The sequence below is a fragment of the Punica granatum genome, chromosome 5 (assembly GCF_007655135.1).
Source record: "Punica granatum isolate Tunisia-2019 chromosome 5, ASM765513v2, whole genome shotgun sequence".
In the NCBI taxonomy this organism is placed as follows: Eukaryota; Viridiplantae; Streptophyta; class Magnoliopsida; order Myrtales; family Lythraceae; genus Punica; species Punica granatum.
The window spans coordinates 16718089-16790177 of record NC_045131.1 but is presented as its reverse complement, the minus strand read 5'-3'; the positions used below and the strand labels follow the sequence as shown (position 1 = coordinate 16790177).

The 72089-nt window shown below is 40.2% G+C and overlaps 2 protein-coding genes and 2 long non-coding RNA genes across 5 annotated transcripts; 2 read left to right on the top strand and 2 right to left on the bottom strand.

Moving 5' to 3' along the window:
- Positions 1-37747: 37747 nt before the first annotated feature.
- LOC116208768 (UDP-glycosyltransferase 73C5-like) lies at positions 37748-39411 on the top strand. Its single transcript, XM_031542323.1, has one exon. The coding sequence runs from the start codon at positions 37777-37779 to the stop codon at positions 39256-39258; it is 1482 nt and encodes a 493-aa protein (XP_031398183.1). The 5' UTR covers positions 37748-37776; the 3' UTR covers positions 39259-39411.
- Positions 39412-43131: 3720 nt separating this feature from the next.
- Positions 43132-44712, top strand: LOC116207482 (putative uncharacterized protein DDB_G0290521). Its single transcript, XM_031540442.1, has one exon. The coding sequence runs from the start codon at positions 43183-43185 to the stop codon at positions 44554-44556; it is 1374 nt and encodes a 457-aa protein (XP_031396302.1). The 5' UTR covers positions 43132-43182; the 3' UTR covers positions 44557-44712.
- Positions 44713-44955: 243 nt separating this feature from the next.
- Positions 44956-55638, bottom strand: LOC116207483. Of its 2 annotated transcripts, none has more exons than XR_004156936.1 (5): positions 53623-55638; positions 49363-50667; positions 46970-47029; positions 46331-46393; positions 44956-46019 (listed from the first exon to the last, which is right to left on the bottom strand). It is a non-coding gene; the product is annotated as an uncharacterized LOC116207483 (long non-coding RNA). The 2 variants fall into 2 exon arrangements; XR_004156935.1 differs by having other exon boundaries at positions 44956-45186.
- An 11253-nt stretch (positions 55639-66891) lies between these two features.
- On the bottom strand, positions 66892-71566 carry LOC116207467. The gene is made up of 2 exons (XR_004156933.1): positions 69640-71566; positions 66892-67610 (listed from the first exon to the last, which is right to left on the bottom strand). It is a non-coding gene; the product is annotated as an uncharacterized LOC116207467 (long non-coding RNA).
- Positions 71567-72089: the final 523 nt, after the last annotated feature.

Here is a 72089-nt window from a genome sequence, read left to right as displayed (position 1 = left end):
TAACCCTGAACGATCCAGGGAATTGGTCGACACCGGCTACAGGTCGAGGTGGCCCGCACTGTGATGTTTTCTCTTTTCTGTAATAAATTTCACATAAAGGGCAAAATCGTCTTTTCACAATTCAGCGACACCCCTAGGTTTAGTTTGACAGAAACACTACGGTGTCAGGATAAGAATAGGCTACCTTTTCTAGCGCAGGTTCATCCGCAAAACCTTTTCTTATCCACTGATGAGTTTTTGTCATCCTAGCGTATACTATGGTAACTAAAACGGTTATCTCTGTCGCCAAACATGCAAAACACTGATTAACCTTTCACTCGATCTAACCAAACACTAGATAATGGTTAGGTGGAACTCTAGGTTCCAAATCTAGAGTCAAAACACGAGTTTGGCTAATTCAGTGAAAATTCAGTGTCACAATACATAACAAATCTAAAAGCAATCGATACACACGAGAATTGACTCTATTTGTCAAGTTCTTAAAGCAAAGCCGAATGCAAAATGTTTTGCACGATTGTTCACTTAGCATATAGCATTTGCTTGCAAAAATACCCTGGGTTAATAATCTATTAATACACGTACACTTGGCAATAACAAACACATTATCTGCAATCTACATGTTTGTTATTTTTCTGCTCTTGTTTGTCCATGCGAGTCGAGCGCGACCCATAGGACGCATTGCACTTAGGGTTCAACGCCCTAATCATCAGTCACGGGGTCCAATGCCCTATTCACTGAGAGCTCATTTGAATTTCAATTTTCGATTTTTCCCTGAACTCACGGCAAGCCGAAGCGGGATAATAATCGAACGCGAACTAACTGGGATTCAATTATTTGCTATTTGTAATTTATTGTATTTTGAGAGCATTGTAAGTATTTTATTTTGTACATTTATTTCTGTAAGAATCTCGGTCGGTGAGCGAACGATCCGAGAGTCAAATCAATCGAATCGGTCCGATGCTTGCCTAGACAAGAGTAATCCCAAGATTTCGTGGTTCCGATTCACTCAGGAATTCAAACATCATAGTTTGATGAACTGTAACGCAAAATTGTGAACCGATTCCCCGACACATGGGTCTACTTCTCTCTCGGCTTCTCAACCGACAGGATATAGACCCGCACGTAACGTGATATAGACCCGCACGTAACGTGAACCCCCTATCTCAGACTTTCCGGTTCCGCACAGACCAATGCCTTAACATAACTAAGTGTTACATAAGTGGCGACTCCTTCTCATCCATGTCCGTCACGCATCCCTAGAAAGGTGGACACCCCCAAGCCGCGCGATTCGGTCGCGCGCATGCAGGCTCTGATGAGAGTCCACATTCGGGTCCGTACAGCTTGAGGACTCCACTGGTGACACTTAGAGGGTTCAAGCTTGATCCCGTTTGTTTGCTTGCATGTTCATTTATCGCATTCCGCAATTTCCCGCTTATCTACTTTATGCACTTTTATTTGCAGCACTTGCATTGCATATCACGCTAGCACTAGGTACCTATGGGTCGCATCCCACTATCGGTTTTTTTCAACCTAGGTTAAACAGGGGTTCGAAGTAGGGGTACGACACACAGTTCGACTATCGCTTAGGCCTTGAAAAAAATCCCACCCGATTTTAAGGAATTGACACCCTTGAGTCGGGGGCCTCCATCCTTAGGTAGCACGGTCCCTGTAGCACCGAGCCATGCATCTTGCTAAGCTTCCATGCAAGCCTTCCACCTGACTACAACAATAGTCCATCGAGTAGGCCTGCGAGCCACTTGATTCTTTTCCATTTCAAGAGCGGTGTACATATACCTTGTAATTTCTATTAAGCTGTGGCATTTACTTTTTTCGCACACATGCATCATGCAATTTTCAAAAACTAGGATGTCATTCACTTTGACAAGTCCTAAACGGATCTTCCTGTTGTCTTGGTAAGGGGCGCCATGCTCGGCCTCCTATTCGTGCCTCGACAGTGTTCGTCAGCTCACGAGGACCTCACCGACCTGCCACAGAATGAGGAAATCGTCGGCCAACCACAACCCCAGAGGGAGCTCACTTAGACCCGCGCCGAACTACAAAGACGTGATCAGGAGCTCGCTTGAGCGAACGCCACCCGGGAGAGATCTAGGAAGAGGGCTCGCAGAGGCCTACACATGCACTCTAGGATAGATGTCTCTGCAAGGCCCTCGCCTAGAATCGGTGCTTTTCGAGGCTATGCTTGCTCAAACTCCGAGTGTGGTGGAAGAACCGCTTTGGGCTTTATTTTACAAAATTTACATTGTACTTTGAACTTTTCAAGTCAATGTAAATGATAACATTATCTTTTGAAAACACATGCATCCTATTCATTTATTGTTTTCCATAACAGCTAACACTTTCGCACGATAGGCGAGTCGTGCCCACCTTTGCGGGTAGACCACCCGCGGTCTTCACCTTTCTATGGTGAGACATGTTGGGACCAGAGGCCGTTCATCTCGGCCACCCATCCGTCACTACAACCAAGCATGTCACCACGTGACTGAGCACGCACGTCCACCAACTCAACTGAGCGCATCCTTCTACATCGTGCGAGCACATCTCCACTTCGCCTATGCACATGCACTCGACGCACCCTGTGCATGTCTCTTGGCGTGCTCGTACGACGCCTACCAGGCCAGTTCGCTTCCCTACACTCTTGCATTGAAATCCTGAATAGTTCATGCTCCTTCATTGTTTCCTTTTCCCATTGCAGGAAATCCACAACAAGAAGGCAGCCTGAATACTGAACGACCACAATTTAGATAACAAACGTCTCTCATGTAACTCTTTGGGATTTCAACACTGAGTTTCCACCCTCCCTCCACAAAGATCGCAAGCAAATCAAAGTCACCGCTTTGCAGCGCCCTACGCTGTTCTTCAACATTGACCTTTACTTTTGCATTTCTTGCACTTTCCTATTGGGCCTGCATTTACTGCTTTTGGGCTTTGGCCCCGCATCGGGCTTCGGTTCCGCATTCACTGCATTGGGCTTCAGCCTCGCATCAGGCTTTGGCCCTGCATTTACTGCTTTCGGGCTTTGGCCCTGCATCGGGTTTCAACCCCGCATTTACTACTTTCAAGCTCATCTTAATTCCGAAATGGATTTGGATTCAAATCCGTCCGAACGATACTCCGAGGAGCGAATCTAATCCTTCTACTACAAAGGCCGAAAGCGATAGCTCCACAAACAGATCATGACCCAACTCTCGATCGTAGGAAATACCAGCACGATCATGCCTCTGACCAAAGAGTGGATCTCATCCACCTCCGCTATGGTCACCGACTAAACACTGGGGCAACACACGCACTCTTCCTTAAAATTGTTGTTGCTTTCATTTAAATGCATTCTCAAATAAGCTCCTGGCATCAACAAACCCTTTAAGGGGCATTAGGACAGTCCTAGTGACGCCCTATTAGTTCTGTCGGACTTGTTCGATTCGCCTGTCCTCATGGGATCCGGCTCCTCTAGCCTTCCCTAGGACTGTTGCGGATGCCTACTCGCAACAAGGGAAAACATGTTTATGTGGCCCCTAGCCACGGTCTAACCACTCCAGAGTAGTAATGACCAGATTCCCGGAAACAAATGTCATCCGCACGCAACACCCCATGAGTCGTGCGCTGGACAAAAAAGAATTTTCCTATAGGTCCCCATATTTCTTACCACATATTTCCCCGCATAATCGCCTAATGCATTATCTCTTTGTCATTCTTCACATGGGCACATTGGCCACAGTCGAAGAGCGATGCGCGAGTTCACACTTTTTCGAGAACTTGTCTCGGACCATTTCGTTATACTTCGACGAGGGAGGTGAGGTACCCCTAATGAAGCTGAAGACGCAGACAATCGAGCGAATCACCCAATATCGACGCAACTGTCTTCCTCGAACATTCAGGGACTTCGGCAAAGCACACCTCTCCAAAAGGTACTCGCCAGGGGAATCACAAGACTCGATCGGGGACAACAATTGCACAAAGCACCTGCTACGCCCACTTCAACAAATGAAGATCGGGTAACCTCATCCAACAATCACACCGAGGCAATCTTTTGTTTTCTTTCTAGACAACATGAGAAATTCAAATGTAAAGCTTGCAAGGACAAATGACACGAAGTTCGACTTCTGAGTGCATAAGAGTCAAACTTTCAAGAAAGTCGATCCTCACAAAATAGGACTAGTAGCACACAACAAATCTCCACGAGGCGAAACACATAAAAGCAGCATCGGCGATGCAAAGTCGAGGAGTTTCCAACAAATACTCATGGCACAAAAAAACCCCAGCTACAAGAAAAAAATAGAGCTAAAAGAACCGGGAAAAACCCGCCAACAAGCGAAGCAAGGCAATGCCGATGTTCACCTAAAGCACCGGTGTGGCCAATCCAAAGAAATCAACAAACCCTGACAAAAAGGGGAGCAGCAGACATAAGTCCTCGATAGAGACAGAGCACAACGCACTCGGAGATCGAACCCTTCGCCCTTGTAAATTCGAGAGATAAAAGAATTGAGCTTGCTAGGTTGAAAACCCCTTTTTAGGGGCAGCCTAGGCAAAAGTTAGGACAAAAGAGAGGCACGACCGGAAACCCTTTGGGGAAGTTATGGCAAAAGGAGAGCTCATCCCCTTTAGGTTGAGAGGTGCGGCCCCGAGGTGGGTGATCGTAGCAAAAGGAGAGCAAAAGGAGAGATAGATAAAATTGACACTCTAGTCTCTCACACATCGTGCGGACAAGGGATCCCTAGGGGAAGTGGTCAGGTTATCTATTTCAACACGATTCCCGATCGGTTCTCCTACATACCTCAATCGTCAAGCGCTAATTCTTCTTCAGACACAGTAGGAAACTGGGCATGCCGTCCAAGTAGTTCAGTACAGATCACACCACAGCAAGACAAAAAAAGAGGGGTATATCTCGTTGCAGGCGTGAACTCGTGTATCCTTTCAGTCTGGGGCAATGTGCTTCCCAAGCTTTCTCTTTTTTCTTTATCTTTGTATAACTCCAAATGGGTCACAACCACCGTTCAATAGGTTACCACAAAGTCGAAATACCAAACATTTCTTTCCGGGGTCTGGTCATAGCAATTTGGAAATGATCAAACCAAGGTCCGACCAATTCTTGACAGGAATCCCCCAGCGGGTTATAAATGCAGCTGCCCTATGGTACTCTATTGAGAAGGGTTCAAAGCCGACAGGCGTGTCGAACAAACAATACAGCTGCTAGGGCATCATCGAGGAAGTCTTGATATGCCCATGCATGTCTAACGGGACCCCTTAGAGGCCTCATATCTAGGCCTCCGAAAACGGGACCCACTTGCAATGTCGCAGCAAAATTCTTCACGAGTCGTTCAGGCGACCCGAAATTGAAGACCTGCGAGTCGCAATGATGCTCTTTTTGGTGCTCATTTGTGCCTATCTCTTGTTAGTATTTCTCACATGATTTACTAGTAATGTCAGGATCATAGGTACCGCAAATAGCAAGAACTACGGCGAATTTTCATTCCCGACCATTCGGGATACGTAGGCGCTCCACCCCAGAACTTGAATCCCTCATCGTACAGCATCTCGCAAAGCAAAATCCCTCATCGCATGATCGAGGCATCCCCAACCAATGAGCAGCCGCCCCAGCAGCAAGACCAGCCTCTGTCAAATCAATGCCCTTACGGCTGCACACTGAATGCCATCATCTAACAAATTCTCAATCGTGGGACAAATGGCGAGAGGGCGCCTACCACCGCGTCCCTGCGGCATAATACTTGCAACATTTACTGTTTTTCGGACTTCGGGTACACATTTACTGCTTTTAGATTTCGGGACCACATTTACTGCATTCCGGACTTCGGGTCCACCTTTACTGCCTTTCGAACTTCAAGTCCATAGTTACTGCTTTTCGGATTTCGGGTCCACTTTTATTGCTTTTCGAACTTCGGGTCCTCACTTACTACTTTTCGGACTTCGGGTCCACCTTTACTGCATTCCAGACTCCGAGTCCACATTTACTGCTTTCCGGATTTCGGGTCCACATTTACTGCATTCCGGACTTCGAGTCCACATTTATTGCATTCCGGACTTCGGATCCACCTTTACTGCTTTCTAGACTTCGAGTCCATATTTACTGTATTCTGGACTTTGGATCCACCATTACTGCTTTTCAGATTTTGGGTCCACATTTACTGATTTCTGGACTTTGGGTCCACCTTTACTATTTTTCGGATTTCAGGTAAACATTTATTGCTTTCCAAACTTCGGGTCCACATTTACTGCTTTTTGGACTTTGAGTCCACATTTACACCCTTCTGGACTTCGAGTCCACATTTACTGCTTTTCGGACTTCGGGTCCACCTTTACTACTTTTCGGACTTCGCGTCCGCCTGCTTTTCGAGTTTCGAGCCCCGCACTTACTGCTTTCCAGGCTTCGAGCCCACCTCTACCGCTTTCTAGGCTTCTAGCCCACGTTCACTGCTTTCACGGGCTTTGGCCCTGCATTTACTGTTACTAGGCTTTGTCCATACATTTGTGGCTTTAATTTCGAGTCTCCACTCAATGTACTTTCACATTTCCATGCCATAGTACCTTTATTTTGCATGACAGGTTTATACACTTGCACAGCTTTCTCCCGCACATCCAAAACGAGAGAACAAACGACCATGGGGGAGATGCCGGCGCGATCACCAGGACCAAACAGGGTGCTTCTCATAGTTTTGGCTGCATCCTCTATTCGAGCATGCAACCAAAGAGGGGCAAGCTGTCCGCACCACATTTCGGTCCACTAGTTCAAGCAATGTGCGTTAGCAGCAATTCATGCTATGACATGGGTAAACAATAAAAGAACTTCATTGGTCATCAAAAGGCAACAGAGTGACTAGAAAGCTCAACATCATCCAAAGCTGGCATTTTCAGAATACATTGCAGATAATCCTATTTTCCGATAGTTCGCTCATTCATCGGAAGATAGCCAATATTGGACTTCAAAAATCCACATCAGGGCCAAACAAATGAAAAGTGTCTTTAAACGCATTTTGCAGATCATCTGTTCTATATAGAACAACTTTCTGTATAAAAAAAACTTTTCATTGAAGTCCAAAAATGACGGTTTCTCAGAGAAAAGTTAGTGCCCAATGTCAGATGCAGTCACATCCAACAATTATACAGAGCATGTGCATTGCTTGAGATTGCTTCTCGGAAGTCACACAGACTCGAATGATTCCTGAGCGACATAATAAGCATACCTTTCAATGGAAAACCATATCCGGAGATTTGTCTGACAGAACATTGGCAAACAAAATTAGCCATGCATTGCCCAGAAAACTACAGCGGACATACACAATTGGGCAAATCAGACTGCAACATCCCTTTTAGTTTCCCGAATGAACTCCGAAGAGCAGAAAAGACCTTTTTAACGGAAATTAATAACTGGAGGTCCTTTTTACGGAAACTTGACACCAGATGATTAGCCTACCCAGTGCTACTTATCCCAAGGCTCGATGTGAAATCCTCAGACGGAATCCCACAATCCATCTAGACCCTCAGAACATTGCTTTTAGAGTTTCAGATGTAGTTTTTCAATCCTTCGAAGTCCGTTCTCAACAAAGAGAGATCACAGCGATCTCCGGATCATTCAAGCAACTCAGAAAGCATTCTGAGAAATCCGACTTCGGACTTCTAGGATGTCTCCGGCTTCACATTTGCAATACCGGCTTAATGATCAATTACTTAGTCTCATTGACAATACACGTCAAAATGACCCATTCAAAATGCAGATACGAGATACGCATTCAGAAATGACTAACTTTACTCTGATCGCCTGAAACGAGCAAAACCGGCTTTCGAGCTCGAAAACTACACAAACATTTTTTTTGGGCAAAACGGATGATTTTGGGCTCATTTGAACTGTTTTCGACAATTCGACGTTCATTTGAGCCACGAACCTCGAACACGCGATCAATCGAGGCACGCACTTTGTCTGAACTTCCCTCATGACTCGTGGGGCCCATAGTTTTCTCTAGGGTAGCTGTAAATTGACATTGTTGCTCCTCCTTTGTCATCTTCTTCATCAAATCAAGAAGCCAACTTGCATTATTCTTCTCCAAAATATCAAGCCCACAATCCCATTCTACACTCCACCTTCATCAATGCATTTGGATCTTTTTCATTAATGCATTTGAAGAAGTTTTCATCCCCATCCCCATTAAAAAATCGGATCCCCCCTAATCAAGGGCTTAATTGCACTTTGTTTCGCTTAATTACACTTAATCTTTGCCTATATATTGTCAAAATGTCACACAACTCATCACAAACCATCTCTCTAGCATTTCTCACTCTTCAAGAAGCTCTCAACTCCCCTTTAGCTCCAGCAAAAATCACAGCAAGCAAGGGCAAGCAAAAACCAAGCAAAACACCAAAGACTTAAGTCAGAATCATGGTATTTACCATCCCGGCTTAGATCCAAACTTTACAAAAATTTATATCCCACATGTTTTCAACCCTTTCTATCCAATTAAGAGCTTAGATTTTAAGTTTGAAGCCTTCAACCCATCTGCGCAACCACCACATACCCGAATCCAGAAAACTGTCTTTTCGGATAAAAAATGGCAACCCAGGTTTCAAGCATTTTCGAACCTGTTTGAGCTGCCAAAATCCATCAAACACCTCCCCACACAACCTTAGGGTGTCAAGGAGTTGAGAAATCCAAGAAAAATCCGTCAGTTTTAACCCACCACGAAGAAACAGCCCGACTGCCCGATCGGGTCGAATTTTCTGACTGTTCTTGCGATTTTCTTACAGATCGGGTCGATCCGAGACTCTTTTCGCAAAACGACCACAACAGTCACCTTCAGAGGTCAGTTAGGAGTTGGGAGCTGTTGACCTTGCCTCAAAATTTCATCAGAAGACTCCGTGGTGACGTCCGACCCGAAAATGGTCAAGTCGGGTCTGTTTCCTGGACGTGCTCTATTTTTCGTGATTTTTACAGGTCCGTACGGGTCAACCCAATAACTCTGGAACCAAACGACCACCACAACCACCTCCGGGGTTCTCTTAGAAGTCGGGACTCACTGACCTTGCATCAAAACTCCATCAAGAGACTCCGTGGCGACGTCCGACCCAAAAACTGCCCAGTCGGGTCTATTTCCTAGATGTTCTTTGTTTTCCGTGATCTTTGTAGGGCTGTATGGATCAACCCAATAACTCTGGAACCAAACGACCACCATAGCTACCTCCAGGGTTCTCTTAGGAGTCGAGAGCAACCGAACTTGCATCAAAACTTCATCAAGAACCACCGTGGCAACGTTTGACCTGAAAACTGCTAGTCGGGTATGTTTCTGCCCAGTATGGTCTGTTTCTGTTTTGCTAACCCAACTTTGCTCATGATTTCCAAAAAATCTACAAGTGCTCTCCTCCCGAAACCACCGCAGGGACGTTAAGCATCCTCTTGGCTTTCCGGAACAATTGAGAACTCTCCGAGAAACCTCTCGAGCTATTCGGACCAACCCGTTTTCTCCCAGGTGTCCAGTCGGGTCGAAACAGGTTCTGTCGGGTCAGAGAGCCTATTTCGGGTTTGTTCAAGCCAAAATACCCCGAAACCCAATCCAGCAGTGGTCCAACCCGACTTTTACAGTCCCATCCCGTATCCCGGGACTAGGTATAACCATTCCTAACTCAGAGGTGCTAGGACTTTTACATTTTTCGTTACATTTACAGAGTTATGAGGCGTCTCAAGCATGTTTTATCTTCAAGGTAATTTCTTTTATGCATTTCCATATTATATCATGCATGATCATCGTCGTTTGACGTGCTAGCATGTCGAGAAATATTTAAATCGAAGTCGAGTAAACCGATTTAAACCCGAACGACAAAAGAAACTCACGGGTTTCCTTTGAGGAAAGGTAACCGTGGCCTTTTGTTGGTTTTTCGGGTTATAATCGGTTTCCTTGCCCCGATTTAAGTTGTTTCCCAAATTTTATGCTTTTACCACATCCACGAAGCCAGTATCATTTTATTGAATCCATAAATAACATGTTTGTGCATGTTTGTATATTTAAATGCATTTTCTAAATCATGGCGATACCGGCTTTTGTTAAATACGTGTTATTTATTGTGTTTAACATTTGAGCATGCGAGAAATAGTCGAAATTGGGTTGAAGAGAACGCTTGAAACCCGAAATGGGTCAAGAAAACCCACGGCTATTCCCAAGAGGAAAGAGCCGAAGGTTCCTCGACCTTATTCGGGTCAAGAACGGTCTCTTTACCTCGATGAAATCCATTTCTCGAATTTTGTGCAAATTGCAAAATTTCAACATTATCGCAAATCCTGCATGCTAACAACTTTAAAACATTTTTTTTAAGTAAAAATGCATGAATTCATGTATCGGTGACTCTTTCGGGGCCATTTGGGTTCCGAGGGTATGTTGGTCATTTTGACCAATTATCCTCGACCTTCCTCGATTCGTCTTAGTCGCCCTGTCATGAATTTTTTTCATTAAATTTAGCTTTTCGGCTACTCAGACTTCATTCAGTGGATGAATCCATGATTTATTTGATTGTTTGTAACTCGCACATTTATTGCATTCGACATTTAATTTTAAGCTGTAAATTCACCAACGAGTTAATCGGGACATTCACACGATTAAATCCACTTGCCACTGATAAGTTTGCATGAAATTGGTAATTAATGGATGACTCGCGTCGATGAGTTGTCAAATGATGTTCATGCCCTTTTCAAAACTCATCTATTTCAAAACCCGAAATGCTCAGTCTGATGTAGCATAGATGTTTAGAAAGGACTTCTGTGTCTCAACTTGAGTTTTTACCTGATTTCAGGTAACTCAAGTCAGGATACAGAAGATCTTTTTAGATCACTTCCGGTTAGATCGACCGGTTCTTTGGCTTTTTCAGGGTTCTTGCATAACCCTGGACGATCTAAGGAATTGGTCGACACAGTCTACAGGCCGAGGTGGCCCGCACTGCGATGTTTTCCCTTTTCTGAAACAATTTTCAAATAAAGGGCAAAATCGTCTTTTCACAATTCAGCGACACCCCTAGGGTTAGCTTGACAGAAACACTACGGTGTCAGGATAAGAATAGGCTACCTGTTCAGGTGCAGGTTCATTTGCAAAGCCTTTTCTTATTCACTGATGAGTTTCTGTCATCCTAGCGTAGACTCGGGTAACTAAAACGGTTATCTCTATCACAAAACATGCAAAACTCTGATTAACCTTTCGCTCGACCTAACCAAACACTAGATAATGGTTAGGCGGAACCCTAGGTTCCAAATCTAGAGTCAAAATACGAGTTTTGCTAATTCAGTGGAAATTTAGTGTCACAATACAGAACAAATCTAAAAGAATTCACACACACGAGATTTGGCTCTATTTGTCAAGTTCTCAAAGCAAAGCCGAATGCAAAATGTTTTGCTCGATTGTTTGCTTAGTATATGACATTTGCTTGCAAAAATACCACTGAGTTAATAATCTGTTAATTTACGTAGACTTGGTAATAACAAATACATTGTCTGCAATCTGCATGCTGTTTGTTATCTTTCTGCTCTTCTTTGTCCATGCAGGTCGAGCTCGACCCATAGGACGTATTGCACTTAGGGTTCAATGCCTTAACCATCAGTCACGGGGTCCAATGCCATATTCACTGAGAGCTCATTTGAATTTCAGTTTTCGATTTTTTCCTGAACTCACGGTGAGTCGGAGCGGAATAATAACTGAACGCAAACTGACTGGGATTCAATTATTTGCTATTTGTAATTTTTTATATTTTGAGAGCATTATAAGGATTTTATTTTGTACATTTATTTCTATTAGAATTCCAGTCGGTGAGCGAACAGTCGAGAGTCGAATAAATCGAATCGGTCCAATGCTTGCCCAAACAAGAGTAATCCCAAGATTTTGCGGTTTCGATTCATGCAGGAATTCAAATATCATAGTTTGATGAACTGTAACGTAAGATTGTGAACCGATTCCCCGACACATGGGTCTACTTCTCTCTCGGCTTCTCAACCGACATTTATTTAGTTCACCAAATTTCCGGTGTCAAAATGTGTACGCCGAGCGTAGCCTAATTCACGCGGTAAATAAAAACAGCAAGCCTAGCAAACCAGAGTACTGAAAGGGCGTGCAGGATATAGGTCCGCACATAACGTGAACCCCCGAACTCGGACTTTCAGGTTCCGCACATACCAATGCCTTTGCATAACTAGGTGTTTCATACCCCTAGACCCGGGTAACTTATCGGCCTTCGATCTTCAAGTTGTAAAATGATAAGTGGCGACTCCTTCTCACGCGTGTCCGTCATGCATCCCCGAAAGGTGGACACCCCCAAGCCGCGCGATTCGGTCGTGCGCATGCGGGCCCCGACAAGAGTCCACATTCGGGTCCGTACAATGCCGAATAAAATACCACGTAATCCCGTCGACATGTTACGCCAAATAATTCGATCATAAACTGTATTTTTTATTTTTTTTATAATTTTCATTTTCTAAAATTTTTCCTTTTGTTAGCGTATTTAGATCCGATCCGAGTAAGTACCATGTAATCCGATCACGCGTTATACTAAAAGATCCTATCTCAAGGTCAACAAGTTAAGCCTTTTTAGCATTTTCGAATCCGACCCCAATAAGGTTTCGCGTAATTCGGTGGACGCATTATCCCAAATGATATGATCATCATGTTGAAAACTTACGGGTTTTTAGTGTTTTCAAATCTAACAAGAGTAAGGTAAGACATAATCCGGTCGGTGCGTTATATCAAATGATTTGATTGTTATAGTCGGACTATTTCCAAAAAATACTTTTACCGAAACTTTTATTTAGAAAAATTAGAAAAAATTCCGTACTAGAGGTACTGGATATACAAATTACGATATATGTAATATTCTTTTTAAAATTTTAGTTTGTGAGTGCGAAATCTTTTCCCTCTTCTTTTTTTCCTTCTTTTGCCCAATATTTTTATTCTTGACCCGACAAGGTAGTAATGTAATCTACTTGATCCACCAGTTCAAATGACCAATCACTATGGCTGACAAATTATTCCTTAAAAATATAATGTCATATTTTATGCCCATATAGTGTACAAATTTTTCTCTTTTTTTTCTCGATCACTATAAGATTTGACACAATGGATTTTACTCTATTCTCTCTATATCCATTTTACCTTTCAATGAAAAGTTATGCATGTATCATACTGATAAGGGCTAGAAATGCCATATATTTATTATCTCAACTTATTTAATTGTGTTTATGATGTGTTTTAGGTTAGTTGGTATAGGTTTTGTTTTTAATTCTTGTTCATTTGCATTTTAGTGGGACTTAGTAGGTTTTAGGAGTTTTTGATTCATTATGATTAATTGGAGATTCTCGATCAATGTTTTGCAGCCTCTAAATTCTTATTTTCAATGTTTTGTTTTTAATTTCATATGGTTAGAAAGCTTGTTGAGTTAGGAGTGCAGCAGTTCAAGCGGTTAGTCGATTAGAGCTCGGATGAGGAAGATGCGACAAGTTGAAATTCAGTGCGTGCAGAATTTTTCCGATCCGCGAATTTGGAGTATTGGCCCCCCATATCAGCCCCTTTAACCATTGTTTGGATTCTTCCAATAGGTTATATGGGTCCCCACTATTCGTAGATAAGTAAATCTTGAAGACATCTTTTGACTTTCTAGATATAAATTTATGAATTTTAATTACGAAACAGTATCTCTTTAATTTGGGGAGATTTTGGGGATTCTTGCGCTAGTATATATATAGGACTATAGGGGATGATCTGAGAGAGACACTAGAGAGAGCTGAAAGTGAAGGAGAGAGAGAGGAAAAGAAGTGTCTTGCAGTGTTCTAAGGTTTTCTAGAGAGAATTTGAAGTTGAAGAAGATGAAGACTCGAGCTCAAGTCTTTCATCATCAACAAGATCAAGCATGGATATTTATTTTTCTTTCTTTTCTTTGTGTTTTCATTATAGAGTCATAAGTTTGTAATTCGTATATTCGGTAAAGATTGGATTGAAGCCATAAAATTATAATCATAAGACTTTATTTTGGCTGAATAAATTTCATATTTGCCATGTTTGATTATTCATGATTCATCTATTCTTAAAGTTTATGATTGAAGGCTTTGTTGTGTAGATGACCAACTATTTAGCTTAGTTCGATATCTAATGCTAGTTACTCATTGTATGTCTGTAATTGCTTGGTTGAATTAACACGAGTAGTGAATAATAGAAATATGGATGGTCAGGTTAGTGTCTTTTATTATGGTGATTCATGATTTAGGTTTAATGAACTACACTTAGTAAGTTTGTTGCTTAGGGTTGATGATGTCTTTTTAATTCATAGTGCTGCCACTACTAAGTCGAAATTTGTGAGTGTCCGGGAGTTGCTTTATTTGTTAGGGTTTGATAGGGAATTGGCCTCTTGGGTGAATTCTACAATCAACCTCTGCTTACCCCATCTACTGTTTAGTTAGGTTTAATTTGGAGTTTAAATCAATTTGTTGCATTCGACATGCATCACACATACTTTTTTTTTCATATAAATATTCATTTATAGGCATAGATTTTCTTTGTATATGTTGCATCTTTCTTAAGAATTATAGTTATTGAAAACACATGTTTTGAATTACAGGTAATAATTTTTCTCTCTTTATCCATATGAAAAGAGTCAACAGTGAAAATTAATTTTATTGTTAATTTATTTTCATAAATTTACAAAATTTAAATATTTTCATTTTCTTAAAGTCCATTATATCTTCCTTTACTTAATATTATTTTCAAATTCTACTTGTACCTCTCTTTTTATGAGCAAAACTATAAGCTTTACATTCAAGAATTAACACATTCAAAATACACTCCGTGAAATAAAAAGAAAAATGATATCATATATGATAACATGATACTATCTTTGAAGAATAATGATATCACATATGATAACATGATACCATCTTTAAAAATGATATCATAAATAGTTTTATTATTAGTTTCAGTTATACACTATATTAATTATTACACAAACCATTATGATGAATCAAAATTCTAAAAAATAAAAAATTCAACTCGTAGCAACGCTCGGGGTCTCCCCTAGAATCTTTAATAAAACTAAAACTGTTGTTTTAGTAGTGTTTACCTAGACGAGGACACGTGTCCCATATTTTTCTTACTTTTTCATTCTAACATTTTCTTGTCTTCTTTTTTAAATTTGGCCAGAAATTTTGATTGTTTCTCATTTGTATCCCTTCTTTTGATTTTTCTTACATCCTCCAAAAAAATTCACATGTCTTAACTATCTATATATTAATGGCAAATTCTATAATGGAACGCCAAATTATGTTTCATGGTGGAACGTTAGTTTTTTTTCTAGACCTTTTAATATTAAAAACAACATTTTGGCCCATATATCTTTCAATGACGTTATAAATTTATCGGACCACATGTAAAGTACAATAAAATTGGAAGGTCGCTTACGTGTATATAAATTAAAACCCGCTTATATGTTGATGACGAGTTGCTAACGTGTCTAGCTTATGTTAGACAGGTTTTCTTTAAAAATAGATTTTTATGGTCCGGTTTGGTGACGTGGCGATGATTGGTGATGTTAAAAATGTGACTGGTACATGTTGCTGGAAGATTCAAGAACAGTGGTATAATATTGTAGGCGAAAATTGTGAAATGAAAAATATAAAGAAGTAGAAATACTAGGGTAAAATATGTAAATAATTGATGGATGAGATCAAAAGTTGATAGGATCTAATAGCTGAAATTAATATTCTATCATGGAACGCAAGTTGGGATTCCATTGTAGAATCTACTATATATTAATTAACCAGAACATGTCAAATCCTACAAAAGTGTATTATTTTGATACTCATACATATTTTTTCTCAAAATGACACTACACGGAACTTTTATCTGTATAAAATTTTGACGAAATAACGATGAAGTAAGTACTATTAGAGTGTTAGAATATTTTTTTCATTATGATGTCTCTAGTTCTAACGGATTCCTCAGTTCTTTTGTCTATCTTTTTTCTAAGCAAAAAATATTATTATTAAATCATTATGTCTCTATACATATATATTTTTTAAAATAACGTCATAACTCATGGCTAATAAGTTTATAATATCTCAACTAATTAATCTTAAGAAATTAATATATATGATATAGTAAAATGAGTTAATTCCTCTTTTAATAAGTACAAAATGTCTTAATTTCATTAAATTTATTTATAAACTCAAGTGTCCATATATATTTCTACTAGTAGTGCAAAAAAAAAATTGTTCATAAATTATGTTTCGTACTCTATATGACAATATAGGTGTTAGCAAGAACCTTATCGTATAGCATTGTAATTTAAGAAGAAACAACATAAATATATTTGTGACTATAAGAATTGTAAGATTGTAAATAGCACTACTATTTAATAGGGTGAAAAGAAATAAGTTACATAATATTTTTATACGCTTATTTCCCCTTTTTTTTAGCTTGATTTCTTTATTTTAATTCTTCCAACTCTCTATTTTACCCTTTTGAACATGCTATATGATATATAGCATAAATAATGAATAAAAACAATTCCCATAGATTTTTAACCACATAATACTTGAAATATATACTTAATTTTGTTTAACTATACATCAATATCGACCCATCCTAACCTCTGGGAGCCAGTGACTTAGTGGACTTTCCCTTCAAATGACTGCTTTTTTACAATTTTTTTAGTTTCTATAACTTACTACAATCTTTAATTTGCTGCATTTTTCTTCTAATCTCGCACTTTTAATTCAAATACATTCCTCATTTTTTTACACCCTTTCATGTAAAACTATTTTAATCATTATTTCTAAAATTTCATATAAATTTTTGTGTTGTCATGCTTATCTTATAATATCATTTAATTAACGTTTTCATTTATTTTTCCTCCATGTTCATGTATAATCACAAAATTGAAACAATTCTGAAATTATAGTGTCGAATTAGTTTTAAAATGAGTGACGCTATATTAATTACTAATATTTGTTCTCTAACTTCGATCGCATGAAAATATTAATTGTTGGCAAAAAGAGTTCTTGAAGACCCGTGGCATAGCGCGGACTACTTCCTAGTTTAATATAATACTCTAGTTTTGGAATTGTAATCTAACTATTCACCAAATGAGCTTACCTAGTTCAAAAGCTCTACAAGATATCCATTGAAATTCTGCTAGTAACATCAATTTTCTAAACAAAAATGAATTTAAATAATTGTTTCAAATATTTAATTAATATCAATATTGATATAGTAATGTTCGAAAATACATCAATATCTTAATTTTAATTATATTTAATAATATATATATATATATATCCTAAACGCTTGATTGCGCTACGTGCGAATTTTGTGAAACAATTTCTTCGTTTCTTTTTCATCTTATGCGATGAATTGTAATTCTCTTTCATCAATTTGATATAAATTTATGTTTTAATCTGAACTAATTAATATCGCGGTTCGTGGAAATTTAGAAACTATAATATTAAATTAAAACTAAAACGTAAAATCAAAATAAAAGGAGAGAGGGATGTGGAGTAGCCTTATCTTAAAAGGATAGAAATAGGTTCCACAAAAAAAAAAAGGATAGAAATAGGAGAAGATTGAGAATGAGAACAGTGAGTCAGAATGTTCAAGAAGAATGGTGGAATTGAGACATAATTTTATATAATCATTCTAAAATTCAATGGTTATTATTTTTCCGTAATTAGAAGGAAGGGAAATTTTGCAAATCGTATGTTAACCAAAATCTAGTGGTTAATTGTGGGGATTTTTAGTTTTTAGATTTTAATTTTTTTTTTCGGCGAAAATGAGCACTTTTGGATTTGAGAATCAGTGGGAAGGGTGCTATCATTCTTGATGTTTAGAGTTGTTGATATTTGTGGAAAAATGGCTGGAGATTTTTTCAAAATGGTCAGATCTATAGGGATAGAAATATTTAATTTGTTTACAATATGCTTAAACTCAGAGAAATTATTTGATACTTGTAGAATCAAACTCTCCTTTTTTGGGTCGAAAAAATAGTTGAAGACATTGCTCACCCAATTCCGAGAGATAAAGTGTTAAATATATTCTTCCTCCTAACTAATCGCTTCCAAAAGCTCGAATTCGTATTTCCCTTCTGGCGGGGATTGAAATTTCTTACCACTTAACAAACACTTTTACTGAATTTAGCTCTCAATGAAAGCAGCAACTGATGAGTGCAAAACAGAGGTGTAGCAGTGGTTTCCGGTGACAAATCTGACGGGGCAACCCTGATGAGCAGCAGAGAGGATATCGAGAGAGAGAGAGAGATAGGAGGAGTGAGATTGCTCGCAATGGAAAAATGGTAGTTGGTCTCTTCCACTAATAGAAGGCTTCCTTTTATAGTCAGTCCGCTCGGGCTTTGTCCTCATTCAGTGCTTTTAATCGAGTGGGGCCGGGCTTCGACCCCATACTCTGTTCAGTTCAGGCCCAATTCATGGCCCTCTCCTTTTAATCATAGTATTATATATATATATATATATATATATATATATTACAATGTGTAATTAACCAAATTTAAGGAAGTCTACATTGTTTTTTAATATCTAATCAGGTCGAGCAATAAACAAAACTGATAAATGATTCACTAATACACCACTAGAGAATGTCGATGATCATACACCTGAAAGCCGGAAATTACATAAACAATAAAACCGTAAATTGAAACAGGAAATATCACTCCGTACTATGACAGTCGTCGCCCTCTGTGATGTAGCCACGGTAGCACTAGTTACCCACATCCACATCGTCGCCGCCCTGATGGTCGTTGTTGCCCTGTTGATGATTGCTGGCATCAGTACTTGGTATATTAGGGACGTCATCATTGCCGTCGATTGCTGCAAATGGTAATGGAGGCCGACCCTGAGCAAGGCCTTGAAGTTGCACCATGTCCTTCACAAGCGCATGTAACATATCACCTCGTTTTAATAACGCTGCTTTCAACTTGACTACGGACTTCTCCAGTTGCTTTCACTGCTCCTCCCTAATGCACGATGATGAAGGCCGATCATTTGCCCCCCATTCAGGATATAATGGTTGCTTGTATTTACTCATCTGAAGATCACAAGACTTTCGAGCTTCTGCATTTGGCAACGTCTCATCACTAAACATATGATCGGATGCACTATCCTGACTTTCTATATGTGCATTAACATGTTCTTGCCCATCAGCATCATTGATGACCTTATCACTGTACCTCTGCAACGGATTCTCAATACATCGGCACTTGCGCCACCATACTCAAAAACCTTCCGAGGCTCTTCAACCGGTCGATCTTCCCCATGCTCTATCCAGGACCAACAATCCGGTCTGAATCCCCATTGAAGCAAATGGAGTTGAACAACACCGCGCATTAGGACGGCACCTGAATATAGACATTTTGTGCATGGACATCGAAACTTTCCCCTCCCAAACTTTGTCGACCCACAAGCATAATCTAAGAATGTCTTCACTCCAGCAACAAGTTTTGGTCTGATACCCCTAGTCCTACCGTCAGGATAAGTCCTCTTATACATCCACGACATACCTTTAGGATCATCTATCTGTTTTTCAACATCATTAACAACATAAAAAATTAATAAAGAATTTACATTTCGTAGATATCGAAATTTGACTTGCAAAATCTATAAAACGTTATCCGTTCATGTTATGAATAAAAAAATTCGGCTGAGTCTCCTCAAGAAATGGGAGATTCTACCAACATTAATTCAGCAGTTATTGATATCTTCTGAGTGCCATATAATCACATCAGTTACTTTACCATACAATATATCAATTTCCTAATTTCTCCACAACACACAACCAAACATAGCAAGGTCATATAAAGGGAAGGTCCATCCTCTTCCTTTCCTCCAGAAATCGAACATGACGATTGTCTAGGGTCATATATTAAAATTGCTATCTAACAGTTCCTAATTTATAATAGCATAAAAAATGCTATTCATTCTCTAGTACGACTTACTTAGATATGTTTAAAAATTTTCAAATGAACAATGCGTCAACCAAGATGTCATCCGACTACCTATGTATGATGATGGACCAATCTATCTATTGACCAGTTAAATTAGTTGAGTTAAAGCTCCATGTAACCTATGACAGAGACACAATACGAATACATTATAGGTCCTTCGTAATTTATTAATTAAAAATCAAATAGAAATACCAAAAAAAAAAGAAGACCGATTTGAAAAGTAATTTCCATTTAAATACTCATTATGCATGATTTTTGTTGATTTAAATTAATTTATTTATAATTACTTTAAATGTTTTACTTTCCTGTAATGTGGGAAAATATTTATTCTTTATACATATCCAAAATAAAAATTCCAATGTGAAAACTATATCTTCAGTATAACCCTTATATTTTAATTAAAAAAATATTTTAATTTCACAAAATACTAAACATAAAAAAGGAAAATAAAGGACAAAACTGATAATTTGGCCCCTCAAAGATACCTGGCTACACAAATTAGTCCTTGAATGATTTATGTTAGACAAATTAGTCTCACCGTCTGAAACGTTTGGATAAATTAGTCCTTCTGTTAAAGTTTTCATCTAGTCTCTGATGGAAAATGCTAAGGTGTCCCGTTATCTGTTGATTTGACACGTGAAGTCCCATGCTGACATAAAAAATCCAAAAAGACGTCATTTTGTCCTTAATTTCTTTGAATTTTTTTTTAAAAAAATGCTGGTGCTCATCTTCTCGAGGGGCATATCTGCCCCAGCTGATAAAGAGAAGAAAGGGGATCGGAGCACTATTTCCGACAACCTCCCCTAGGGCGAGGTCGCCGAAAGTTTCAGGGGCCTCCGGCGACCTTGTGCAGGGAAGGAGGTCGCTAGAAAGGGGGGTTGGGATCCGGCATTGCTCCCCCTTTCTATCTCTACTAGTTGCTGGAAACGGGGGCTTCGATCCCCCCAGCTCCCCCTCTCTTTCTCTATTGATTCTTCCAATTCCAGTCTTGGACTTTCTTCTCGCCTTTGATTCTGCATTTGAAGCATAGTGTTCCGCCGATTTTTACTCGAATTGATTCTTTGGACTTCGAATTGGATTGAATTATCAGATGGCATTCCCTAGCATTTTTTTAAAAAAATTTCCTAGAAATTGTTGTTCTTGATTACTGATTAATGATCCTATCGACTTTACTCAGTGCTTGAGGGGTTTATGAATTTGTAAGGGTTTTGAGTTATTTGTTGAGAATAAATCGAAAGAGCTTTCCCTGATCCTTCTATGTTTTGTTAAAGTAGGAGAAATCAATGATTTATGGATCCATGGGGTTGAATGTCTATTGTGTTCTTTGTTGCTTTGGCTACATGGGCTCTTGTGATGTGCACGAGCCAGGAGTGCGGGAACTCGAATTGTAGGGGCCTTAAGAACACAAAGGAGTTCGATATCCAGTTCGAGATTAGGATTGCGTGAAGAATCTTTGCCCCTAGACGAGTCCAAGAGGTGCCTATTTGAACTTCCTATTAATCACCATCGAGAAATTGATGCAGAACTGAAAATGGCAGTGGCACCACCTAACGGGAGAGTTGTTCTTGTCTTCCGAGTGAGGTAAGGCTCTATTAATTGTGAGCTTGACTGAATTTATGGCGTAGCGATAGGATTTTTGGGGAAGATCACCGAAGCCTTCGTTAGAGACACCAGAAGCCTCCGATAACCTCCCCCATGGCGGAGTTGGTTGGCCGAGGGGAGCCATTGTGTCCCCTTTACCCTTTTTTTCTAGTGCATTTGCTAATAGAAATTGTTTTTTTTTAAGAAAAAGAGCCAAAACGACGTACTTTTAGGTCCAATGTGGGACTTAATGTGCCGAATTAGCATATAACAGGCCAAATCAGCATTTTTCGTCAGGGACTAGATGAAAACTTGGACGGAAGGGCTAACTTGTCCAAACTTTTCAAACAGCATGACTAATTTGTATAACCAAAATCTTTTAGGGATGTCTTTTCAAATTTCGTATATTTGAGGGATCAAATTATGTGTTTTGTCGAAAATAAAGCATATAGAAAAACATATTTTTTACCACATTAAAGGAAAATTTAAAAATTTTAAATCAATTATAAATTAATTTATTTAATTCACGAAGATCACCAAAAATAAGTATTTTATGTTATTAACTGAAATTAACCCTTAGAAAATAAAAATGTGATGGTGTGTTTGGTTTTAGAGTTAAGTTGAGTTGAGTTTTGATTTTAATTGGGTTGTAATGATTGTGTTGTTGAATTATGAGGAAAAAAATGAATAGTTGAGAGAGTAATGATTGTGTTATTGAATTGTAAAAAAAATAATGGATAGTTGAGACAACATAGTATTAAAAATTGAATTGAATGGTTAAAAAATTGAATAAAAATGGAAAAGTAACAATTGCGTTATTGATTTTTGTTGTATAATGAGTAGAATTAAAGTTAAGGTTAAAATTTTAAAAACTTGATTGCAAAACCAAACGGACCGTAAGAAACTATGGGACAGGGTCTGGTGCTGGGCCCAAGCAGCCGGGGATCATGCAATGTAGGTGGCCGCCGGCTTTAATGGCCGGCAGCGACCTCCCCGTGCTGGGGACTGGCTTGTGGCAAAGGCCCCTGGACAACCGACACTCATAAGGCACGCGGAGTTATTGCTCATACCTTTACGCTCACCGGGTCGGGAGGAGAGAGAGATGGAGGAGCAGGAGGACTTGGGAGGGGAGATCGTCGAGCGAGGAAGAACGCGGTCGAGGATTGATCGATCGGGGATCTGATGTGGAGTGGAGGAAAGAGAAGAAGGGGCAGCGGCGGCAGAGGAGGAAGAATAAGTGAAGAAAGGAAGGAGATTAGGGCTCCTTCACTCCTCGGAAGTCGGAGCCTTTATGTTTCGCGCTATTTCCGACGGAACTCCGAGGAAGACAATCCCTCGGTGACTTTTATCATCATCATCATCATCATCATCATCATCATCATCATCATCATTATTTTATTTTATTTGCAGGAATATGAATATCTGTTGGAAATCTCCTCAATAAGCTATTTGATTTTTTTTTTGGGGGATAAATTCTAATGAGTTTTTGATAGACTTTCATCGTAGAGTCCACCGAAGATGTTTCCGAGAATCGTCTCATAGAAAATCCGTCGAACATTTCTGATGGGCACCTTATGGAATTTTGCCTAATTCTTGTTCTGCTCTTTCCGCGCATATAGTGCATGAATATTGTAATGGAGCAGAACAACGGGGTTTCTTTTAAGAACGGGAGAGGATGATATTGCATAATAATAACGGCAATAATACTTACGATGTATAGAGCCATTAAAATGGCAGCAATAATACTTACGATATAGAGAGCCATTAATGTTAATGTTATAATAAAATTCAAAATCTGTTTGTTGTGTAACGAAATAACAAATTCAAAAAAAATTTAATCAATGTTTGAAATTAGAATTCAAAATTTGTTTGTTGTCTACCGAAAAAATTCTATTGTTGGTTTTGAATTTCAAGCCCACGGTAAAGGACAAGAAGGCTATTTAATGGGCTTCTTGACAATCCACAATTTGAGCCTACCAAATAAAAAATCTCGTATTTCGTGGATAAGTCCGCTTGGTTTCCGGAGGGGCGTGAGGGTCCAACCCTTATGACCGGCCTTTCTATCGAATTTGTATGATTTCGGTTAATAATGGGTTTCACTGTTTGAATCCCATGGGCCCAAGGTTCGGATCGAGCGCGGTTATTTACCATATCATTTTCCATCCCATCTTTCCCATGGCTTTTTACTGTTTAACTAATTTTCTAACCGAATTTTAACCACTAAAGTAGGAGAAAATTTTCTACCTCGTAATGATATATGGAGGAAGAACCAATATGATTACTTCAATTAAAAAAATACATCACAATTAATCGAGTAATTAACACTTACTATTTAATTTATTACAATTTAATTGGTATTTGTTCATGATACGGGATGATATATGATCATCGATAATCTCTCATAATGTTGTGCTTTCTGAAAATTCATAGAATAGGAACTTAAAGATCCCTCTCTTCCCTCCTCTCCTTTTTCTGAACCCTTTTTTCATATTTGGCAATTTTGTTACCAAGCTAATCCTGTTCCTTTTTTCTTTTAACTTATATCAATTAATAACTAGCATGACTGTCACATGGCTTCACATCATTCTATAAAAGAAGTCTGAATAGAACTAAACAACCAAAATTATAGAATTTAGTATAACCATATACGTTATTTAATAATATATAGATAGATAAGTACTGTGAAGATTAAGTATACAAAATAATAAATAAAAGTAACATAGAATAAAGAAACTGATATATAATTTGACAATCTAAATAGAATCTTCCACTATTTAGATGTATAGTATATTGCTATGCATGACAATTTTTATATAAGATGTTATATTATTATTATAATATAAAACATTGTATTATTATATAAAGCAATTATATTACTATTTATGTATACTTTATTTATATTTATATTATATTTATTTATTTATATTTTTATATTAATTTAGCTATCTATTTATTTCATATAATATATAATAATATAATATAAAAACATAAAATATAATATATAATGATATGATGTAAAACAATTAAAATTGGTCCATATGATGGATGGGGAGAAGGAGAGTTTTCATACTCTCATCGTTTTTCTTTTTCTTTTTTTCTTGGCAAATTATATTATATAAAAAAATTACAATTGGCCATAAGATGGATAGGGAGAAGAAGGAGAGTTTTCATTACTGGACGATGCTGTCAAATATTATATCCATGCCATATCCGATTAACAGAGATATAGGTAAATGCCTTATTACGATCGACGCAATCAAACTAATTCATTTAGAACTAAAATTCAAATTTTATTACACTTATAGTATTTCAACTATTATCCCTTCTTAAAATATTATCATTCATTGACAGTAATTTAGATACCATCTTATAAGTTATGTATTATCACGATTTTATTAAGCACAGTAGTTCAGTTTTCTAAATTATGTATAACTCCAGTCTCTCTCTCTCTATCTATATATATATATATATATATATTATTGGTTAAAGTCGTGATATATACCGTTCGGATGTATAAATATAAGCTATTCTATATATTGATGAAAAAGCATAGCGAAATTTCTTGGAGGGAGATTATATAACGTATGATATTGACATGGATTAATATTTAAGCTGTTCCATTATTGATTTGATCATGTCCATTTCAAATTTGGGAAGTACTCTGTTCGTCCGACGGTCTTTTAATTTGAGTTTCCATCTTGTTGTGTGGCTGCTACCTGGCATAATACTGATTGATTAGGATTGCAGTCCTTGAATTCAACCTCGGCTTATAAAACCAAAATTAATCTAACCAGTCATTAACATCTGGTTGGAGTATATATATATATCTCCTTTGGAGATCTCTAAGTTTTAATTTGTCTGTAATAAAACCTATTCATCAACCCAAATCGGAACGAATAACTCAGTAATAGTAATTACTTTAATTCTGCATATATCCAATGTCACACATTGAAAATAGACAAATCTTGCGTGGCACCGTGATTCGATCAAATAAGCTTTTATGCCCACTGACTTTTTTTGAGAATTCGTTATCCCACGTCGGAGAATTGATAAAAAATTTACGAGTTTATCAAAAGTTAAATAACACAACCTACTAGCTCGATTTGATAGGTTGTGGTACCAATTCGCTTTATAAACGTGTGATTCTCTAATCAAATCTCCGATGTGGAATAACAAACTCTCAATAACTTTATATATCATGCACACCATTAATGTGATTCGGTACTAACAAGTACATTTCTGCTCAAGTTAACACTTGTGATCAGATTTCCTGGGTTAAAAGTTGAACTGTGAGACTCTTGTATTGGTCAGGGGATACATGATTTATTTTTGTAGAAATGATTGTGGGTCTCACGGTCGTAATTTCCATTGTAATCTATAATTCCACATGTTTTGAATGTAAATATTTACCGATCACGGCTGTAAAGTTCTTGTTAGCACCTCGTTTTTGTCCACGGGCACTCGAGGACCATTAAGGAAGACCCGACCGCATTTTTCATTTATCGACACTCGTTACTTTTGAAATCAGGGCATTTTCTTAATTTAACTCTAATTTCATATTTTCAGAAAAAAAACTCTATGGGACCTTTTCGGGTTCGATTTTCAAATTCAAAATAATATTCGGGGCCATAAAATATTTCTCTGCATAATATTGATCCTGAATTTTTCAGAATGTAATGGTGATCCCGGATCATTTTTTGGGTATCCGATTGAAAAGACAAGAATTGCAGGCCTCACGTACATTAATTTTGATTTCTTTCAAAATTTGGGACAATACTCGAGATTGAAAAATATTTTTTTGCATAATATCGATTCCCTATTTTTTTAAACATAATGATGGTCTCGGATTATTTTTCGGATATCCATTTGAAAAGACAAGAAATTTGAAAATAATCAAGCGATTATAACCGATATGTGTCGAAGGTTCAATATCGATTTTTATGAAGATTCGATATTCGCGGATACAAATATGGCAGGAGGGTCGGCCACAGTTGTCCTAAGTGGCCTACCCCCCATGCTCTCTCTTTGACCATACATTCTTCCTGTTCCTCTTCTTCTGCTTCGCTTTTCTTTCCTTTTCATTTTTTACTTGATCTTCAGGTCAGACAAGTTGCCTGCCTGCCCACAACAAATCTCGGCCCTTCTCCTGCAACTGACCAGCTTCTCTGCAACTTCCCATTCCGGCCTACTCCTAGCTCGGCACCTCTCCATCAACATCACCATCAATCCATCGATCACCTCCATCAGCCTGTTGGCTCCGTTTCTCCTTCTCCTTGCAGCTACAAAGCTGCTGGGCCGATGCTCTCGGCTACTCCATCTCCGTCACGTCCTCTCTCGACTTTCCCTTTCGGCAGCTGAGGATGATCAGGAGGATGGTTCTTGACCATCCCCAGCTCTCCTTCTCAAGAAAAAACGGACCAGCACCACGTCCCTTTCCTCTCGGTTCCCACTCCTTCCTCAGCTCGGACTGTCCCATAACCATCTTCATTCTCGTTCCACTTCTTGATCATTAGTTGCCCACTTTCATCTCAATCCTGACCTGCAACCTGCATCACCATTCCTTGATCATCATCATCGTTTTCACGCCCCCTTTTGCTCCAGGCCAACCTCCACAAGCTCGACACACCATACCAGCCATCATCATTCTCTGCTTTCTCTCTCTCTCTCTCTCTGTCATAATACAGCGGCTTCTTGATCCTCCCTGCCGGTCCCCCTTCGAGCTTGGGTTCTCTCTCGAGCTCTGGCTCTCTTTCTCTCGGTAAGCAGATTGACCATAGAGCAACCTTGCTTCCGCTGCCTTCCCGAGTACGAATTTGAATATTAAGAGGGTAGGATTTAAAACCAAATGTTTGAAATGGAAATCAACCAACATGAATTCGAATTTTATGTTTATTTTGGCTCTAAGGATTAAAATCAACTAAATACATTAAATCGATTTAATTGGTTACGCGGACTCAAAATCAGCAATTTAAATATCAATTTGATTTCATATGCCCCGTGTTCATGTGCTTTGGGATGTTGAATGCATTTTCAATTAAAACATCACATGAACCGAATTAATCATGTAAAGTCGGTTAAAAATTGGATTTAATTCCTGGATGGTCAGAAATTAGCAGTGTTATCAGAACCGGACCGGATGATGAACCGGAAAGGGTATGGGTTCATGGGTTTATGGGTCCAATCGGAGGATCGATGGGTCGGACCGCACATTTAATTAAAATAAAATAAATATTCATATTATTAAAAAATTATAATAATTAAGATAGAAGTATGATGATTTCAAAGATATATGAGAATAGTGTAAGAAAATATAAATATATTTAATATTTCTTACTTCAAAATAAATATTGAATTTTAATAAGTACTTAAAAGTAGAGTTAAAAGAACAAAAAAGTAGTGGTTGTTTGGTTGGTGGTATACTAGTATAAAAAGTAAGAGGTCATGAGTTTAAATCCTTACACAACCAAACAATTTTTATAATAAATAATAAACCCATAAAACCCATAGAACCGACCGGTTCAATGGAATTTTGCTCAAAACCGGCCGGTTCTATGAGTCCGGCGATTCAAATGTGCATTTTGAGTTTTCAGGCGAACCGGACTGGACATGGTGCCGGTTCCCGGTCCGACCGATCGAGTCGGCCGGTCCGGTCCGGTTCTGATAACAATGGAAATTAGAGCTCTTATCGAAATGTCCATCAATGGCAGCTCAACTGCTTGAAACCCGCAAACAAATGCATTTTGTAAATCCCTTAATTAATCCTTCTCACACACATATTGATCGGGACGATCTACTTGACAAATTAATTCACTCTGCATTTTAATAAATTGCAGGAATCGGTCAATAACCTATAATCGAGTCGATAAATCGTGAACTAATAACCGTGCCCTTTTCAAACCAATAATCTTTACAAGTACCAAGATGCATGGTCCGTGTAGTATGGATGTCTAAGAAGGACTTGCATGTCCTAACTCGAGTCCAAGCCCGATTTGAGGCGGCTCAAGTCGGAATATGGGAGTTCTTCTTAGACTACTTTCGGGTAGACCAACTGGTCTTCCGGCTCCCTCAGGGTTTACCCATGACCTTGGTGGATCTAGGAGATCGATCGACACTAACGACTGGCCGAGGTGGAGTGCATAACACAGTCTCATTTTTGAAAAATAATATTTCCGTCTCAAGGGTAAGACTGTTAGTTTACGATTTATTGACAACCCCTAGGATTAGAGTGATCGAAACACTTCGAGTCACGGTAAAATACGGGTAGCTTGTGCAGGTGCATGTCTCATATGCAAAGCCCTCTTTACCCGACCAAAATGTTTCCGTCATTCTGACGTAAATTCGGGCGCTTAGGAATGTGGAACAGAGGCGCTGGTGGGGACGGCCAGTGAAAGGTTGTCTGGCCTTTCATAGGGCATGAACAAAGACTTTGGCACCCCTGTGATGTTTCGCTTTTCTATATTCCTAAGTTTGTGCTTAGATCGGGTTTATCTGTCATAACACACAAAATTAGACTAATATACACTTAAAACAATAAACACAGGGAAATAGGTAGGACAAAACCCTTGGTTTCAAGTTTTAGGCAAAGCACGCTTCTGTCATAATCTGTTAAGCCTTTAGCGTTACAAAACTGAACAATATAAAATCAACACACACATTCGAGGCTTGACTACAGACGTCTATCAAGTACCTTTCTTAAGCAAAGCCGAATACCACATGCCCTTTTAGGGCAATCTATGGCTGATTATCGCCACACATACTTGCTATACTTTTATCTATTTAGGGTAGAAATGTGATTGTTGAGCGATCTCCGTTCATAATTTGATATCCATGGCTGATTATCACCACACATACTTGCTCTGCTTTTCTTTGTTTAGGGTAGAAACGTGATTGTTGAGCGATCTCGGTTCATAATTTGATAATCACGTAAACACGGTAATTAACACACAACTTCTCTGTTTTTGTTTGTTTTTATCCATTTTCATCAGTTTTTATCCGTTTTTATCCGTTTTGTGAAGGTTTAAATGGGATCTGATACCCCAATTATCGATCACGGGGTCCAATGCCCCCATACACACTGAGTGCGTGTGACCTGAGCATGACATGGGGTTTAACCTCGAGTCACCGTTTCAACCCTAGTAGTATTCAATCGAAGGTTGACTTGGGTTGGGATGCGTGAAATGAGGTTAGACAATTACTCGGGAGCTTGATCGGTCACACAGCTATCTCGAGGTCAATTTGTTCTTCTTGGGATTCGCAAGTTTGCTCGGACCCGACCTCCTGCTATCAGGACCCTGCTTCGCCTTAATTTCTATTTCAGTATTTTCAAACTCACGGCGAGCATGAGTGGAATATTGACTAAATGCCAAACGATCGAGATCTTGTTATTGTAATTTGCATTTATTATTTGAGAATACATTGTGAGGTATTTATTTGTACATTTATTCTTGTAATGATCCTGGTCGGCAAGCTCAAGGTTCAAGAGTCAGAACCAGTCGAGACGGTTTACGGGTCCATGAGACGAGCAGAAACTCACAGGTTACGAGCACGTTTGACATAGCGAACCGGCCATCACAGTTCGATTAGTCGAGACTCGAGGACAGTGGACCGATGTCTTGACCCGAGGATCCGCTCCTCTTTCGGTCTCTTAAACCGAATAAATCATTTCCATGAATTTACGGTTTCAAAATGAGCAAGACGAGCGAAACCTAATCATGTGGTAAATAAATTAAAAATAGCAAACCTTAGACAAACAAAGTATCGAAGAGGCACACGGGATATGAGCTCGTACGTCAGATCATATGTCTTAGCAAACTAGGTGTATCTATTACTCCTAGACCTGGACAACTCACCGGCCCTTGACCTCCGGGTCGTAAACAGCTAGCGGCGACTCCTTCTCATGCACTATCACACGTCCCCTTGGAAGGTGAACACTTCCAAGCCGTGCGATTTGCGCACATGCATGCAGATCCCGACGAGACGAAATTCGGATCCGCACAGTTCTAACTTGAGCAAATGAATATAATGATTAAATTTTACAAACTCTACAAATAAAACTGTAAAATACTCTGCAAATTTCAAACTTTACATAGAAACAAATACCCCTCGAAAGTAATAAAGGTGGGAATCAACTTTTTCCATCCCCTCGGTGATAATGTATATCACTTGAGTGCGAATATGAGGGTGAAAATGTAGATTATCACGACCCAACTAAACATGTCAATCTTGTGGGCCCTGGGAATTTAAACTAACATTCTTAGGACTGTAGATAAACTCACACATACCAAATGCCCTCTAAATTATGTTTTATTTTCGGATAAATATCATAAAAATCACAAATTTTACAAGTTTTTATACTTTGTCACAAACTACTTTTTCTCCCCTTTTGCAAATAATTACACTAGTTATTGATTTGATATCAGTTTTAACACATCGTTAGATTCCCCATCAATTTTAACTGGACGAGCTGACTTGATACATGATGGTGCCACGTGGTGCATAAAGATTGGATGTGAGGGCTCCAAAATTTTTTTTTATTAAAAATAATTCTAGAAATAAATGAAAAAGATATGGTGGAAGAAGAGGGGGAAGGGGGCTGGCGGTGGTGCCTTGCCAATGGTCACAACCGACCGGTTGGGGTCGCCGATCATCACAGTGGTGTACAGCGAACCCGATTGGGAGGGTGATGGCCGGCTGGCCCCTGGTGAGGCTCCACAAATGGGAATTGACAGAACCTCGTAATTTAAGGGTTTTTTCACTTCTAATCGAAAGGGCCATGTTGGCAGTCACCACACTTAATTGGGGGTTCTCTCAATTCCAATCAGTAGGATCATGTTGGAGGCTACTACTCCCCTGATCAAGTCACTGATCACCACCGTGCTGGTCGATGACCTCGATTAGGGAGTGGTGGTTGCCAGTGAGGCCACCTACCCTCTTCTTTCTTTGGGCATGTCTCCGATTAAAGGTTTTTTATTTTTTTCATTTTTTAAAAATTTTTAGAATTATTTTGTAAAAATCTTGGGCCAATTTGGCCTATCTCCATGAGACAAGTGCAATGTTAGCGTCACGTCAGCATGTCCACTAAAATTAATAGGGAACCTAACAACGTGGTAAAATTGATAATGAATCGATAGTTTCTCATAAAACTTGAAAAAATTGTAAAAGTTCTGATTTTTTATGTCAATTATCCTTTATTTTTTAATTTATTTTGTTTTAGGGAATTATGATTTATTGGAAAACTATGTCTTTGCTTTAATATGCATAAGTGCAGATCTTCTTAATTATGGCGGCTCTTTCTTTGTGAATTGTTTGTCAAGCTAGTATTATAAATCCAAAATGAAACAGTATTCCGGTTCACCGGAAAAAAAAATCCCAAATAAGTAAACAAAATTTCCACAAATGTCGAGTGCAGGCCGTAATTTCACTTATAAACCCATGTCATGCGCGGGCCTTCATGTATTGTACATAATATATAAAACATATGTAGGTTAAAGTCGTCATATGTGTCGTTAGGTGTGACCATTGGCTATGTATGTTATATAGGGTAAAATACATTCTTCTCCATTGACGTTTTACTTAACGACAGTTCACTCTAATCTTAAGTAAAATAGACACTCTATCCTATAGATTTTATTGACCTAATAAGATAAATTTCTTTTGGTCCTCAAAATTTATTTACTTTTCACTTTTATCTCTATTCTTTATTCTTTTGAATTATTTTCATTTTCAACGTTACACATTTTATCAACTTTGATCTTACTATCTTCGATAAACCTATTAATGTGCAATATTTTCAAGAATAATAAAATTTTAGAAATAGAAAAGAAAATAGAACAACTTGTTAACAATCATTGAGGCTCTCAGTGGTTTAGAGTGAGGTTGTCCGTTGGCGAGACTCCACCCCCAAGATCGATATTCAAAACTACTACATTTGACACAAAGAGATCATATTTACAATCTAACAATAATCTTGTGAAAAAACAATTTAAAATAAATTATAAAATGGGCCAACACCATAGGGAGCTTGCCTAATGTTGACGATTACAATTGTCATTTGAAATCCTCGGTCTTAGGGGATGGGTGTGACTACCCCTCTACTCCGCCCTAAGTCACCATCCCCCTCCTATCACTGTTAGCTGGTGGCCTCATGATGCATCGAGGAAGTGGCAATGCCATCCTGTTCTTACTCCTTATTGACGTTTCTTTTATTATTTGTTAACTTTTTATATGAAAATCGTGTTACGTGGTACCACTTCAATGAAATTACAAACAACTATTTTCACGATTTATAGGATGGTAGATGATTGCCAACAAAGTCTCCATCCGCCATAAAGAGAATTTACAGTTTATTGACCACCTCAAACATATATAGTAGCTACAAGATGTTAAGGGTGGGGCCTCGTCTACTACAAATACCTCCATCGTAGATAACCTAAACCTGAATGGTCATTGATCATCTCAAACATTTACAATAGCTAAAAGATTCGTTTAATTTTTTTTAAATTTTTTATATTTTCAATTATACTTGAAAAAGCATATAGCGAAATTTCCCTTAGCTAGACTGTGACATATAATGTGAACTTTGTATAAAGAAGTCGTTGATAATTAAGTGGAGGGGTAGAGAGGAGAGACAAATGGAGATGTGCGATTGAGTGAGAAAGAGGGGACACTAGATATTTCTCATTAGAAAATTTATCATTATCACCTTAATTTTTTATGGTTCTTTTCTAAATACTAGTATCGAAATATACGCGTTGCGCATGCAAGATGTCGAAAGAATTATCAAGTAGAAATGACATAGCATCACTAATAAAGTTCTAATTGAATAACATTTGATGTCTTACCAAAATAAGGGAAGGTAAACAAAGTACAACTTACACAATTTATTGTTGCTGGCATAAAATGAAAGACGCATATATAATCTACGCAGTACTCATATATATATATATATATATATATATTATCTTTGACTTATTTTGAGATGGCTAGTGGCACAACCTATGAACCAGCAAAAAGAGATGTAAATGAAAGAGTAAAGTAAAAAATATAAAAAAACTATACACCGAAAAAGATATAAAAAGTTTTACAGGTATAAGAAAAGAATAAAATAATTATAGTTCATCCACGGAGCCAAAAATAAAATTTTGATTAACAACTCTGAAATGCTATAATAAATATATATATATATATATATATATATAGAAAGAGATAAGAGCAAATACTTTTTGGTAAGGAGAGAAAAGGAGACTTGCTATGCCATAATTTGAAAATTTTAATTTTTGTGAATTCCAAATCGATACTATTAATGCAAGTTAAATTGCTTAGATATTGCCTGTAAAAGAAAATATTGATTGTTTTCCCAGAAAAGTTTAATCATCACAAATAATCTGAGGTCAATAAGATCAGGTAAAAATATCCATTAATAGAGATGTCTCAGTCTCTAGTAATGGGAGGATGAAAAATTGGTAGAAAATGTATTAACAAGATGTCACGTGCCTTTGGAAGTGGTTGTGCATAGTAGCTACGCTTGGATAAGCTAAAAAACATGTTGCTTCTCTATACACAAACCATTGAATCTTGGTATCTATGGAAACCTTACAAATGAACTTTTGTTTCATAAATTAATAGGATTTCACAAGGTGAAGGAATCATATAAAAATGTAGGTCAAAATTCATTACTTACCATAACCTTAGAAGATTTAGATTACCTAACTCTTGAACTATTCAACGAAATTGAGTTCTATACGTTCTCACGTCTCCCTTGTGATCATAGGAGTATAAATATATAAGACTTTTGTAAAATGAATACTTTACAACAAGTTACCATTTATGGCCCCCGCAAACTGAGTTTTCTTGTTATAACTCTAGAAATCGTGAGTTTAACCATAAAGAATATTCAGTTTTCTTACTAAATGAAGAAAGAAGAATCCTGTGTGTCGATTTTCACATCTCCAAAGGCCACATGACTTTGTCCTTGCTCCACTTTCAGAACCACCTTCACCACCTCTTTGTTCCTCTCTCTTTCTCGTTCTTCCTTAGTGCATTCAGTTTATGGTTCGTTGATCCAGAAAAGAAAAGTCTCCTATTTTCTGTAATCTGTTAATTAATCGGATATTGATTCACCACAGTTTGGAGTCTTAGTCAAGCACCATTCATTGGAGTAATTTGTTCAAACCAAGAAGTTTGTCTGGTTTGGGGATGAAAAGCAAGGGGAGAGAGAGAGAGAGAGAGAGAGAGAGAGAGAGGGTACAGGAAAAGGAAGGGGGAACATAGGATTAGGTGATATGATTGTGGGAAGAGATGTATGTATAGATAGAGAACGATCACCATTGCTGACCACCAACGGGAATAGATAAGAGTAGGGAATTAGCAGGAAATGCAAGCTCTGAAAAGGCTTTAATTTAGAGGGAAAACATATGAATTAGAGACAAAAAGTGGGAATTTACGAAAAGGTACAATTGACATCTCTAATTGCAAAAACATTTCTAACTATTTCACATTTTTTATTATAGGTGTAAATCTTGAATTTCTTTATCTTTTTTTTGTGTGTAGATTTTGAATTTATTTTATGTTTAAACTTTATTTTTGAATTGCCTAACTCTTTTGAAATTTATTTAGAATTATACTAATTTATATTTTAAATTTAATTTTCCAATTCTTTATATTTTGTTTTATTTTTCTAAATTTGATTTTTTCCTGAACTTTATGAGTTTTCCATTTTCTATTTTTATGCAATTTATTATTTTACTTTTAACATATTTTATGGCGCCAAATTACAAACTAATTGCTACGTTATATAAAAATTGACGAACGTTAGATTCAAAACTAAAATGATTGTTACTATATTTCTATAAAAAAATCATGCTAGATTTGAAAACTAAGTAAGGTTCATGATTGTTGATGCGCTTGATTCGAATAAGAATAAGAAAACATTCCAAGTTCTTTAATTAAATGATTGAAAACGCGTCATAAAAAGATAATTATATAATACCGAACAATAATAGATTAGATGAAGTGAAGATGCATGCATGCGTGCTTTAGTCAATACGCATAGATAAAACGAAGGGACATGTCTTGATATATGAAAGAGCATATTTAGTTACTTTAGATTTGGAAAAACATGACTCTATGGGGCAAGATACATAAAATGAATTAAATTTTGTCTAAATACATTGAATGCTTAAAAAGTGGTTGGATTGATCTATTCGACATAATATAAATTAAAATATATCTAAATTCATTGAAATGGTAAACTGGAAGTAAAAAAAAATCGAGAAATACTTTATCCAGCTCCGTACTTTTATAATGGTACTAGTAGTAATAATAATAATAATAATAATAATAATAATAATAATAGATTAATTTTAGTTGATGATGTATGAAGTATCTTGGTAAATCACAACACAATAAAAAAATATATATTCATCATATTTCTAAATTATTACAAGATATAATTCTTTCCTAATAGATGCTATTACAAAGAGTCATGTTTTATCATATTTGAAATATTAATAGAAAATTTGTCAAAATACATTGGAAGAATTGATAGATTTTTTGGATATTTAGATACATCGAATGAACGAAATAGGAATTGTAATAATTGTCTATATACATTGAAGGGAAAAACGAAAATTATGAAAAATCAAGAAACACAATATTGAGTTTTACACTTTTATATCTAATAATAAGGGGTAATTACACTGGTGGTCCAAAAAGTTTCACTAATGTATCAAGTTGGTCAAAAAAGTTTGTTTTGCTACTTAATGGTACAAAATATTTCAAAAGTGTAACATGATAGTACAAACCGTTATCTCGCTATTGACTCGTCATCTCGCCATTGACATGGGTGGACCTTTAAGTTAATTAAAGAAATATTTTGTATCACAACTTTAAAAGAGTTTGAACCATCATATAACGTTCCACCAACTCCTAAAAACATATCAGAGCCACGTGTTGGCTACGTCAGCTTCGCTTGACGGTGTCAATGGTGAGATAATGGTTTATACTATCATGTTACACTTTTGAAACATTTTGTACCATCAAATAGCAAAAAAAATTTTTTGGACCAACTTGATACATTAGTGAAACTTTTTGGACCACCAGTGTAATTACTCATAATAATAATAATAATAATAATAATAATATAGTTCGGGTAATTTCGGAAATAATGGTGAGACGAAAGGGTCTCTGTATTTCATAATAGTAGAAAAAATATTGTTGTGGATTAATATTCAAAGTGCTCCATTATTGCTTTGACCATTTCCATTCAAAAGGACGAAGTTAATTCGTGCGACTAAATTTGCTTTTCCTCCCTTATATTCTACTCGAAAATGACAGGCTGAACTTTTCAGCCCATCAGTCTATTTAAGATTTTCTTAAGGCTCAACCTCATCCACATCCATATCATAGTAGGTGCAGCATCGCACATTGCGCGGCTACATGAACAATTTATAAAATATAATTTATTTGATGTTTATGATAAAATGTTTTTATTTATCGAGAGAATTTTCTTCTCAAGATTATTTTTAATATTTATTCATGAATCAGTAGAATCTTTTATTTTTCTATAAATATTTATTCACAAATCGAGAATTTTCTTTTTAATTCTAGTAGAATAAATAAGAAATATCATCATTATTGATATTGTACTCTATGAGCAATCGAAAAGACATTTAACCGTGAGCGATAGTTTCATAAAAATGTGGTGTTGTCGTGGTGCTTTTTTGTTTCGCTCTTCGATTTTTATATATGATAACTGATTTGTGATTGCTAATTGGCTAGCATATAATGCTAATCAATTAGGATTGTCTAACTTGAATCCGATCTTAATATACATAATTTTTCTTTCTTTCTTTTTTTCTTTTGATGAGGTTTTACGCTGATCAAGAAATATTTTCAGTGGATTCGAATCTCCCACAGCAGGTAAAATCCATTCACATGGCATGTGGATGAATAGTCATCACAATTATATATACAAATTAGAAGATACGAAACTTGTTCAACTCAGTTTAACAGTTGGAATTTTCTCCTTTCAGGAAATGAATTTCCAGTATATCTATGTATATGGTGTGCCCTATTCACTCGACAGCTTATATATAGTCCAAGATAGAGATGGCAATCCAATCCCTAGAAATACATAAATTCGAACCCTTTTTTTTTTTCTTCCGGTAGGATTCATGAAGTGTTTTTCTAGTAAGCACATGAAACTTAATGGCTTCTCCTCCTTCACAATGGGGAGATCTCCACTTTGTTCTAATACCCCTGATGTGTGCTGGACACTTCATCCCGATGGTCGACATTGCCAGTCTCATCGCGCAACATCAGGTCAAAGTCACCATAGTCACCACCCCCCTGAATGCCTCCCGAGTCGGGGCAACAGTCAGTCGTGCCTCAGCCTCTGGTTTGCCCGTCAGGCTCCTCGAAGTTGAATTTCCATCTACTGAGGCTGGCATCCCTGAGGGCTGCGAGAATCTTGACGCCCTTCCTAACATGGCCTTGATGACGAACTTCATGGCTGCCACTGGGATGTTGCAAACCCCGATTGAGCGCCTCCTGAAAGAGGTCACGCCACCTCCCAGTTGCATCGTATCTGACAGGAACCTATTTTGGACAGGAAACCTCGCTCGAGACTTGGGGATTCCTAGGGTCCTGTTCGACGGCAAGAGCTGTTTCAATAACCTATGTATGTATAACCTACATCTTTACAAGCCCCATGAGAAGGTTGCTGATCGGTCGGAGCTGTTTACAATACCTGGGATGCCCGGTAACATAAAATTCACTAGGGCACAGCTCCATAGTGATTTCAATTCCCCCTCGAATGTCAATATGGAAGAGATAAGGAAACCGATCAGGGAGGAGTCAGAGGCAGCGCATGGCGTCATAATAAATAGTTTCGAGGAGCTGGAGACAGAGTACGTCAAAGCATACAAGAAGACCAATGAGGGTACTAGGTCATGGTGCATCGGTCCAGTGTCACTTTGCAACAAGAACATGCTAGATATAAGCCAGCGAGGGAATCGTTCCTCTGAAGATGAGTCCCGATTCTTAGGGTGGCTAAACTCTCACCCACCCCGGTCCGTGATCTACGCTTGTCTAGGAAGTCTGAACAGGGTCAAACCGGATCAGATGAAAGAGTTGGGCCGGGGTCTAGAATTATCGAAAAGCCCGTTCATTTGGGTCATCCGGGGAGCGAACCAAGGCGAGCAGCTCAAACGGTGGCTCTGGGAGGACGGGTTTGAGGAGAGGGTCAAAGGGCGCGGCCTGCTGATCCGAGGGTGGGTCCCACAGGTCCTGTTACTCTCCAACCCATCGGTCGGCGGGTTTCTGACACACTGCGGTTGGAACTCCACACTGGAAGGTATCAGCGCGGGCGTGCCGATGGTGACATGGCCGCTCTTTGGAGAGCAGTTCTATAACGAGAAGGTGCTCGTGGAGGTTTTGCAGGTTGGAGTCAGTGTCGGGGCCAAGGAGGTGGTGCACTTGGGTGAAGAAGACATGCATGGAGATATGGTCAAGGAAGAGGATGTTAGGGTTGCTGTAGATGAGGTGATGAGTGGAGATGATGAGGTAACAAAGAGGAGGAAGAGGGCCAAGGAGCTTGCAAAGAAGGCAAGAGAAGCAGTAGAGGAAGGTGGGTCTTCTTATGTCAACATCAAGAAATATATTGAGTATATCGGAGAAGCACAATCTTAGGCGAAATTATATGTATCTGATAATAAGACGGGGACCAAGCTATAGACTGGTTGATGGGAGATGGATGATATAAGATATATGGACTTGGACTTAATCGGAATATCTAGGGTTCGGTCGTATCTGTGAATGCATGAGATTTTTTTATAGATGGATTAAAAGAAATCATATATATATATATATATATACACATATATATGTATACCTACAATTGAATTATCCATAGAAAAATAGGGTGCAGGACAGTGGTATACGCTCTTGTCTGGTAATCAAGAGGTTCCGGGTTTCATAGCCAGTGGGATTGCCGGTATCCCTATATATTAGTTATTAGGATTTCTACTTCATTGTATTAGTCCCACGGTCCTCATTTGTAACCGAAAATAATATCCATGGGAAGGTCTATGGCGCAATAGGTAACACCGTGCAATCAAACTAAATTACTTTAAACTATAATAAATTACTTGAATTTTAGTAAATTATTAATAGAGAAAGTAAGTTGTCAAATTTCAAAGTAAATTACACATATTTCAAAGTAAACTATTCAAATTTTGTTAACTAGGAGTTTACAAGTTTGATACTTAGTGGCACTATCAATTCCATTTTATTAATAATTAAAATTTTTATTTCATTGTATTAGGTTCATGACCCCCTTATAACCGAAATTTTTTTGAAATAAAGCATTACGAATTTTGAAGAACTTTACTTAGTTTTTAGTAAGATACTTATGCCCTGTTTGGATTCCCAAACACTTAATATTAATTTTAACTTTAACTTTAACTTAACACATTACACAACAAAAATACACATTTCCCAAGTCAAATTTATAATTACATCTCATTTGTCCTTTTCCACAATCAAAGTTACTTTAACTCTGAATCCAAACGCACTCTTAATTCTTTACTTATAATTTTAGTAATTTACTTGATAGTATATTAATTACACCATAGAATTTCCCACAATTAAAGTATCTAGGCATCTAAAAAGATCGAGTAGCGCAGTGGTATACTTTATCGCTTGATAACCAAGAGATTTCAGGTTCGAACTCAGTGGGACTTCCCATGTTCTTTCATTGGCTATTACAATTTTCATTTCATTATACTAGACCCACATATTTCTTTTTTAACCGAAATAAAGAAAAGTCTAAGGAATTCTCCTAAATTCAACGCGTGTCAGCTACGGATTCGTGCATGTTAAATTTTCGCTGGTTTACCGAAAAAAATCACTTAATATATAAATTAATGCTCTCATTCTTAACTAAAAAGTTTGTGCTGATCGATTTTAGAACATAATCTCTTGTGGTTTATTACTTATATTTTTATATGGAATTCTTACTTTCAAGACCTGGCCACATGTAGCAACTTTTGGGTCACCAAGTCCGCCCTTAACAAGGGAGCACAAGCAGAACATCCTCTTTCGAGCTCGGCTGAGGGGGAGGGGAGGTGACAGACTAACCACGAGGTAGGCATATATTTCTCCTCTTAGGTTTACTCGCCACGAGTTCCACACTTGGGTCTGAACTAAGGTGATGGGCACTTTGGCCTGCCTCGATACTGAACTTGGTGTGGTGTGAGTCCAATGAAGTAAACTTGCTCTAATACTATAATGTATTGCGCCCACATTCAACTCAACAACTGTGAGCCTATAACTTTTGAAACACAAGCTTTTATAAATTTGTGGTTCATTAAATTTATCGTGTGAGACCTTTCCTCTTAATAGCGTGAAAATTTTTATTAACAGTCTCTTTTTAGTCAATACAGTAATTTCTAAGTCGGTGAAACGAAAAACGCCGTAGGAGAAGACAGGGAGAAGGGAAGGTCCATTAGAGGACGAGCGAATAAAGTGGGATGAATCAACCGATCTGTGCTGAAGCCATTGGGAGGAATCAGAGGCTTTCGGTAGTAAGAATAATCAGAGGTTTTGAGTCCATGCAACATCTAAGAGAGAGATCGAAAGAGGTGATCGAGAAGGGAATTGTGGGGAAAAGATTTGATTTTTTTTTTCGATTACCAAGATTTGTTTTTATTGGGACTACGGGCCGAAGCCAACAGTAAATTAACTAAAACATAAACGAGGGGAAGCAACCCCCAAGATGTTCCCAAGTAGCAGATGTTTCACTAACAAAAGGTGAAACAAATGTACGTTCCACCTGCTCAGATAATCTGCTATTCCTTTTTCTACACTTTATTGTGCAGGAGATTTTAGTTAATTCGATATTATTGATTGCATGTGGTGGCATTTGGTTGCTGAGGAAGAATTGCCGAGTACTTTCAAATCATACTGATATTGTAGTATACTGCAGCTCCACGCATGGTCGGTCTCGATGAGTATGATAGTGAATATGTGAGCTCACGGTGAATTAAGCCAGTAAAAAAGGAGTCAACCTAATACAATATGCGAATATGATATTTAGTTCGATCATCTTGTTGTTAAGATGACAGGTTAGATATTTGCCTAAATCGACTGTATTTGGATTGAAGAAGCACTGATACAATTTTTCTTTTTATAACAGTTTCAGCGCCTTCCTGCTTAATTGGTTGGAAAGTGGTATCCAAGGTAGCATTTCGGAAACTTTTAGAACACTTCATCCAATAAAACGGAAGGATATAAAAAGGAGAAAGGAAAATGTTGATAGCCTTATGAAAGGAGGGTTTTGTGTCACTTTATTAGTTATTTAAAATTTCTTTTTCATTGTATTAATCCTTGTATCTCCTCTGTAATCGAAAAAAAAATGTTGATACAGTTAGTTTCACTAGGTATTGAACTTGCGATTTTTAGATCGATAGGTAAGGACATGCACTACTATATTACACCATCTTTTGATAATAAATATATAAAATTTGTTTATTATGACAAGGTGCAATATGAAAATAAAGCAGAATCTATATAGGTTTAATGGTCATTGGAATTAGAGGTCAAAGATCCTTCATATGTTAATAATTTTTTCTTCTTATAATATAATTAATATAATTATCGTAGGGTTAAGAGAATTTGTATGGTATATCTTTAATAACATAAACATCTTCACATTTGTAGAATGTAAATAAAATTTATAAATACTATGTAAAAGTGAACATTGTGAAGCATTTTAAATAAATTAAGTACTTTGTTTACTCTTTAAAAATAAATATATATGTTAATTCACATTAACAAACTAAAAAAAATAAATTATATATTCTGAAAATATATACACAGCTATACTGACAAACTCTTTTTGTTGATTAAAGCATCTGGTATTCGTGAAGTAGACTATATATGCAATCTTCATTAATTTGAAGTTCTTTCCTTGGCCATCTAGAAGAGGAAAAGAATATAATGCAGACGAACGATGAGATTATTTATTTGCCTCTGCCTTCATGAGTCACGTGTCTCATTGACACTGTCCAGGAATATCATCTAATAAGAAATTACAATCACAAAATACCCGAAGTTAATAACATTACCACTTATCTAATCTGCACAAAACCGAACCTCATGCTGTCTAACATACGTTGGTGTTTACAACGTTTTTGATTGCAAATGAGACTCATGGGCTTTGAAAGGGATTCTCATAGGTTAGGGGAAATATAAGTGCACGAGAATTATCATTTGTGAGAATAGAGAATAGGACCCTCTTGATTCCGAATGGAGGGCAATGCTACCATATAAAACCTTCTTTCTCCTCGAAAATGAATATGAATTTGAAGCAAAAGTACACAGTGAGATGCGAAACCTGGTAGTGAAGGAAAATGTCAAGTCCCCTTTCAGAGGCAAAGGAGCAAACGAGGATGGAGGGTAAGTTGGAAGACTAACAACAAATCCCATGCCTTTTCTAAAGTATCTAAAGGACCAAATCTATATATACATCACACCTTAACCCCTTGAGCGCCATAACAAAAGCTCATTTAAGTTTCCTCTTTAAAGGTAAAAACGAAAGAGAAGAGAAAGAAAATGGGGGAGCCGAGGTTCCGGTTCCGTATTCCATGGCTCGCGGCTGCTCCTGCTGCTCAGAGGCCAGCACTGCCGCCACCACGACCTCCGCCGCCTCCTTCTCCGCCACCACCACCACCCCCCCAACCTGAACCTGCTCGACCTGTGGCTGCTCCCTCAACGTTGCCAGCAGCCACTGGCATTGCCCAGCGGCCTCCTTTCAGGCCGCCTGGAACAGCCCTGCCACCACCACCAGCAGTCCCAGACCAGACAGCTCCGAGCAGAGTGGGATTCCAGCCTCGGATGCCAGCTCGCCCAGCTTCTGATTCGGGAATCACCTCTCAGCCAACCACACCGCCCCAGTCACCACCCGGTTCACGACCCACTTCCCTCTCGCCTCCACCATCTCGAGTGGCAGCACCAGCTCCATCCGAGAAAATTGTTCCTGAGACTCCGAGAATAGTTCATCCAACAGACCGACATGAACCCGAGAAGGATTTGGATAAAGAAAGCACCGGAGAGAAGCCAGAGAAAGGAAAAGGACCTTTCAAGGGAGATAAGACCCACAAAGGCCCAAAACACCATCATGAAGTTGCAAAGGAGGAGAAGAAGAAAGCCATGCCTGCTACAAGCTCTCACGGGAAGCCCCGCGTCAAGGCCCATCATCAATTCCAAGCTCCTGCTGGATCATCAACGTCATCATCATCTCCATCCACTGGACACGAACCTTCATTGCAGAAAGGAATCAAAGATGATGCGATGAAGCTGGTTGAGAAGCTGACCGATGGGCACCCAACGAAGCATCAATTGGGGCTACACCCCGTTCATGTCATAACCCTAGCTGGTGAAAACCAGGGAGCCTCAATGCAATTAAGCTCGGAGTCATTGCACCGAGGGGAGGGCTACATTCACATCCACCGGGATTACAAGACCAACCCTGATGAGAGCGTTGACCCTACCACTGATGAAGGAGAGCAGGTCCCGGCCCTTGGAGAAGAAGAAGCAATTCCTTCACCCGAGGAAAATCCAGCTCCGGAGGCTTATATCAACAGCAACGTTCAGGGGTTCAACAATTCCATCATGTTCGAAGGCTCTGTGACCGAGAGAAATCCTGGTGTTCATGTTGCAATGTCAATGGAAGAAGAGGCAAAGCTGCCTCAGCTGCCACCAGAGTTGGATGAGGAGAAGGAGCTGCTGGAGACAAGGAGGTCCGAGTTCAGCCCTACTCCAGCAGAGCGGCACACATATCAGCCTATCATACGGCGCCGGTGCCTAAGGGGGCTGTTGATGGAGTCCAGTGACTCAGACCCGGATGACCCTGACAAACCTCGTCGCCATGGGTGCAGATACAAGTGTGGGGCAAAGGGCAAAGATGAAGATGTCAATATTCTGTGATGGTCCCCTTTAACAACATTGCTGCTATATCATAAAGGCTGTGCAGATACGAAATAAAGATGTATATACAACATGGAGGGACGTTGTGAACGATAGTCCTCAAAAGAGACATCATATGCTCAATAAAATAAAGTTTGACGGGATATTGATTATTAATCTTTGATGCTGGTAATGACACATCGTTATTATTGACAAAAACCAATTATCTCAAACGTCAATTATAAGCAACTTGTTTGGAATAAGCCGTAGAAGATGATATGGTAATGTTACGATCCGAAATTTCAGCAAAATTTCCCCTATATTTCTTCGATATCCATTATCACATAAACTAGTCATATAAAAAAACATGTTTTTCACGAACCTAATATATATATATATATATATATATATATATATATATAGTCCGACAATCTCTAATATGTATATATATACTTCTCAAAAGTGAGTAATATTCTTTTCTCAACCACATTACTAAACCAAACTAAACAAAAATTTCAGGTCGTAACATATTCAATACATTTTATACAAAAAGACTACTTATCAAATAATTAAAGTCCCAACTTAGTCCTCTGAGATGATCCCTGATATCAAAAGAGTTCTCCTGTACTGCTAGTCTAGCTTCTAGCTCATCTGAAAAATATATGCGGAGTGTGAGCTGCATCTCAATGAGCACTATATTTCAAAGTAAAATGACTTATTATTAAATAAATATTTAATTGCAAATAACCAAATATTCAAATAAATTATACAATCACATCAAATCCAAATCCAACTATCAGCTCACCCGCACATATACACGATATATATATGTATATATAGATACAAACTATAATAATAGTTATATCCATTATAGTAACTGATTTAAGTTCCCCTAATAAATACACGCAACTCTTCCAACAATCTCTCTAATATCCAATACCACATAAACATCAAATATCCATTCATTAGCATTCCATAAAAACTCACAACACAATCACTTGACAGATCAAACTCCAGCAATAACACTGCTTTCATAGAACAACTTCAGACAATCTCCATAATCGTCACATCTCCAACAATTTCAATAATCATCACATCTCTAATAATCATATCAGACAAACAATATACAACGCAGTCAATCAATATAGCCATAGGATTGCATTTTCTCGCAACAAGTTAGGACGGTATTGTGATCCCGCACATCTCATTTAGGCCCCTTTTTCTTTTTTGCCGGGTCCAGCGACCATTCAGACCCCATTTTTTATTCCACCGGGTCCAGCGGCCATTCAGGCCCCATTTGCTATTTCGCCAGGTCCAGCAGTCGTTCGAGCCCCATTTTCTATTACGTCGGGCCCAATGGCCATTCAGACTCCATTTTCTATTCCACCAGGTCCAACGGCCATTTGAGCCACACTTTCTATTCCACTGGGTCCAACGGCCATTCGGCCCATATTTATATTCCGCCGTGTCTAGCGGTCCCATGACTATAGGTAAACAATAACAAGAGCATAATCAATTACAACAATGCCATATCATCTCATATATCATCATACACAAACACAATTCCAATCACATTACAGTGGCAGCATGTTATCATCACATAACTCACACACAATCAGCATACACAATCACACTGGATATCTCAACTCAAAATGAAACATAAAAGGGCAATATCTCCCAAATCAATTCACACAACATAGCAAGGTCGATTTCTTAATCTTTAACTATCACAATATTATTCTTAAATATTTATATAACTATAATACATCATTTTACAAAAGAATAAAGTACTCACCGAACTCTCAAAAATATTCATTAGGTCGATTCTTCGAGATGCAAAGCTTAGTCTTCATAATCCCTATTAATTATAAGCATAAAAATCAGATAACACACAATACAATAGTTTAAGTATACATACTAGTGATATGAGATTTTCATTCCAAAAGAAAAACTAACATTAACACTTCCATACTCGATCTAGCTTTATTATCCCTCTGTTCATCCATCAATGTGAAATAATTAATGAGAACATAACCTCCTCTACCTCCTCCAAACTTACAGAACAATACTTATATAAAATCCTAGGAAAACTTCTCTTACAACAACACATCGTATCATCATTTAATAAGTTGCTCTCTTCCAATTCAATCCAAGTGTATATGTCACGACCCGAAATTTCAGCTGAATTTTTCCCATATTTCATCGATATCTGTTATCACATAAACTATTCATATAAAACTTGCTTTCCATAACTCTCAACAACATATAACCAATCTAGCTAACTCTCTCTCTCACACACACATATATATATATACGCACATTCTAAGAGAGCCACTTCACTAAACCAACTAAACAGAAATTTCAGGTCGTAACACATTCCAATACGTTTTATAAAAAAAAAAAAGAATACCTATCAAATAACTAAGATCCCTACCTAGTTTTTCGAGCTGATCCTCGATATCAAAATGGTTCTCTTGCGCAGTTAGAAGCTTATCTGGAAAAATATATGCAGAGTGTTAACTGCATCTCAGTGAGCACAAAATTCCAGAGTGAAATGAACTATTATTAACTAAAAATATATTTTTAAATAACAAAGATACTATTAGCATACCCAAGTCTATCATTTAATTCACCAACACACCATATTATTCATTTCATGCAAATAATTACCAAACTCATTCATAACCAATCAATTATCTTTATAACTATATAATAATATTAAAATTAACTATTAACTCAGCATCATCTAACAATCACACACTGACTAAATCAATTATCAGCAAACAACACGATTTTCACAGAACAATTTCAGACAATCTCAACAATCATACCAGACAAACAATATACAATACAACCAATCAATATAGTCATAGGGTTGCATTTCCTCGCAATAGAGTTGTGACGGTACCGTGACCTCACATATCTTACTCATATCATCCTCAACTCCCAATACTCGTATCTCATAAGTGAGGGCCGCCTATTAACCTCTGGTGGTAGAAGTTGACCTCGATTTGTATTCTGTCGGGTCTTAGCGGCTGATCGAGCCCTTTTTTTTTTTCTATTCCGCCAGGTCCAGCGGCCGATCAGGCCCATTTTATAATCCGCCGGGTCCACCGATCTCATGGCTATAGTCAAACAATAATCACAAGCACAATCAACTACAACCGTGCCATCTCAAGACCCACACCAAATTCTTATTACCAAATTATTACAATATTTCCTATAATAATAACATCCATACAATTCATGTCTCATAAATGACGTTAGAATCCATCACTTATCCTATATTCGCATAAATCAATTTATACACTCCATACAATTATTACCAGCTAAATCTCTTGCAATAATCATAATAATTACATAACCTGAAACAAACGACTACAATACAAACAGAAACATCTGTCAAATCCTCCTATTATAATCAATCCTATTAATCACACCAACATTACCATCCACTTAACGTAATATATATTTATATATATCGTTTCACAATACAATAAAGTACTCACCGAAAACCCCCCAGAGATAGCAAATTCAGTCAACAATTCAGAGTGCAAGGTTTTAGTATCCACGATCCCTATTATTCGCGAACATTAGATTAGATAATAAAAATATAGCACCATCACAGGAACCTTCGATATCACCCACAATCTTCCTTACAGCCTATTATTTTTAATAAGTTCCGACTTATATATATATATATATATCGTATTCATTATTTCTATTTCTCATCTATGTCAAAAACTACTTAAAACAATCTCCATAACTCCCATTTAAACGAACCTAATTGTTCTTGTCAATTTCCAGGTAAATGAGAGATTTATAATTGACCAAAAATATATGATCACCATAATAACAACAACTAGATAATACTCTATACAAGAAATCTGACATCATAAAACTCAAGACAGCAAAGCGTAATCTCTTAGCATTGTTTACCCAATATTATTTATAAAAATTTATAATAACTTGTCTAAACTAAAATAACAATATTAAAACTTTAGTAACTTAACAACAACAATATATATAGTTGAATTCACTAACCATATATATAGCTTATACAAATCAAATTACAATCATTATTCTTCAGCTACCTCACCAACTCCCATAACTAGCTAGGTCTCAACTTCCTCAAATATGTACATTACCTATTCCTCTAAAAAAATGGCAACCAAGAATGTAAGTCAACTCATAGCACAAAATATATAATATATATGTAATTATATGTTTTAATGAACATTTACCCAAGCTCCTAGAACAAGGCAATTTAAAGCTTCTTTGGCCATAAACTAACACCAATAATACTACTCAAACTCCTCCATTGAAACATATTTCTATATGCAATCACTTCAAACCAGCAAATGCAGGAGGTTCGACATTTCATCGCTAATATAAAGCAACTTGATTAATAAAGAAAAAAAATATGTTAGTAAACCCAAATATAAAATGAGTTCTCTATGCTTAATTAATCAACACCGGAAAACCTTTAATTCCTTCCACATAGTGTTTTAATGAGCTCATATATACATACAACTACATGAAAAAAAAAAAACAACACCACCACGGTATTATCAAGCAATCCACCATTTAAGAGAACTCAGCTTTCACAGATCAGTTCTCGCACAAATAATCACATCAATTGCAATATTCAATTATAAAATCAACATGTGAATTCCATCGTCCATTGAACCCTCATCAAGCTTGAGCAATCTCATCTAATCTATTCCTTTAGCTCAAAATAAGACTAAACCCAAACAAATAAGAGGGGAAAAATCTAAATTTAAACTCAGTAGATATCAGTACTAAGACCATGGAAGACCAGCTTACCGTGCACTTAGCAATTCGTCTTCTTTGCGGTTTCTGCAACTCAAGTTGACCCTTTCTCTCTCTCTCTCTCTCTCTCTCTCTCTCTCTCTCTCTCAATCTCTCTGTTTCCCCTGTTTCTTCTTCGACCCCAGCCAAGAAAAAGACAGAACGAAACGCAGGGAAAGAAGGAAGAAAGAAAACAAATGAAATGGAAAAAGCAATGGCAGTGGCAGGATGGCTTAAGGGAAAATGAGGGCCACGTGGGACCCTTTTCGCCCCTTTCTTTTCTTTTCTTTTCTTTTTTTTTTTCCTTCAGCAACATAAAAGTCCAACATATAATATAATATATATATATATATATATATGCATATGTGCATGGATGGATATTTTTTTTTAAATATTCCGGGTCTCACAGTATAGATAAAAACCAATGATTAGCGATACAAAGAAATCAGAATAACGCCTAACATCATCATCTTTCTTCTTTTTTTTTTCCAACACAATTAACACTTGGTTCAAAAGTTCCGATTTGAATACCACTTTTAATTTTCCCAATTTAGCAATTTAATTATACCGCAATCTTCAATTCACCAAGGAAAAGACACAATTGAATAAAATGGTTTCTCAAATAATCTGTACTCAAAGCATCAATAATCTAAATGGATCTATAAGCTTTAACAGCTCCCCTCACCATCAATTTGACTAACCCAACTTCCAAATTCACAACAAGAGAACAATCAACTAAAAGAAACCCATACAAGCCAATTGATAACAAAGTAATTCAATTAATAAAAGAACTTCGTTCAGCAGAACCTCCATATTCCATCCAACCAAAATCCTTTGCATTACTAGCTCTAAGGTCACAATTGACTCTAGAAATTAGATAAATATATGCAGCAATGTAGTTCTTAATAGAATCCATCGACATGCATGAACATTAAGTTGATCCATGAACTTACCTATTTCTGTTTAGCAACTCAATTGGCTTATATTGTTTCATTAAAGAAACCACAAGCATCAAATCAGAAAATTTTTTCAGCAATACCAACCTAAACACCATGGATGATAAATTCAATTTCAAGCTCAACTCCCTCTTAGGTCGTTCTCCTAATCCCCTTACCCGGATCAATCTGTCAATTGTTCCCATCTCCTCTTAGCTCTTCTTTCTTCTTCTTCCTCTTTTGCGAACACAATTTCGAGCCCCCCTGTCATCCCCTTGCTTTGCTCTTTCCGTCTCTACTCTCTCTCTCTCTCTCTCTCTCTCTCTCTCTCTATCTCTCTCTCTCGTTGCTTCCTTCTCTTCGAATCCCCCTAGCCAAAACAAAGCTGAAAATGAAAAAAAGAAAAAAGAAAGAAACAAATTAAGTGAATGGAAGGCGGTGGAAGCTCATGGGGGGAAAAATTGTGGGCCACGTGGAGCCCATGCCCCCACACTTTTATATATATATATATATATGTTATTATTTCAACAAGATAAAAGTCCAATATATATAAGCATATGTGTATGTATGCATATTTGAAAAATATTTTGGTTTCACAATCTCCCACACTTATAAAATATGTGTATGTCCAATGTTTTATACAACCAAACAAAATTTGAAAATAAATGTAATATAAATCTGTAACAAAAAAAAAAGAAATTTCATAACTAGCCAAACGATCTTAGACTCACATATATTGTCTCGAGTAGAAGGGAAACATAAGCAAACTAGTTCATACAACAGTGAAGGCATACAATAAAACTCCAACTTATAAAAGCGAGGATTGATTGAAAATAACCCGGACCATCTGTTTGTTATCCACAAATCATTATATGATACAACCTAATAAATTGAACGTTATCTTTGATAATAACCAAGGAGCCATCCAAAATTGAGCGACCCAATTTTTTTTTTTAGGGATTTCTAACTTCCATTCTGTATCACAAAAGAAGTATAGTACAAAACTTTTCAAAGTCGTAGAATAAGATGGGAAATTTGCCTCGACGTCAAAGTTAAATTTTTTTTTCCAACAAGTTTAGTTTCACTCCACCAAAACAGTCAAGATACGGTTTAGTCTACCAAAATAGTCTTGCCACTGACACGATTAAAAAAAATAATCCAATATGCCTATCCCAATTTACCAAGTGAACCATGGTGACTCTAATTGAATGGATTGCCAAAATATAGCCTAATATTTCCTAGAGTTCAGAAGTAGTGGAATCACAATTATGAGAAAAATAGAAGCCTTTGCCAATATCACCATCCTCCTGCATCTCATAATAAAATTATGTCATATTTTAGCCCAGCAGGAACCGACCTCCATTAAAACTATACGTAAGCAGTATAAATTGACAATTACATTTAATATCGAAATGGGGTCACATAATGGAAAGAGGGATGTAGTCGAAATGATCAACAAATATAAGATAATTCTAGGCATAAAGTAGAAAATATGCTCTCGCCAAAGGATAGTAATCCCTCCATTGCTTTTCGAGGCATGTGATAAAATACTCTTAGGAAACTGTGTGCACCCGAATTTTGTCTCGTCGGGGCACGCATGCGTGCGCCTATGCAACGCGGCTTGGGAGTGTCCACCTTCTCGAGAACGCGCGACGGACGCACGTGAGAAGGAGTCGTCACTACCTATTTACGACCCGAAGATCGAGGGCCGGTGAGTTGCCCGAGTCTAGGGGTATAGGATACACCTAGTATGCTAAGGCAATGGTCCGTACGAAACCTGAAATTCCGAATTCGGGGGTTCTATTACGTGTGGGCCTATATCCCACACGCTCTTTCGGTACTCTATCTTGCTAGGCTTGCCATTTTATTTATTTACCGCATGATTTAGGGTTGCAGTTGACTCGCCCGTTTTGACACCGTAAATTCGAGGAAACACTCCGACCGTCCACTCTCCGATCGGGATTCTTACATAAATAAATGTACAACATTAAACCTTCACATTGCTCTCTTAAATAAAAATACAAATTACAATAACTGTATCCCAATCGGTTCGCATTTGGTTATTATTCCACTCGTGCTCACCGTGTGGTTTGAAAAGACTGAAATTGAAATTAATATGCGCGCTCAGTGATTGGGGAATTAGATCCCGTGATCGACTGTTAGGGGCGTTGGACCTCGTGTGAATCGTATCCTAAAGGATCAAGCTCGACCCGCAACAAAAACAGAGAAAGGCATATGAAAACAGACAAAAACAGTTAAAAACATATGAATACAGACAAGTTGTGTTTTAAATGCCGTGTTTACGTGATTTATCAGGTTATGCACCGGGGTTACTTGGTAAGTGAATTCCTACCCTAAACAGACAAACAGGGTGATGGAGAGGGCATGTAGCATTCGACGTTATTTTACTGGACCTGACAAACACAATGTCTGTAATCAAGTCTCGAATGTGTGGGTAATTTTTAAATTATTATGTACCGTGACGATGTGGCTTTTACAGATTATGACAAAAAATGTTTTCGCCTAAAAAAACCAAAATCTATCTCATTTTGCCTGTTTACCCGTGTTTGATTATGCCGAATGCACAGTTAGTCAAATTCTACATTTTATGACAGAAGAACTCGTTCTTAAATTATCAGCGCGGTTATCGATAATTTATCAATTTATACATTTTGCTTAAAGCCGAGTGATTTATTTAGCCCAATTACACGTCCCTTTTGCCGTACGTGGAATCATTGAGTTCAATTAAATAATGCCGAATGCTTTAGGGTGCGTTTGTTTTTGGAAAAATATTCAACTCAATTCAACTCAACTTCACTTATCTTCAATTCAACATCACAATCATTACTTTTTTTTATTTTTAAAATTTTTTTAATCATTCAATTCAATTTTTAAAATTAAATTCTCTCAACTATTCATTACTTTTTCACAATTCAACAATACAATCATTACTTAATCATTATTTTCTCTCAATTATTTATTATTTTTTCACACTTTTTCTCATAATTCAACCATACAATCATTACAAACCAATTAAAATCAAAACTCAACTCAATTTAACTCTCAATCCAAACGCACTCTTAGTTTGCGAGTTTCGAGCCATCGAGCCAGTCATTGGTGGACCGTCCGACAAAAGCTCTGATTCTCGACTGTCCTGAATTTAAATTCAATTTTAAACTGAGTTTATATGATTAATCCAAATTCGTATGAGATTTTAATTAAATTATCAAGGAAACATCCAAACACACAAATCACTGGCACACAATCATGTCAAGCTCATCGACTTCACTCGTCGAACATCGAAAGACCTATCGCATGTTACTAAGATGGAGATTTATACCTGATCCCAAGAGATTCTCAGGATGAGCTAGCTTGGAAGATCCTTGACTACCGCGGACCGAGGCGGTCTTCAAGTCGGGACTCAACCTAAGCCTAGGTAAGTCTCCACGTCGTTTTCGAGCCACATTGGGGTCGTCCATCTTCTTGTGCCTCCTCTTTACTCATCTTCTCCTCCAAGGTTCGAAATGCCATGCAAGACAAAGAACAAAAAGTGGAGAACCGGGACAAAGGCAAATATACAAACCATGAACAAGATCAATAGAGATAAGATGAACAAGATGAGCTCCATTACATCAATTTGATTCAAATAATGACTTCAAAGTATCTTGATTTGGGTTTAAGAAGTCCGAAACGGCATGAGATATGAAAGGATCGATCCTAAGGCATCTACGCGTAAGAAGAACTCGCCCTTTAACGTGAGAGTGATCAAAATAAGCTCCTAATGCTCATGAAACATTGCTGTCCAGAACTTCTAAACAACAAATTTTGACTTGACAGGAACAAAACGACGAGAAACTCGCAAGGAAGCAATCTGAAGGCGTTTATGGGTAAGAATAACTCATCCTATGACCTAAGAGCAATCGAAGCAAGGCACTAAAGAACCAAACCAAGACACATCAGCGAGTAGGTGCGCAATAAATCGGCTTCAAGGAGTTTACAACGACAAGAAATGAACCTACAAAACTCTCCATGGTCGTTCCTGGTTTATATCTATGGCCGAAAGAATCAAGACGAAGACATGATTAACTAATCAAATGCAAAGACTCCATCCTGACATCAATCATGTGAATGGTCTTCCACCGTTTATCATCCATCCTCAAACCATCAATTCTCTTTCCTTGCATTCATTCGATTGAGCCGCACATTTGGACATGGTAATAAATTATCAAATTCATGTAAAGCATTTCAAATCGAATAAAATTCACCAAACAATTCAGCTAGTATCATAAAAACCATCATCCCATTCAGCTCATAATCAAATACCACCGATAAGACATCAATTTCGATCAAAGCATTCCCAAATTAATGGGAGGTTCGACATTCAGCTCAGCCACATGTTCAGGCACAGCAATGAGCCCTTAAGACCACGGGAAATTATCATGAATTGGACAAATAATTGACACACAGCTCAGCCCATACCTCAAGCATAATCTTAAGTCACCAAAATCATGCTAAAAATCCTTATCTTGACCAAACAACTAACATGCAACTCAATTGAACCTCAAAATACAACTTATAACAAGCAAGATCGGGCCATATCATCTAGAACCATTCATTGGAACAAAATACCGCATTAGAGCTTAGAGAATTCATTGGGCTATGAGAATCACCGGGAAGGAGCTGGTTGTTGCCGAGGTTGTGGCGATGGAGAGGAAGAGAGCTGAGAGCGAGCATGGTAATGTTGATGAAGTGTAGCAGGAGAAGTGGTCACAGATGAGGAGCTTGACGTCGGCCATCGTGATTCCGGTGTGCTGCAAGGAAGACAAAAAGAGTTGGAGACGGAGAACGAAGAGGGCAGGAGAGCCAAAGAGAACGAGAGAAGTGTGACAGCGGCACTTAGCTCTACATGAGGGGGCATCTGAGGTGAGAGCGAGCTCGAGGAGATGATGAAGCAAAGGAGCTGGTGACCCCGAGAGAGGAAGGAAGATCCTCCACTATAGGTGATGGTCCTCAAACCAAAAGGGGAGCTGCTGGTCTATTCATCACGTTGATGAAGGCTAAAGAGGGTTCAGGAGAGATGGAGAGGATCCGGTCTTGTCCGTGGCCTCCGTGTCTGCTGTAGCTGAGATCCAAAGGGAGAAACGGTGAGGATGGTGATGTTGTTCTGTCACCAGGAAGCTGAGTTGAGTCAGACATGAGCTGAGGGGAAGTTTTTGAGTCAGATCTAGAGTCCCGGGGAGAATGGGGAGCTGAGAGAGTGTCGTGGCGGCTAGATTTTCCAAAGGCTGCCTTAGGGTTTTTTTTGGAGTGCGAGCCAACTGGCCCCGAGAAGAGAGGAGACAGTTGGAGGAGAAGAGGTGAGACAGCTGGCCCTAATTGGGAGATTTCGTTATGATCTGTGAGAATATATTCAATTCTGTACTAATCTAGCCAAAATATCTCCTATTTCTTTTTATTTTCTGAATCTTCAGTGAATTATGAATCCAATGACGTTGGACATACTTGAAAATATGAAGAATTGAATTTTTTATGGATTTTCTTCCTCGATTGACAGAGTCTGTCCCAATTTAATAGTTTCGGGTATGGTGCGCTCAGAAAATCATAACTCTCTATTCGTATTGAATCTTGGAATGAACGACCCGTAAAATTGAACCAAACTCGATTTCCTAGGTCAAGTATATGGAATTCGCCCTTTTAGGTTCAAGATTGAGCGTGACATGATGCGTCGAATCCCATGCTCGAGCTGTTATATTCACTGTTTGGGCACCCCAGCTCCCACGAATTTTATCTTTTTTGCTCGAAAGGGTTTTCGACATGATTTTTGCATTGAAATGTCCCTAACTCACCAAACCTTGATCTAAAATTATCGAACTTAGTTCTAGGATCCACGAAGATAGTCATTCTCATCGGAGAAAATGATACAGAGACGTGATTTCCCCTTTGTCCATTGCCTTCGGTTCGAATATTGATAATTCGTGCCTTACTCTTCGAGATCAATTGTGTGTGCTACAAAATTCCATATGTTGCCCTCACCATTTTTTTTGTTAGAGTTGTGGAGCCCTAGTCGGGAGCCTTGTCGATGTCATATCCTAAAGCTGGTGGACCAAAATGGGGTGCTGACAGCTTGCCCCTCTTTGGTTGCGTGCTCGGATAGAGGATGCAGCCAAAGACTATGAGAAGCACCTCGTTTGGTCCTGACGATCATCTGGCCATTCTCCTCGTTTGTGCTAATATGTGGGCTTGTTACAAAATAGTAAATGCGAGAAAAAAAACCATAAATTAGTACATGTGGACGCATACTTGAAAGACATTAAATGTGGACACGAAGTCCAGAAAGCGATATGGACACGAAGTCCGAAAAGCAGTAAAAGTGGACACGAAGTCCGAAATGCAGTAGGTGCGGACATGAAGTCCAAAATACAGTAAATGCGGACACGAAATCTGAAATGCAGTAAATGAGGATACAAAGTCCGAAACGGAGTAGATGCAGACACGAAGTCCGGAAAGCAGTAAACGAGGATACAAAGTTCGAAATGTAGTAGACGCGGACACAAAGTCCGGAATGTAGTAAGTGAGGACACGAAGTCCGAAAAGTAGTAAATGAGGACACGAAGTTCGGAAAGCAGTAGATGTGGACACGAGGTCCGGAATGCAGTAAATGTGGACACGAGGTCCGGAATGCAGTAAATGCAATTTGAAAAACAGTGAATGCAGACACGAAATCCGAAATGCAGTAAGTGCGGACATGAGGTCCAAAATGCAGTAGATGCGGACACGAAGTCCAGAATGTACTTAAAGCCGACACGAAATCCGGAAAGCAGTAAATGAGGACACGAAATCCGAAATACAATTAATAAGGACACAAAGTCCGGAAAGAAGTAAATGAGGACACGAAGTCCAAAATGCAGTAAATGTGGACACGAAGTCCGAAATGTAGTATATGCGGACACGAAGTCCGAAAAGGAGTAGATGCGGACACGAAATCCGGAAGGTAGTAAACGAGGACATGAAGTCCGAAAGTGGTAGATGAGGACACGAAGTTCGAAATGTGGTAGACGCGGACACAAAGTCCGGAATGTAGTAAGTGAGGACACGAAATTAGAAAAGTAGTAAATGCGGACACGAAGTTCGGAAAGCAGTAGATGTGGACACGAGGTCCGGAATGCAGTAGATGTGGACACGAGGTCCGGAATGCAGTAAAGATGGACACGAAATCCGAAAAGCATTAAAGATGGACACGGAGTCCTGGACACGAAGTCCGAAAAGCTGTAAAGATGGACACGGAATCCTAGACACGGAGTCCGAAAAGCAGTAAAGATGGACACGAAGTCCGAAAAGCAGTAAAGATAGACACGGAGTCCTGGACACGGAGTCCGAAAAGCTGTAAAGACGGACACGAAGTCCTGGGCACGGAGTCCGAAAAGTAGCAAGGATGGACACGGAGTCTGAAAACCTGTAAAGATGGACACGAAGTTCGAAAAGTAGTAAAGATGGACACAAAGTACTGGACACGGAGTCCGAAAAGCTGTAAAGATGAACACGGAGTCCGAAAAGCAGTAAATGTTGACATGGTACGAAAGTGCATGGGATGTAGAAGCAACAACTAATGTTGGGGGACGGCGCGGGGCACCGGAAAGAGAAGACTATGAATCGTTGGATTTGAATTCAGATTGTGCTTATGACAGTGCAATGGCAAGTGTTGTTCGCCGCTCGTCGCATGATTGGGCGTTGTATGTCTCCCTGAGGGCCATCCGATCGGATTGGGATTACGTCTTGTCGCATAAGGCAGACATGAGTCCGTCAGGGAGAGACAACCTTTCAAGATCTGCATGCTCACACCGGGAATGCTGTTGCTTGTGAATGTAGTCGTAGTGAGGCGGTGCTGTGGGTCGGACTGACTCTCGGGACCAAGGCGCATCTTGTCTCGATGGAAAGTGAGGATCGCACGTGGCTCTCCCACAGAGATGGGCACCACTTTTCATTAGTCATGTGGACGGTGGTGTACGTTGAATGTGCATGGCTGATGCTACCCCCAAATGTGTTGATCTGCCGGAGGCCGGCATTATTGCCGGGACAAAGTTGCTTCGTTGGTGCCTTGTCCCTAGGGCGGTGTGTGTTTGATCTGCCGGAAGCCAACCTCGTCACTGGGGCGGTTGCTCATTGCTCTGCCAGATGCCGGCCCTGCTGGGATGGTTGTGCATTGCTAAAGGCCTGTTTTGCCGCCGGGATGGTTGTGCTTTGCTGGAGGCCTACTTTCCCCTGGGGCAGTTGTGTGTTTAATCCGCTGGAATGGTTGTGCTTTGCTAGAGGCTTGCTTTCCCCTGGGGCGATTGTGTGTTTGATTCGCTGGAAGCCGACCCTGCTGTTAGATCGATTGTTTGTTACTCTTGCTGGCAGCTGGTCTCGCCGCTGAAGCGATTGCTTGCTGGGAAGGCCCCGGTCTCACCACTGGGACTTTTGCTTGCGAGGCGGTTGCTTGTTGCTCCACTTGGGGCGGTTGCTCGTTCGCCGATTGGGGTGGTTGTTCATTCGCTAGGGACCGGCGTCTTGCGATGCGGGACTCGAGCTCTGGGAGCTCCTACGTACCTCTTGGACAGGGGATCAGAGTCTGCCGTAGTTCTTGCGCTTGTTGTACCTGTGATTCTGACATCATTAGTAAGTCATGGGATTACTAGCAATTTATAAGCACAGGTAAAAGGATGCGTTCGCGACGCATGTTCTTCAGTTTCAGGTTGCCTGGGCGACTCGTAGAGAGTTTTTGCTTTGGCAATCCGAATGAGATCCCATTTTCGAATGCCTCAATGCGAGGCCTCCAAGGCTCCTGTTGGCCATGCACGAGCATATCGAGATATTCTCAATGATGCCCTAACGGCTCTGTCGATTATTCGACGCGCCCGTCGGCTTAAGACCCTTCTCGTCAGGATATCGTAGGGTGGCTGCGTTTGTGATCCGCATGGGGGATTTCTGTGCAAATTTGGACAGACCTCAGTCTAATCATTTCCAAAGTGTTAATGACTTGACTCCCGGAGAGGAGTGTCTAGGATTTTGGCTTTGTGGTAGCCGATTGTAGGGCGGCTATGACCCGTTTAGAGTCATTTATGGACCGAGAAAAAAGAGAAAGCATGGGAAGCACGTTGCCCCAAGCTAAAAGGATACACGGGTTCACGCCTGCAGCGAGATGTACCCCCTTTTCTTCCGTCCTTTTGTTGGTGTTGGCTATCTTGAACTGCTTGGATTGCGTGCTTGGTCGCCCGCTGTGTTTGAGGAAGAATCCGCCTTGGACACTTGAGTCGTGCAGGAGAGCCGATCGGGGATCATGTTGGAGTAGATAACCTGGCCATTTTCCTTGGGGATCCCTGGTCCGCGCAGTGTGCGAAAGCCTAGGGTAACTGTTTTGTTTATCTCTCGTTTTACTCTCCTTTTGCTACGGTTATCCACCTCAGGGCCATACTTCTCAACCTAAAGGGGATTAGCTCTCCTTTTGCCACGATTGCCCGCCTCGGGATTTTCAGTCATGCCTCTCTCTTACCCTAGCTTTTGCCTAGGTCGCCCCGATGGGTTTTCGACCTAGCGGGCTTGATTTTTTTGTCTCTCAAGTTTGCAAGGGCGAAGGGTTCGAAGGATTCGAACTCCGAGTGCGTTGTGTTCTATCTCCGTCCAGGAGTTGCGTCTGCTGCTCCCCTTTTTGTCGGGATTTGTTGATTTCTTCTTCGAATTGGCGGTGGCGGAGTTTTATATCTCGGCGGTGCTTTGTTTTGTTCATTAACGGGTTTCTCTCGCGTCTTTTCTCTCTCTCTTCATCGACGGGTTTTTCCCGCTTCTTTCCACTCTGTTTTTTTCTTGCAGTTGAGGTTTGTTTCGTGCCCCGTGTATTTGTTGAAAACTCCTCGACTTCACATTGCGTGGTCTCTTTGGTGTGCTTTGCCCTATTTTGTGAGGGTCGGCCTTTCATGGAGGTTTGGCTTCTGGATATTCGGAAGCCGAACTTCGTGTTGCTCGTCCTTGCAAACTTTACAAATGATTTCCCCTATCGTATAAGAAGAAGAATAAGATTTTCCCTGGGGTGTAGGTGACCGAGGTTGCCCCGGCATGAGTGTTGAACACGGATGTCCCGGTCTTCGTGGTCTGCGTCGGACGCTGTTCCTGACCGTGTCTTGTCGCTCCCGTGGAGGGTGCCCCTAGGAGGATAGGTGCTCTTGAAGTTGGCGTACGTGCTTTGCTTCGGGGGCCATGCTTGCTATCGACTTGAGATGATTGGGTTGACAGCATGTGGCTCACTCAGTCATTTTTGTCTTTGATTTGGTTAAAAGGGGGGTACTTCCGCATTAAGTCTTTTCCTGTCGAAGTATAGGGAGAGAGACCCGATAGGAGTTCTCGTGGAGGTGTGAACCCGTGTATCGCTCCTCGCTTGTAGCCGGCGTGCCTCTGTGAAGGATGACAAAGAAGATGATGCATTAGTAGGTGATTATACGGTGAAATATGTGGTAAGAAATGTAAGGTGGACCCATGAGAAATTCTCTCATCCAGCGCGCGGCCCATGGGGTGTCGCACGTGGGGGACACTCAATTTCAGGAGTTCGGTCATCGCCACGCTGGAGCAGTTAGGCTGTGACTGGGAACCGCATAGTTGTACTTTCCCCGATTACGGGTTGGTTTGCGCAGCCGTCCTAGGGAAAGCTCGAGGAGCCGAGTCCCATTGGGACAGGAGAGTCAAATAAGTCCAACAGAACTAATAAGGCGTCGCAAAGACTGTCCTAATGCTCCATTGAAGGATTTGTTCATGTCGTCAACGTAGACCTTGATCTCTTTGTGCATCATGTCGTGGAATAGCGTGACCATCGCCATCTGATATGTTGCCCCGGCATTTTTGAGGCCGAAGGGCATGACTCGGTAACAAAAAGTGTCCCACATTGTGATAAACGTCGTCTTGATCTTGTCCTCTTCGACCATTCGAATCTGGTTGTATCCAAAGAAGCCATTCAGGAAGGAGAACAACGTGTGACGTGCTGTGTTGTCGACTAAGACGTCAATATGAGGCAGGAGGAAGTTATCTTTGGGGCTGGCTTTGTTGAGGTCTCAGTAGTCGACGCAAACTCTAACTCTTCCATCCTTCTTCTCCACGGGCACGATATTCGCTACCCACTCAGAATAATTGCAAACCTCCAGGAACCCTACGTTGATCTGTTTAATAATTTCTTCTTTGATGCGGAGGAGAAGGCCGGCACGTTGCCGCCGTAAGTGCGGTCGTTTGGCTGGAAACCTCTCTGTATCAAGTGGTAGGAAGAGTTTGACTATCGATGGATCTAAGTCCGGCATGTTGGCATAGGACCAAGCAAAGACCTCTTGGTAGTCCATTAGAAATTCGATCATTCTGGCTCGTTTTGTAAGGTCGAGACCCGTCCCGATCTTTAGGATGCGAGGTTCTTCTTCAGTACCCACATTGATCTCCTCTGTCGGCTCCACGGCAGTGAGTTGGCGGTTCTCAAGACGGCGCAAACTCTCTTCTATCTCGGGCACTCGACCATCCTCGTTGAGTCCTTCCCCGAAGTATATGGGTCGGGACTCTTCAAGGAGTTCCTCGGATGGGTTCGAATCGACGCGTCGAAGACTCAGATTCGAGTGGAGCCTGGCGGTTTAAACAAATTGTTTTAGAAATTTTAAAGTGCTGCGAATGAGTGAGAGAGAAAAAGAAAGTAGACGCGAGATTTCTGAAAAATGCATGTAGGGATTTTATTAATGATGAGAGCGCAATGCCATAACAAGAATCCCTCTTCCGTCGTGTGGCTTATGGCTATACCGACACACGGGGAATATCAAAACAGAGATGGCCTTACACATCGGCGATTACAGCCGAGTAACACAAAGACTGAGGTCCAGTTGTTGAGTTCCTCATTTTCCTACGCGAGGCGGATGTAAGCCCCTAGAGTAGTCTGCTTGGTAACGGCGCATATATTTGGCAGGTCAACAGACTCGCTGTCTGAATCCGAGGAGAGACCGTCAACAGTACCTCCAACGATGTGTGGAGGCCCAAGAAAAAAGTAGGAGAGCGGATGAACCGAGATACCCGTGTTGATCTTCCCATAGCGTGCAACGAGATGGTGAAGGTGCTTGCCCCTGCGAGCCTCAATAATCTCGTGACAGGAAGGGCGAAAACTGAGTCCCTTCCTGTTCTTGTATTTTTCAATCTCAATGGGGCGACTGATCCCCTGACCATGTGCTCCGAGTCCGGTACTGGGGATGTAATTGTGGCGCAGTAAAATCTTCCCACCATGCGGTCAGCGCGGGTTGGACCGATCTCTCCGTAGTCCCGGATGACGGAGATGGCGTCAAAGGAGTGGAAGGGGAGGTTCTGATCGTCCCCAATACTGATGTAGGGGACAACTGTCTCCTTATAAATCGCATAGTCCTCCTCACGTTTGACCGTGATAAATCGCTCTTCAACGATGAACTTAAGCTTCTGATGCAAGGTAGAGGGAACTACGCCCGCTGAATGGATCCACGGCCTCCCGAGTAGCAAGCTGAAGGCATTTGAGATGTCGAGGACCTGGAAAGTTACACTGAATGAACATGGGCCTACCTCGATCAGAAGGTCGATCTCTCCATTCACTTCCCTCTGTGAGCCATCGAAGGCTCGAATCGCCGTCTTGCTCGGACGAATACGATTCAAATCTATTCATCTATTTCAAGGTGGAAACAGCGCATACATTGAGAGCCGAACCGTTGTCGATCATGACCCGGCCTACCACGAAGTTATTGCACTTACAGACGATGTGCAACGCCCGCGAATGAGCGTACCCTTCGGAGGGAAGTTCGTCATCCGAGAATGAAATATTGTTGGAGAAGATCGAGCCAACGGTCTCTGCAATGAGATCTGGAGCAGTCTCCTTAGGGACCTGTGCCGCTGTCAGGATCTTCAGAAGCACTTCACGATGTAGCTCTGAACCCAAGAGAAGGGCGAGTAGTGAAATGTGGGCTGGAGATTTGCCCATTTGTTCAACGACCTTGTACTCGCTTGCCTTGATAATCTTCATGAAAGCCTCGGCCTCCTCTTCAGTCACCTTCTTATGGGGAATAGACGAGGCTTCCGGGGCGACTCCGGGCACTGCCGGGGCTTTCCCTTTATTTGCGACCTTCGGATTTTCGCAGACTCGACCCGAGCGCGTCACGCCCATGACGCTAAATTGACGCTCGAGATTCCTGACACTTCCTTAGTAGGTCCACGGGACCTTGCTATCTTGATATGGCTCTCGTGCGGGGACTTCTATCACAAATGGGCAGGCGTGGCATCGAACCCTGCATACCCTACATTGGTTTTCGCAGGAACATATTCGATTACGAATAGGACCGATGCCTTCTGTCTTGTCTCGTACTCTCCTATAGCGCAAACACCGATCATGTTAATGCTGGGTCCTGAGCTTGACCCGTGATCAGGAAGAGGATTTGATTGCACGTTCGGGGGTTTGACGGCATTGAACATGAGTTGCTTGTCATCAATCATCTGTTGGATCTTCTCCCGTAGCTTCCAACAATTGTCGGTGGTGTGACTGGGTGCGCCCTGATGGTGCTCGCAGCGCCGACTCTGATCCTGGATGGTTGGGTCGAAATCAGGGTTAGGTGCTATCGATCGGATCTTGTTACCCACGAGGAGTTGCCGGTATATGTGGGAGAGCGGAGCCGGTAGAGGTGTAAACTATTTATGTCGCGTTTGTGTTGCGATGCCCTGCTGGTCCTGCGGAGCCGGAGCCCGTTGCACCGGCTGAGGAGTTCTCGAAGCCGGGGGCCTACTTTGTTGAATCGGAGGAGGAGCAGGGGCATAATTATGGGCATATTGCTGCAGGACCGGCGACGGAAAGGAAGCCGGCGGGGTGGAATAGTAAACTTGCTGCGCTGGGAGTTGTTGTTGATAATACATCGAAGGTGGGGCATACGCTTGAGTGGTCGGTGGTGCGGGCGTGTAGCTTATGGAATATTGCTGGGGGGCTTGGCACCCTGAGTTGACAGCATTGACAGACGTGTCTTTCCCTCTCCTACTTCCCACTGTCCCAGTGGCGGCCCTCTTCGAGGACTCTCCTTCCTTTTTCTCGACCGGACCTTCTATCTTGCAGAGCTTAATGCCGATGTCGAGCTTCTTTCCGACGTCGATAAGGTTGGAGAATGAAAACGTGTGGGCCAACAAGTACAAGTAGTAGGCCCTTTTAAGAGTGGAGTGAAATAATTAGATCTGTTGTGTCTCACTGATCGGAGGGACATGCTTCGCCGCTCTAACCCGCCACTTCACTGCATAGGCCTCGAAGCCCTAGTCCTCAATCATCTCCATCGTGCTGAGCTCCAGCAGAGTCGGGGGCGTCTCCGCACAGTACCTGTACTGGTCGATGAATTTGCTTGAGAGGTCTGCCCACGTGGGGATATCCGCGGCTTTCAGTGACATGTACCAATCCAGAGCCGCTCCTGCCAAACTATCCTGGAACGTATGGATGACGAACTCTTCGTAATCCCAGTACTGTAGCATTTTTCCCGATAGTGACGGAGATGGTGACGAGGGTCGGTCGTGCCGTAGTACCTCTGGAATTCAGGCACCTTAATCTTTGGGGTTAGCTACATACCTGGGAAAAGACTCCAATCGCCGTCGCCGGCATCGAGGCGGGAGCCGCCTGATTGTAGGGCTCGGATATTCTCTTCCAACTTCTTCAATCTCTGTTCCTGTTCGGTCCCCGTTTCTAAGAGAAAATTTGTGGGTGGAGCTCTAGGGGCCGCGTGGCTCGACGTGCCTGGTTTAGAGTAAGCGATATTTATGGGAGGTGGAGCTTGGTAAGAAAGGCCGATATGGGGTTGTGGAGCTTGGTACGGGGGAGGTTCAGCAATGTGAGTAAGAGCCTGGGCAGTTGTAGGCAGGAATATGATCGGCGGTGGGACAGCGGAAGTCGAAGCTGGGACCGATGCAGAGACCGAAATTGGGACTGGCGTGGAGATCGGTGAGGGTATGAGCATAGGCGGTTCCAACATTTCGCTGAAGGGACAAGAGTGACCACCGAGAGATTAGCCGGGTGCGAGAAAGAAGGTGGTGCTGGAAGATTGCTTACCGGATGGGCCGCCGACGTGTTCACTATCATTGGGGCAGACGTATCTCCATTATCAGTAATCAAGGTCGGCTGGGCCCATGGGCTTGGATTGACCGCTGGCCCGTACCTAGGAGGTGGGGTGAAGCTCGAAGAAGCACGATTTGGGCCTTTGAGCAGGGCCATGAGCTCGGCCATATTGGTAGCCATGGTGGCAGCCAGTTGATTGACCGTGCTCTCGAGTATTGCAATACGTGCACGATCATCAATTGCAGAAGATGGCTGCCCTCCAGAATATGCCAGGTGTGGGCCCGAAGATGCAGGTGGCGGAAGATGAGTCGGGGAAACTCCCTGATGTGTTGGTGACATGCCTGTAGGGGACACGTGTGGTGGTAGTGCATGCATAGTCGGTGCTTGAGAATGAATTGGAGTGAGAGGTGTATCCTTCTCAAAGATAGCTAGTTGATTTTCCTCTGCCATTCTTTGCTGAAAACGAGTGGGATATCGGTGAGGTGCCGCCAGTTGTTAACACCTGGATTCCATAAGTGCGTGAGTTTAATGCAAGAAAATTATTTTTAAAATAACATGCAAAGCAATGAATAAAAGAAGAAATGCATGAAATGCATGAATTTTCAAAAACTAATGCTGTCATTCGTATTAACTCCGAATGGTTCAAAGTGCAATACAAATTTTAAAAAGATAGTCCTAAGTCGGTCTTCCAACGCGCCCGAGGTGCAAGCGACCGTCGCCATGGAAAGCACCGATTCCAGGTGAGGGCCTAGTAGAGGTGTCTATCCTAGGATGTACGTGGACCTCCACGGGCACTCTTCCTGGACCTTTCCAAAGCAGCGTTCGCTTGCGCCAACTCCTGATCACGCCTCTGCAGTTGGGCGCGGGCCTGGGCAAGGTCCTTCTGTAGTTGTGCTGATCACCAAGCTGCTCATTCTTCTCGGCGATCTCCCGGCTGAAGCGATCCCTGAGATTGGCAAGCTCGACTTGGATGGTTATGTCCCGTACCGATGCCCCGGATGATGTGCTACTCTCGACCGGAGGGGAGTCTGTGAAATCATCATTCTCTGACAGACCCCATCGATAAAAGCGGAGGATATATTCCTCCGTGGCTTGAAAGTCCCGTTCATCCTGGGTCAGGTGCTCGGGGAAGATGCTCGATAACCGTAGTCTGCCACGCGGTCATAACCCGTTCGATTTCACTTAGGCGATCTATGGACGTCTGGTCCTCCCGCCAAGTGTGTTCGAACTCGGTTCGCGCCGTACCTTTGGGAACCGTCTGTAAGCCACCTAACTGCCTCATTACTCGCGCAAGAAAATAGGTGGTGGACCCCGCATGGCTCACGAGTGGTACTCCGTTAAAATCAGGACATTTAAGGGTCATGGGTCCGAGTGGCATCCACGAGGCGTGCCATTTAAAGCCCTTTGGTGCAATTTCGCGAAAAATTTTGATCTACTCGGAGACCTTGCGTTCCTCCACACGCAACAGAGGTAGTAACCGCAAAATGATAGACTCCGAACGTTTGAAAATCATAACCGGATGAATAAGGCCAAAGGGGTTTGCATGGCTTTGGAGTCAAATTTGCAAAATGATTAGGGACCTTCTCAACCTTCGATCGGTCTTTCTTGTAATGCGATCAAGGGACCGTATGGTCTCGGCCAACAAGGCCACCTCGTACTCGAGGCCTCCAACCACTTGGAGGACAATGCTAGCTAAGGCTGCGTCAATGTGACCGGCCGAGCGAGGGAACAATAGAGTCCCAAAAATTAAGAATAAGATCGCATGATAAATTTTTTTTGTAAAAGATCCCTTGAACCTCGCGCGCTCGTATTTCAATAAAATGGAGGAGTTTCGCGGTGACTATCTCTGTGCCACCGGAATATGCAAGTTCGACTTGTAGTTGAGACCTATGCACCTCGAGTAGACGCGATACCAAAACAAGTCGGGTGGTGTGGAAGTTAGGTTCCACAATGCCGCGGGTGGCTGCAATTCTTCCAACGAGAGTGCGATATTCCTCGATGGTAGGTGTGAGCTCGGTACCTTGGATGTTGAAAACGGCGTGGACTGGGCCCCAAAACGTCACCGCTGCTCCCAAGAAGTTCCAATCCACTCGGCACATTGCTAGCATTGGTATATCCCCAACAAAGGTCCTGATGTAATTGCGGTCGACTTGACGTAGATGAGCCCAGATGTGACTGATTTCCTCGAGTGGTGGCGTGACCCTGTCGAGGTGTGGAAAGGAGACCGAGCGCACCATCTCTTACTAAGATGAAAGGAAAATCGATTTAGGACTGGTTAATACAAATGACGCCTAATTTTGAAATTAGATGATGCATGGGTACAGAAAATAAATGCCCACGGCTTAATGTATACAACATACATCTCTCTGAAAAACAAAAAAGGACTTAAATGGTGCGCAGGCCGACTCAATGGACTGTTACTGAAGTCGAGTTGGAAGATGGCATGGAGCTCCTGCAGTATGCATGGTTTCGGCACTACAAGGACCGTGCTACCTAGGGATGGGGGCCCCCGACTCAAGGGTGTCAATTCCTTGAAATCGAGAGGGATTCTTTCCAAGGTCTAAGCGACAGTCGAATTGCGCACCGTACCCCTACTTCGAACCCCTATCTAACTTATGCTCCTATTTCCGGTCGTGGGACGCGACCCATAAGCACCTAGAGTTATCATGATATGCAATGCGAGTGCATAAATGAAAGTGCGTAAAGTAGATAAGTGGGAAATTACGGAAAGCGATAAATAAACAAGCAGACAAAGCAAGCGACAACGAGCCCGAACCCTCTAAGTGTCCCCAGTGGAGTCGCCAAGCTGTGCGCACCCGAATTTTATCTCGTCGGGGCACGCATGCGCGCGTCTATGCAACGCGGTTTGGGAGTGTCCACCTTCTCGGGGACGCGTGACGGACGCACGTGAGAAGGAGTCGCCCTACCTGTTTACGACCCGAAGGTCCAGGGCCAATGAGTTGCCCAGGTCTAGAGGTATAGGATACACCTAGTATGCTAAGGCAATGGTCTGTACGGAAACCTGAAATTCCGAATTCGATGGTTCTATTACGTATGGGCCTATATCCCACACGCCCTTTCGGTACTCTAGCTTGTTAGGCTTGCCATTTTATTTATTTACCGCATGATTTAGAGTTGCACTTGACTTGCCCGTTTTGACACCGTAAATTCGAAGAAACACTCCAATCGTCCACTCTCCGACCATGATTCTTACATAAATAAATGTACAACATTAAACCTTCACACTGCTCTCTCAAATAAAAATACAAATTACAATGACTGTATCCCGATCGGTTCGCATTTGGTCATTATTCCACTCGTGCTCACCGTATGATTTGAAAAGACTAAAATTGAAATTAATATGCACTCTCAGTGATTGGGGAATTAGATCCCGTGATCAACAGATAGGGGCGTTGGACCCCGTGTAAATCGTATCCTAAAGGATCAAGTTCGACCCACAACAAAAACAGACAAAGGCATATGAAAACAGACAAAAACAGTTAAAAATATATGAATACAGACAAGTTGTGTTTTAAATGCCGTGTTTACGTGATTTATCAGGTTATGCACCGGTGTTACTTGGCAAGCAAATTCCTACCCTAAACAGACAAACAGGGTGATGGAGAGGGCATGTAGCATTCGACGTTATTTTAATGGACCTGACAAACACAATGTCTATAATCAAGTCTCGAATGTGTGGGTAATTTTTAAATTATTCTGTACCGTGACGATGTGGCTTTTACAGATTATGACAAAAAATGTTTTCGCCTAAAAAAACCAAAATCTATCTCATTTTTTGCCTGTTTACCCGTGTTTGATTATGCCGAACGCACAGTTAGTCAAATTCTGCATTTTATGACAGAAGAACTCGTTCTTAAATTATCGACGCGGTTATCGATAATTTATCAATTTATGCATTTTGCTTAAAGCCGAGTGATTTATTTAGCCCAATTACACGTCCCTTTCCCCGTACGTGGAATCATTGAGTTCAATTAAAATATGCCGAATGCTTTAGTTTGCGAGTTTCGAGCCATCGAGCTAGTCATTGGTGGACCGTCCGACAAAAGCTCTAATTCTCGACTGTCCTGAATGTAAATTCAAATTTTAAACTGAGTTTATATGATTAATCCAAATTCGTATGAGATTTTAATTAAATTATCAAGGAAACATCCAGACACACAAATCACTGGCACACAATCATGTCAAGCTCATCGAATTCACTCGTCGAACATCGAAAGACCTATCGCATGTTACTAAGATGGAGATTTATACCTGATCCCAAGAGATTCTCAGGATGAGCTAGCTTGGAAGATTCTTGACTACCGCGGACCGAGGCGGTCTTCAAGTCGGGACTCAACCTAAGCCTAGGTAAGTCTCCACGTCGTTTTCGAGCCACATTGGGGTCGTCCATCTTCTTGTGCCTCCTCTTTACTCATCTTCTCCTCCAAGGTTCGAAATGCCATGCAAGACAAAGAACAAAAAGTGGAGAACCGGGACAAAGGCAAATATACAAACCATGAACAAGATCAATAGAGATAAGATGAACAAGATGAGCTCCATTACATCAATTTGATTCAAATAATGACTTCAAAGTATCTTAATTTGGGTTTAAGAAGTCCGAAACGGCATGAGATATGAAAGGATCGATCCTAAGGCATCTACGCATAAGAAGAACTCGCCCTTTAACGTGAGAGTGATCAAAATAAGCTCCTAATGCTCATGAAACATTGCTGTCCAGAACTTCTAAACAACATATTTTGACTTGACAGGAACAAAACGACGAGAAACTCGCAAGGAAGCAATCTGAAGGCGTTTATGGGTAAGAATAACTCATCCTATGACCTAAGAGCAATCGAAGCAAGGCACTAAAGAACCAAACCAAGACACATCAGCGAGTAGGTGCGCAATAAATCGGCTTCAAGGAGTCTACAACGACAAGAAATGAACCTACAAAACTCTCCATGGTCGTTCCTGGTTTATATCTATGGCCGAAAGAATCAAGACGAAGACATGATTAACTAATCAAATGCAAAGACTCCATCCTGACATCAATCATGTGAATGGTCTTCCACCGTTTATCATCCATCCTCAAACCATCAATTCTCTTTCCTTGCATTCATTCGATTGAGCCGCACATTTGGACATGGTAATAAATTATCAAATTCATGTAAAGCATTTCAAATCGAATAAAATTCACCAAACAATTCAGCTAGTATCATAAAAACCATCATCCCATTCAGCTCATAATCAAATACCACCGATAAGACATCAATTTCGATCAAAGCATTCCCAAATTAATGGGAGGTTCGACATTCAGCTCAGCCACATGTTCAGGCACAGCAATGAGCCCTTAAGACCACGGGAAATTATCATGAATTGGACAAATAATTGACACACAGCTCAGCCCATACCTCAAGCATAATCTTAAGTCACCAAAATCATGCTAAAAATCCTTATCTTGACCAAACAACTAACATGCAACTCAATTGAACCTCAAAATACAACTTATAACAAGCAAGATCGGGCCATATCATCTAGAACCATTCATTGGAACAAAATACCGCATTAGAGCTTAGAGAATTCATTGGGCTATGAGAATCACCGGGAAGGAGCTGGTTGTTGCCGAGGTTGTGGCGATGGAGAGGAAGAGAGCTGAGAGTGAGCATGGTAATGTTGATGAAGTGTAGCAGGAGAAGTGGTCACAGACGAGGAGCTTGACGTCGGCCATCGTGATTCCGGTGTGCTGCAAGGAAGACAAAAAGAGCTGGAGACGGAGAACGAAGAGGGCAGGAGAGCCAAAGAGAACAAGAGAAGTGTGACAGCGGCACTTAGCTCTACATGAGGGGGCATCTGAGGTGAGAGCGAGCTCGAGGAGATGATGAAGCAAAGGAGCTGGTGACCCCGAGAGAGGAAGGAAGATCCTCCACTATAGGTGATGGTCCTCAAACCAAAAGGGGAGCTGCTGGTCTATTCATCACGTTGATGAAGGCTAAAGAGGGTTCAGGAGAGATGGAGAGGATCCGGTCTTGTCCGTGGCCTCCGTGTCTGCTATAGCTGAGATCCAAAGGGAGAAACGGTGAGGATGGTGATGTTGTTCTGTCACCAGGAAGCTGAGTTGAGTCAGACATGAGCTGAGGGGAAGTTTTTGAGTCAGATCTAGAGTCCCGGGGAGAATGGGGAGCTGAGGGAGTGTCGTGGCGGCTAGGCTGCCTTAGCCTTAGTGCGAGCCAGCTGGCCCCGAGAAGAGAGGAGACAGCTGGAGGAGAAGAGGTGAGGGTGCCCTCGGGTTTCCTCTTCAGAAAAAAAAAACCGAAAAAAAGAAAAGAAGAAAAGAAAAGAGAAGAAGCAGAGCTGTGACTAGTGGTCCATGGGATGACCTGAACTTCCCGAATTTTTCTGAATTTCTCCTGAACCTTTCGTCCTATCTGATATTTTTCCTTGATCTTCACATGAGTTGGGCACATTCTCGTAAAATTTGAGGATCGTTCGACCTCGGGAAGTTCCCGAAATGATTTTTCTTTGACAGCTGGCCTGAATCAGGAGATTTCGTTATGATCTGTGAGAATATATTTGATTCTGTACTAATCTAGCCAAAATATCTCCTATTTCTTTTTATTTTCTGAATATTCAGTGAATTATGAATCCAATGACATTGGCCATACTTGAAAATACGAAGAATTGAATTTTTTATGGATTTTCTCCCTCGATTGACAGAGTCTGTC

Excerpts from the sequence above, each read along its gene's own strand:
- LOC116208768 (XM_031542323.1), top strand. The coding sequence starts at position 37,777 with ATGGCTTCTCCTCCTTCACAATGGGGAGATCTCCACTTTGTTCTAATA.
- LOC116207482 (XM_031540442.1), top strand. The coding sequence starts at position 43,183 with ATGGGGGAGCCGAGGTTCCGGTTCCGTATTCCATGGCTCGCGGCTGCT.